The sequence below is a fragment of the Bos javanicus genome, chromosome 4 (assembly GCF_032452875.1).
Source record: "Bos javanicus breed banteng chromosome 4, ARS-OSU_banteng_1.0, whole genome shotgun sequence".
In the NCBI taxonomy this organism is placed as follows: domain Eukaryota; kingdom Metazoa; phylum Chordata; class Mammalia; order Artiodactyla; family Bovidae; genus Bos; species Bos javanicus.
Genome location: NC_083871.1, coordinates 100,236,957 through 100,309,045, shown reverse-complemented (window position 1 = coordinate 100,309,045; position 72,089 = coordinate 100,236,957).

Sequence of the window (72,089 nt, the reverse complement as noted above, 5' to 3'; positions counted from 1 at the left end):
GAGCCTTTTTTTTCTTTGCTTTGCTCAATGGCTTCAGTCGTGTCCACTTTTTGTGACCCTATAGACTGTAGCCCACCAGGTTTCTCTGTCCATGGAATTTTCTAAGCAAGAATACTGGAGTGGGTTGCCATGCCCTCCTCCAGGGGATCTTCCCTAGGATCGAAACCATGTCTCCTGCATTACAGGAGGATTCTTTACCCACTGAGCCACCTGTGAAACCCAAAAGAAGCTAGAGGGTGGGGAGCAGGGTGTAGAATAGCTTATCTATAGAGGAACAAGATACCCTGGAGAATACGCCAGTATTCCTGCCTGGAGAATCCTATGGACAGAGGAGCCTGGTGGGCTATACATTCCAGGGGGTCGCAAAAGAGTCGGACACGACTTAGCAACTAAAACAACAACATAGAGGAAAGAGATAAGTTTTAAGGGTTATCAAAGGGTTCCCGAGATATTTTTGCCAGTTCTCAGCAACTTTCTGACCCCAAATACTCAAAATACTTTGCACATTCCCAAAATAGAGTTTAGGAATGTGAAAAGGTGGGATAAAGCATGGATGTGGCTTTCCAGAAATGCATGAGTAAGCTGCAATGACTGAAGGAGAACACCCACTTCCTCTTCAATATCCATCTTATACCCCTGGTGTCCTCGGGAGTGGGCACTCCTGGGCCTCCTTCACAAGGAACCTGCTTTCACCTAGCGTAGATTATCACATCATCCTGTAACCCAGGAATGTTTGCATTTTAACCGAGGACTGAAGAACTTTCCAGATGCAACAGTTCATTCCTAAGGTAGCTGTAATATGGCAGGATGGCTTATTTTCAGTCACACAGGTTTCCAGAAGACTAAGAATTCTAGGCACTATGGCAGATGGGAACAAAGACAAACATTTTTATAAGGAAAAAAATCTCTCTTTATCATTGGCACCCCAGTAGCAGACATACACCCAGCACCCAGATCTTGGTTCCAAAATACAGTTCTCCAATGAAAGGAACCAGGGCTCCTTGAAGAAGTAGCTGATTCTAGGTCTGGGCAAGAACAACATGAGATGATCTTGGAGCATCTTGTGGTACCAGAAAGAAAGAATGTGCTCAGAAAGGATGAAAGAGCATAGAAACCACCATGAACGTGTTCCCAATGGCCAAGGCTAGAACATTCTGAACAATAAAATAATGATATTTAATTGTAATCCACAGACTAAAGTAAACATACATGAGTTTATCCTCAAATTTTAAAATAATTGAATAAGTAAATTGGCAATGAGGTATAGATCTTTCTTACAAAAAATTCCAATTAAGAAAAGTGGAAGGAAAGAAGGAAATATAAAACCACCATTTGTAATAATTATTGCAGGCAAAAAAATCACCACTGCATGCTTAAAATTAGTGGCAGAAACTTAAGGAAAAAAAATTGCATTTATTAATTTCAAAAGGAAACACAGTAACTTTAGAGTGGAAACATTCTTCAGACACACCTTAATCCAGTGATCGAGGAAAAAACACTACTAATAAAATGTATTACGATCATGTCACCCTGGCATCAAGTTAAGGACTCACCCCTCTGACCTCTTTTATAAACTTAGTTATCTCCTAAAGGCCTTGTCTCCAAACAGTTACAGTGAGTGTGGCTTCAACATGAATTTGAAGGGGAAACAATTCCCACCAAAGCATTTCCCAAAAACATATAGCAATCTATCCATGAAAAAGCATCCCAAGTTGTCTATGGGACAACTGACTAGTACTCTTCAAACACTTCAAGGTCAGGAAAGACAAAGAAAGACTGAAGACCTGCCACAGGTTGAAGGATTCGAGGCCCTTTCAGTGCAGCATGGCATCTGGGATTGAATCCTATAACAGAACAAAGACAATAATGGGGGAACAGGTTCAACCTGAATAAAGTTGATAGTTATGTTGTTTGTTTTGTAATTATGTAATTAATGTTCATGTCGTGCTTTTAATCATGGTCCTATGGCTGGATAAGAAAGTGTGTCTGAAATGTTTTGGGCTATCTTTGCAACTGTTCTCTAAGTCTAATATTATTTCAAAATAAAAATCTTCTCTGGGACTTTCCCAGGAATTCCATGGTTAAGACTCTGTGCTTCCAATGCATGGGGTGTGGGTTCAATCCCTGGTCAGGGAGCTAATATCTCCCCTGCAGTTTGGTGCAGCAAAAAAAAAAAAAAAAAAAAATTTAATCTTGAAAATTTTTCTTTTTCTCTAAATGTCCTTTATATCCCATTCTTTGCAAAAGGGGTGAGAATAGAGAACTAAATCATCGACCATGTTTTCTCTGGGGGTGGCAGAGGGGATCATGCTGCAGAAGGACTCCCTGCACAGTTCCTCCACCCCACAGGAAGAGAGGGAGCCAGGAGCTGGACAGTTTCAAAAACGGAAGACAGATTTTAAAAGCTAATTTCATGGAGACTGATGTGGAACACAGAATCTGCAATAAGGGAGATGAGCGTTGGCCTACTTCCAGGTGCCTGGCACAGAGACAGACCAGGCGCCTTCATTTGAAGACTGTCAGCTGTTTGTGTCCACAAAAGAGAGAGGACTCGGCTTCCACGTGAGCAGCCCAGGGCCGCCCTCCCCTCCAGCTAGTCAATTCTGTGGCTCCGAGGGCTTCGAGCCTGATTATTGTGGGGATTAGCACCTGACAGTCTGGGAGGCCTAGATAATTCTGCTTATTTAGGGCAATCCCCCATAAAGTGGAAGGCCAACACCCTCCCCCACCACCCAGCCATCTTCCAACTCTGTGGTTTTAAGTGTTTCTGTTGATGCCGTTGTTCATTTTACAAAAGCTCCCTTTCGAGTACCTCCCCTGATGAAGGCATAAATAAGTCCCGAAGACAGAAAATACCTCTTGAACAAGAACGAAGCACTAAGACATAGTAGGCTCTCAATACAAAATTTGCTGGATGGACTAGAGAGCCCTCAGTGGGCAACACCCAGAAAGATGATCTATTGAAACTGCGGTGTTTCTGGCCCTTAATCTCTGATGCACAGTTATGAGCCAGACTATAATGTAAATTGCGGAGCCGAGGAGTAGCTGCAAACATTTCTAAAGATGCAATCCTTAATGGAGTGACTCCTTTGTACAAGATGCACCATGAACTCTAGGTTCAAAGTAAAAACAGTAATAATAATAACAGCTTATATTGAATGTTTACTGGGTGCCATGTACATAAACCTCCCAAGAACCCTATGAAGCAAGAACTATTATAGCTCCTGGTTGGCAGATGGCTAGTAACTGGTACAGCCTAGAGGCAACCCAGGTACTTGGAATGGAGCCCATGCTTTCAATTCTTTTTTTTTTTTTTTTTAATTTTATTTTTAAACTTTACAAGTTGTATTAGTTTTGCCAAATATCAAAATGAATCCACCACAGGTATACATGTGTTCCCCATCCTGAACCCTCTTCCCTCCTCCCTCCCCATACCATCCGGCTGGGTCGTCCCAGTGCACTAGCCCCAAGCATCCAGTATCCCGCATCGAACCTGGACTGGCAACTTGTTTCATACATGATATTATACATGTTTCAATGCCATTCTCCCAAATCTTCCCACTCTCTCCCTCTGCAACAGAGTCCATAAGACTGTTCTATACATCAGTGTCTCTTTCGCTGTCTCATACACAGGGTTATTGTTAGCATCTTTCTAAATTCCATATATATGCGTTAGTATACTGTATTGGTGTTTTTCTTTCTGGCTTACTTCACTCTGTATAATAGGCTCCAGTTTCATCCACCTCATTAGAACTGATTCAAACGTATTCTTCTTAATGGCTGAGTAATACTCCATTGTGTATATGTACCACCGCTTTCTTATCCATTCATCTGCTGATGGGCATCTAGGTTGCTCCCATGTCCTGGCTATTATAAACAGTGCTGCGATGAACACTGGGGTACACGTGTCTCTTTCCCTTCTGGTTTCCTCAGTGTGTATGCCCAGCAGTGGGATTGCTGGATCATAAGGCAGTTCTATTTCCAGTTTTTTAAGGAATCTCCACACTGTTCTCCATTGTGGCTGTACTAGTTTGCATTCCCACCAACAGTGTAAGAGGGTTCCCTTTTCTCCACACCCTCTCCAGCATTTATTGCTTGTAGACTTTTGGATCGCAGCCATTCTGACTGGTGTGAAATGGTACCTCATAGTGGTTTTGATTTGCATTTCTCTGATAATGAGTGATGTTGAGCATCTTTTCATGTGTTTGTTAGCCATCTGTATGTCTTCTTTGGAGAAATGTCTATTTAGTTCTTTGGCCCATTTTTTGACGGGGTCATTTATTTTTCTGGAGTTGAGCTGTAGGAGTTGCTTGTATATTTTTGAGATTAGTTGTTTGTCAGTTGCTTCATTTGCTATTATTTTCTCCCATTCTGAAGGCTGCCTTTTCACCTTGCTACTAGTTTCCTTTGATGTGCAGAGCTTTTAAGTTTAATTAGGTCCCATTTGTTTATTTTTGCTTTTATTTCCAATATTCTGGGAGGTGGGTCATAGAGGATCCTGCTGTGATGTATGTCAGAGAGTGTTTTGCCTATGTTCTCCTCTAGGAGTTTTATAGTTTCTGGTCTTACGTTTAGATCTTTAATCCATTTTGAGTTTATTTTTGTGTATGGTGTTAGAAAATGTTCTAGTTTCATTCTTTTACAAGTGGTTGACCAGATTTCCCAGCACCACTTGTTAAAGGGATTGTCTTTAATCCATTGTATATTCTTGCCTCCTTTGTCAAAGATAAGGTGTCCATATGTGTGTGGATTTATCTCTGGGCTTTCTATTTTGTTCCATTGATCTATATTTCTGTCTTTGTGCCAGTACCGTACTGTCTTGATAACTGTGGCTTTGTAGTAGACCCTGAAGTCAGGTAGGTTGGTTCCTCCAGTTCCCTTCTTCTTTCTCAAGATAGCTTTGGCTATTGGAGGTTTTTTGTTTTTCCATACAAATTGTGAAATTATTTGTTCTAGCTCTGTGAAGAATACCGTTGGTAGCTTGATAGGGATTGCATTGAATCTATAAATTGCTTTGGGTAGTATACTCATTTTCACTATATTGATTCTTCCAATCCATGAACATGGTATATTTCTCCATCTATTAGTGTCCTCTTTGATTTCTTTCACCAGTGTTTTATAGTTTTCTATGTATAGGTCTTTAGTTTCTCTAGGTAGATATATTCCTAAATATTTTATTCTTTCCGTTGCAATGGTGAATGGAATTGTTTCCTTAATTTCTCTTTCTGTTTTCTCATTATTAGTGTATACGAATGCAAGGGATTTCTGTGTGTTGATTTTATATGCTGCAACTTTACTATAATCATTGATTAGTTCTAGTAATTTTCTGGTGGAATCTTTAGGGTTTTCTATGTAGAGGATCATGTCATCTGCAAATAGTGAGAGTTTTACTTCTTCTTTTCCAATTTGGATTCCTTTTATTTCTTTTTCTGCTCTGATTGCTGTGGCCAAAACTTCCAAAACTATGTTGAATAGTAATGGTGAAAGTGGGCACCCGTGTCTTGTTCCTGACTTTAGAGGGAATGCTTTCAATTTTTCACCATTGAGGATAATGTTTGCTGTGGGTTTGTCATATATAGCTTTTATTATGTTGAGGTATGTTCCTTCTATTCCTGCTTTCTGGAGAGTTTTTGTCATAAATGGATGTTGAATTTTGTCAAAGGCTTTCTCTGCATCTATTGAGATAATCATATGGTTTTTATTTTTCAATTTGTTAATGTGGTGTATTACATTGATTGATTTGTGGATATTGAAGAATCCTTGCATCCCTGGGATAAAGCCCACTTGGTCATGGTGTATGATCTTTTTAATGTGTTGTTGGATTCTAATTGCTAGAATTTTGTTAAGGATTTTTGCATCTATGTTCATCAGTGATATTGGCCTGTAGTTTTCTTTTTTTGTGGGATCTTTGTCAGGTTTTGGTATTAGGGTGATGGTGGCCTCATAGAATGAGTTTGGAAGTTTATCTTCCTCTGCAATTTTCTGGAAGAGTTTGAGTAGGATAGGTGTTAGCTCTTCTCTAAATTTTTGGTAGAATTCAGCTGTGAAGCTGTCTGGACCTGGGCTTTTGTTTGCTGGAAGATTTTTGATTACAGTTTCAATTTCCGTGCTGTGATGGGTCTGTTAAGATTTTCTATTTCTTCCTGGTCCAGTTTTGGAAAGTTGTACTTTTCTAAGAATTTGTCCATTTCATCAACGTTGTCCATTTTATTGGCATATAATTGCTGATAGTAGTCTCTTATGATCCTTTGTATTTCTGTTGTCTGTTGTGATCTCTCCATTTTCATTTCTAATTTTATTGATTTGATTTTTCTCCCTTTGTTTCTTGATGAGTCTGGCTAGTGGTTTGTCAATTTTATTTATCCTTTCAAAGAACCAGCTTTTGGCTTTGTTGATTTTTGCTATGGTCTCTTTTGTTTCTTTTGCATTAGTTTCTGCCCTAATTTTAAAGATTTCTTTCCTTCTACTAACCCTGGGGTTCTTCATTTCTTCCTTTTCTAGTTGCTTTAGGTGTAGAGTTAGGTTATTTATTTGACTTTTTTCTTGTTTCTTGAGGTATGCCTGTATTGCTATGAACTTTCCCCTTAGGACTGCTTTTACAGTGTCCCACAGGTTTTGGGTTGTTGTGTTTTCATTTTCATTCGTTTCTATGCAAATTTTGATTTCTTTTTTGATTTCTTCTGTGATTTGTTGGTTATTCAGCAGCGTGTTGTTCAGGCTCCATATGTTGGCATTTTTAATAGTTTTTCTCCTTTAATTGAGATCTAATCTTACTGCATTGTGGTCAGAAAAGATGCTTGGAATGATTTCTATTTTTTTGAATTTACCAAGGCTAGATTTATGGCCCAGGATGTGATCTATCCTGGAGGAGGTTCCATGTGCACCTGAGAAAAAGGTGAAATTCATTGTTTGGGGATGAAATGTCCTATAGATATCAATTAGGTCTAACTGGTCTACTGTATCATTTAACGTTTGTGTTTCCTTGTTAATTTTCTGTTTAGTTGATCTATCCATAGGTGTGAGTGGGGTATTAAAGTCTCCCACTATTATTGTGTTATTGTTAATTTCTCCTTTCATACTTGTTAGCATTTGTCTTACATACTGTGGTGCTCCTGTGTTGGGTGCATATATATTTATAATTGTTATATCTTCTTCTTGGATTGATCCTTTCATCATTATGTAGTGACCATCTTTGTCTCTTTTCACAGCCTTTGTTTTAAAGTCTACTTTATCTGATATAAGTATTGCTACTCCTGCTTTCTTTTGGTCCCTATTTGCATGGAAAATCTTTTTCCAGCCCTTCACTTTCAGTCTGTATGTGTCCCCTGTTTTGAGGTGGGTCTCTTGTAGACAACATATGTAGGGATCTTGTTTTTGTATCCATTTAGCCAGTCTTTGTCTTTTGGTTGGGGCATTCAACCCATTTACGTTTAAGGTAATTACTGATAAGTATGATCCCGTTGCCATTTACTTTATTGTTTTGGGTTCGAATTTATTTGTGTTTCCTGTCTAGAGAATATCCTTTAGTATTTGTTGGAGAGCTGGTTTGGTGGTGCAGAATTCTCTCAGCTTTTGCTTGTCTGAAGAGCTTTTCATTTCTCCTTCATACTTGAATGAGATCCTTGCTGGGTACAATAATCTGGGCTGTAGGTTATTTTCTTTCATCATTTTAAGTATGTCTTGCCATTCCCTCCTGGCTTGAAGAGTTTCTATTGAAAGATCAGCTGTTATCCTTATGGGAATTCCCTTGTGTGTTATTTGTTGTTTTTCCCTTGCTGCTTTTAATATTTGTTCTTTGTGTTTGATCTTTGTTAGTTTGATTAATGTGTGTCTTGGGGTGTTTCGCCTTAAATTTATCCTGTTTGGGACTCTCTGGGTTTCTTGGACTTGGGTGATTATTTCCTTCCCCTAAAATGGGGGGGAAGTTTTCAACTATTATCGCAAGTATTTTCTCATGGTCTTTCTTTTTGTCTTCTTCTTCTGGGACCCCTATGATTCGAATGTTGTAGCGTTTAATATTGTCCTGGAGGTCTCTGAGATTGTCCTCATTTCTTTTAATTCGTTTTTCTTTTATCCTCTCTGATTCATTTATTTCTGCCATTCTGTCTTCTAATTCACTAATCCTATCTTCTGCCTCTGTTATTCTACTATTTGTTGCCTCCAGAGTGTTTTTAATTTCATTTATTGCATTATTCATTATATATTGACTCTTTTTTATTTCTTCTAGGTCCTTGTTAAACCTTTCTTGCATCTTCTCAGTCCTTGTCTCCAGGTTATTTATCTGTGATTCCATTTTGATTTCAAGATTTTGGATCAATTTCACTATCATTATTTGGAATTCTTTATCAGGTAGATTCCCTATCTCTTCCTCTTTTGTTTGGTTTGGTGGGCATTTATCCTGTTCCTTTATCTGCTGGGTATTCCTCTGTCTCTTCATCTTGTTTAAATTGCTGATTTTGGGGGGTCCTTTCTGTATTCTGGCAGTTTGTGGAGTTCTCTTTATTGTGGCATTTCCTCGCTGTGTGTGGGTTTGTACAGGTGGCTTGTCAAGGTTTCCTGGTTAGGGAAGCTTGTGTTGGTGTTCTGGTGGGCGGAGCTGTATTTCTTCTCTCTGGAGTGCAGTGAAGTGTCCAGTAATGAGTTATGAGATGTCTATGGTTTTGGGGTGACTTTGGGCAGCCTGTATCTTGAAGCTCAGGGCTGTGTTCCTTTGTTGCTGGAGAATTTTCTTGGTATGTCTTGCCCTGGAACTTGTTGGCCCTTGTGTGGTGCTTGGTTTCAGTGTCAGTATGGAGGCGTTTGATGAGCTCCTGTCAATTAATGTTCCTTGGAGTCAGGAGTTCCCTGGAGTCAGGGTTTGGATTTAAGCCTTCTGCTTCCAGTTATTGGTCTTGTTTTTACAGTAGTTTCAAAACTTCTCCTTCTATACAGCACTATTGATAAAACATCTACGTTAAAGATGAAAAGTTTCTCTACCGTGAGGGTCACCCAGAGAGGTTCACAGTGTTACATGGAGAAGAGAAGAGGGAGGAGGGAGTTAGAGGTGACCCAAATGAGATGAGGTGGAATCAATAGTGGAGTGAGTGGACTAGCCAATAATCACTTCCTTATGTGCACTCCACAACTGGACCGCTCATAGATGTTCACAGAGTTATACAGAGAAGAGAAGACGGAGGAAGGAGATAGAGGTGGCCAGAAGGATAAAAGGGGAGAATGAAAAGGAGGGAGACATATCCAGCCAGTAATCAGTTCCCTAATTGTTTTCCACCGTCTGGAACACACAGACATTCACAGAGTTGGGTAGAGTAGAGAGGGGTTAGGGAGGAGACACAGGTGACCTGGTGGAGAAAAAGGAGAGTCCAAAGGGAGAGAGAGCAGTTAAACCAGTAATCTCATTCCCTAGTGAAAAATGGGTACTGAAGATTGGGTTCTTAAAGGTACAAAATTGGTAACAAATACATAAAAGCAAAAATTAAAAATCTAGAGTAGAGTTTGGAATTTTAAAAATATGATGTTAAAGAAAAGAAGAAGGAAAAGAAAGAGAGAAAAAACGAACAAACAAAACAAGGTCGCGAAAATTATAAAGAAAATATAGGTACAAACTTGATAACTAATACCAAAAAGCAAAAGTTAAAAATCTAGAGTAGAGTTTGGAATTTCAAAAATACAATGTTTAAAAAAAGAAGAAAAAGAAAGAGAGAAAACAAGCAAACAAACGAAAACAATGTCGCAAAAATTATAAAGAAAATACAGGTACAAAATTGATACCAAATACCAAAAAGCATAAATTAAAAATCTAGAGTAGAGTTAGGAATTTCAGATATACAATGTTATATAAAAGAAGAAGAGAAAGAAACAGGGAGAAAAAAAAAAAGTCACAGAAATTATTAAAAAACTATAGGTACAAAATTGATAACAAATACCAAAAAGCTAAAATTAAAAATCTAGAGTAGAGTTTGGAATTTCAAAAATACGATGTTAAAGAAAAGAAGAAAAAAAAAAATAACAAGGTCAAAAAATAATAAAAAATATATATGTGAAGTTTGCTGAAGAAAAAAAAATAGGATTTTTTTTTTTTGCAAAGTAATAGTTTATAAAAGTGAAAATTAAAGGAATAATAGAGGACTTAAAATTTTTTTAAAAATTAAAAAAAAAACAAAGAAAGAAAGAATGATCGTAAAAACAGTAAAAATATATCGAGGACTTTCTCTGGTTTTGTTGTGAGTATTGTGGGTTCAGCTCATTTTTGGCTAGATCCTTGGTCCGACTTTTATTTCTCAAGATCTATAGGCCCCTTCCTATGCAGTCGGTAGTAACCACAGGGTTTTAATTTATTGCCTGTAGCTTCCAAGGCGGTTCCCTCTGTTATAGCTTTTTCTGTTTGCTGGACTCTTCGGTGTCTGGTTTCCGCCCTGACACAAAGGGGACGGTAGAGGACACTTTTTTTTTTTTTTTTCTTTTTAGGCTCACTTGTTCAGTCGCGCTGTGGGGAGGGAGGGAGGGATGCTGCAAACAAGTAACACTGGCGTGTGCTCGCAGTGCCTCAGCCACACTGGGTCTGCCCCCACTCACGGGGCGTGTAGCCTCCCTGCCCACACTGCTCAGGCTCTAGGTTGTTCTGCCAGGAACAATCTGTGGCCAGCCCTGGGCTGCCTGCACCTCCCAGGTCCAAGCCGCTCAGGTTCAGGCACTTGGGTAGTCCTCAGAGGCGCAGACTCGGTTGGACCTGCGTTTTGTGCCCTTCCCAGGTCCAAGCAGCTCAGGTGATGAGGTGTTTAGCGAGTGCGATTACTGCGACTTATCGCCTCCCCACCACTTGGTTATCTAGGTGTACAACCGGCGCACCTTCTCAGGCAGATGTTGACCGTCCAGACCCCCAAGAAGTTTTAGTTAGCAAAGAAGCCCGCTTACAGTTTTATAGATAATGTCTCTCTGGGGCTGCGATTGCCCACTTCCGGCTCTGGCTGCATGTCACCGGAGGGGGAAGGTCTGCAGCCGGCTATCTCTGTTCAGTCCTTTGTTCTGTGCACAGGCCTGGCGGTGTCTTAGGTTAGGGCTGGCTTTTCGCATGATAGATATCCCACAGTCTGGTTTGCTAGCCCAGATTATTTCACTCAGATAGCACTCAGGGTATTCAGGCCAGGTCCTTACTCTAAGTGATGCAGCCCGCGCCGCGCCTCCCTGCCCAGCCCCCGCTTGCTAATGGCGTGTGCAGGCTTCTGTGCTGCTTCTCCGCTGGGGGAGTTACCTTGGGCTCGCAATCTGCGAGTTTTAATTGTTTATTTATTTTTTCTCCCTGTTATGTTGCCCTCTGTGCTTCCAAAGCTCGGCACAGATTCGGCAGCGAGAAAGTTTCCTGATGTTTGGAAACTTCTCTCTTTTTAAGACTCCCTTCCCGGGACAGAACTCCGTCCCTCCCTCTTTTGTCTCTTTTTTTTGTCTTTTATATTTTTTCCTACCTCCTTTTGAAGACTTAGGTTGCTTTTCTGGGTGCCTGATGTCCTCTGCCGGCATTCAGAAGTTGTTTTGTGGAATTTACTCGGCTTTTAAATGCTCTTTTGATGAATTTGTCGGGGAGAAAGTGTTCTCCCCGTCCTACTCCTCCGCCATCTTGGCTCCTCCGCCCATGCTTTCAATTCTTATGCTGCCATTTTTCACATTTCTCAGTTCTGGTCCAATTTGAATGAGGAACTCTGGGCAAGTATTTAAAATTCTGTGGGGCCCCAATGATCTGCTTATAAGAAAGTGGGTAATAATTCCATCTTGCCTACATCAAAGGATCTACTACACAAGACAGTATTTACAAAAGTTGACCATATAGTAGGTCACAAAGAAGTTCCCTAAAATTTCAGGGACTCTATAGAGCGACCATATCTTCAGCCATAAAACCATCATTTACAGTTTTGGCCATCTTTGGCAATTAAACCCAATTAAACCCAAAATCAGACCCCCAAAAGATAGTTGAAACTTATTTTAAACCTGTGTGTGTGTTAAGTTGCTTCAGTAGTGTACAACTTTTTGTGGCCCTATGGTCTGTAGCCCGCCAGGCTCGTTTGTCCATGCGATTTTCCAGGCAAGAATACTAGAATGGGTTGACATGCCTTCTTCCAGGGGAATCTTCCTGACCCAGGGATTGAACACATGTCTCTTATGTCTCCCGCACTGGCAAGTGGGTTCTTACCACTAACACCACCTGGGAAGCCCAATTTTAAATCTGCGTGCACTCATAAATAAGTCATGGGTTTAAAAAAGTTGTCTCATTAAAACAAGCTGATTATATATTTATCTACAAAATCTAATTCCTAAGCTGCAGTGGGGAAAAATTGAGAAGCAGCCTATTTTAGACTTCAGGACTCCCAAAAGATCTAGACATTACAGGAACCAGGAAGCTCTGAAATCGAGGATGGGGGAAGGTCTGAAAACATGAGGACTGACTGGAAATCGGCTTAGGAAGCACGTGGCCCTCAGGGTGCCTTCCACTCTGCACAGCCAGTGACCGTCTCTCCCATCTCCTGCCCAGACAACCCAGGGGAACAGCAACGTGCATTTTCTGGAGACAGTAAATTGCAGGTCTCTGGCCCAGGGAACACCAGGCATGGTTGACAGTTTTGATACTGAAATACAGTGCAGTGGCATTAGATTTTGACATTCAGTCAAGACTTACACTGAATACTGACACCCTCTCATCTCAGCCTCAGCTGCTTTCCCTCATTCTCGCCCAGAATGCCAGCAGCCAGGTTTGTAGGCTTTAGGCAAGACCTTGAAAGAGGCTTCACTGGGGAATCTCAATCTAAGGTTCTGAAATACAGGTTCCCCCAGGAATTGGCCTGGCCAGAACTCCTGACAGTCAATAAGCTCCAGTGAGCTCAGGGCTGCCAATCATCTTTTATTTTTCTCATGGTGGTAAATCACATTTTATATAAAATGTGCCATTGTAACCATTTGTGAGTTTACACTGCAGTGGCATTAAGTACATTTGCAGTGTTGTGCAATTACCTCCACTATCTATTTCCACAATTTTCATCACTCCAAACAGAAGTTCTGTGCTCATTAAGCAATAATTCCCACTCGTTCCTCCCCCTCAGCCCCTAGTAACCTCTACTCTACTTTCTGTCTTGATGAATTTGCCTATTCTCAAAATTTCATATAAGTGTAATCATACAATATTATATGTCCTTTTGTTTCTGGCTCATTTCCCTCGGTATGTTTTCAAGTTACATTCATGTTGTAGCATGTATCAGAATTTCATTCCTTTGATGGCTGAATAATGTTCCATTGCATGTACATACCCCACTTTGTAATTCCATTAATGTGTGAATGGACACTTAGGCTGTTTCCACTTTTTGGCTATTATGAATAGTAATACTACAATGAACACTGGCATACAAGCATCTGAGACCATCTTTTCAATTCTTTTGGGTATTCTAATCTTTTTTTGGGGGGGGGGGTGCTGCGTAGCATGTGGAATCTTAGCTCCCAAACCAGAGATTGAACCTGTGCCCCCTGCATTGGAAATACAGAGTCTTAACCATTGGACCACCAGAGAAGTCCCTCCAGTCAATTTTTAATGCCTCATGAGGTGACTACCAAGGATCACCAGACATTTGAGGGAAGAATTTACAATGAAAAACAAAACATAAACAGGAAAAAAAGAAACCTGGAGGAAACAAAGACTATCTAGAGAAAAGAAATCAAAGCAAAAACGTATGAATATCCTAAGATGAAAGGAAAATACTGCAACTATAAAATAAGAATCAGTTCAGTTCAGTCGCTCAGTCGTGTCTGAATCTTCACGACCCCATGAATCATAGCACGCCAGGCCTCCCTATCCATCACCATCTCCCGGAGTTCACTCAGACTCACGTCCATCGAGTCAGTGATGCCATCCAGCCATCTCATCCTCTGGCGTCCCCTTCTCCTCCTGCCCCCAATCCCTCCCAGCATCAGAGTCTTTTCCAATGAGTCAACTTTTTGCATGAGGTGGCCAAAGTACTGGAGTTTCAGCTTTAGCATCATTCCTTCCAAAGAAATCCCAGGGCTGATCTCCTTCAGAATGGACTGGTTGGATCTCCTTGCAGTCCAGGGGACTCTTAAGAGTCTTCTCCAACACCACAGTTCAAAAGCATCAATTCTTCGGTGCTCAGCCTTCTTCACAGTCCAACTCTCACATCCATACATGACCACTGGGAAAAACCATAGCCTTGACTAGACGGACCTTTGTTGGCAAAGGTATGTCTCTGCTTTTCAATATGCTATCTGGGTTGGTCATAACATTTCTTCCAAGGAGTAAGCATCTTTTAATTTCATGGCTGCAGTCACCATCTGAAGTGATTTTGGAGCCCCCCAAAAATAAAGTCTGACACTGTTTCCACTGTTTCCCCACCTATTTCCCATGAAGTGATGGGACCACAGCCTTATCTAATTAAATGAAACTAAGCCATGCCCTGTGGGGCCACACAAGATGGGTGGGCATGGTGGAGAGGTCTGACACAATGTGGTCCACTGGAGAAGGGAATGGCAAACCCCTTCAGTATTCTTGCCTTGAGAACCCCATGAACAGTATGAAAAGGCAAAATGATAGGATACTGAAAGAGCAACTCCCCAGGTCAGTAGGTGCCCAATGTGCTACTGGAGATCAGTGGAAAAATAACTCCAGAAAGAATGAAGGGATGGAGCCAAAGCAAAAACAATACCCAGTTGTGGATGTGACTGGTGATAGAAGCAAGGTCTGATGCTGTAAAGAGCAATATTGCATAGGAACCTGGAATTTCAGGTCCATGAATCAAGGCAAATTGGAAGTGGTCAAACAGGAGACGGCAAGAGTGAATATCAACATTCTAGGAATCAGCGAACTAAAATGGACTGGAATGGGTGAATTTAACTCAGATGACCATTGTATCTACTACTGCGGGCAGGAATCCCTTAGAAGACATGGAGTAGACATGATGGTCAACAAAAGAGTCCGAAATGCAGTACTTGGATGCAGTCTCAAAAACGACAGAATGATCTCTGTTCGTTTCCAAGGCAAACCATTCAGTATCACAGTAATCCATGTCTATGCCCCAACCAATAACGCTGAAGAAGCTGAAGCTGAATGGTTCTATGAAGACCTACAAGACCTTTTAGAACTAACACCCAAAAAAGATGTCCTTTTCATTATAGGGGACTGGAATAGTAGGAAGTCAAGAAACACCTGGAGTAACAGGCAAATTTGGCCTTGGAATACAGAATGATGCAGGGCAAAGACTAATAGAGTTTTGCCAAGAGAACACACTGGTCATAGCAAACACCCTCTTCCAACAACACAAGAGAAGACTCTACACAGGGACATTACCAGATGCTCAACACTGAAATCAGATTGATTATATTCTTTGCAGCCAAAGATGGAGAAGCTCCATACAGTCAACAAAAACAAGACCAGGAGCTGACTGTGGCTCAGATCATGAACTCCTTATTGCCCAATTCAGACTGTAAGTGAAGAAAGTTGGGAAAACCACTAGACCATTCAGGTATGACCTAAATCAAATCCCTTATGATTATACAGTGGAAGTGAGAAATAGATTTAAGGGCCTAGATCTGATAGATAGAGTGCCTAATGAACTATGGACTGAGGTTCATGACATTGTACAGGAGACAGGGATCAAGACCATCCCCATGGGAAAAAAATGCAAAAAAGCAAAATGGCTGTCTGGGGAGGCCTTACAAATAGCTGTGAAAAGAAGAGAAGCAAAAAGCAAAGGAGAAAAGGAAAGATATAAGCATCTGAATGCAGAGTTCCAAAGAATAGCAAGAAGAGATAAGAAAGCCTTCCTCAGTGATCAATGCAAAGAAATAGAGGAAAACAACAGAATGGGAAAGATTAGAGATCTCTTCAAGAAAATCAGAGATACCAAAGGAAAATTTCATGCAAAGATGGGCTCGATAAAGGACAGAAATGGTATGGACCTAACAGAAGCAGTAGATATTAAGAAGAGATCGCAAGAATACACAGTAGAACTGTACAAAAAAGATCTTCATGACCTAGATAATCACAATGGTGTGATCACTCACCTAGAGCCAGACATCCTGGAATATGAAGTCAAGTGGGCCTTAGAAGGCATCACTACAAACAAAGCTAGTGGAGGTGATGGAATTCCAGTTGAGCTATTTCAAATCCTGAAAGATGATGCTGTGAAAGTGCTGCACTCAATATGCCAGCAAATTTGGAAAACTCAGCAGTGGCCACAGGACTGTAAAAGGTCAGTTTTCATTCCAATCTCAAAGAAAGGCGATGCCAAAGAATGCTCAAACTACTGCACAATTGCACTCATCCATCTCACATACTAGTAAAGTAATGCTCAAAATTCTCCGAGCCAGGCTTCAGCAATACGTGAACCGTGAACTTCCTGATGTTCAAACTGGTTTTAGAAAAGGCAGAGGAACCAGAGATCAAATTGCCAACATCTGCTGGATCATGGAAAAAGCAAGAGAGTTCCAGAAAAACATCTATTTCTGCTTTATTGACTATGCCAAAGCCTTTGACTGTGTGGATCACAATAAACTGTGGAAAATTCTGAAAGAGATGGGAATACCAGACTACCTGCCTCTTGAGAAACCTGTATGCAGGTCAGGAAGCAACAGTTAGAACTGGACATGGAACAACAGATTGGTTCCAAATAGGAAAAGGAGCACGTCAAGGCTGTATATTGTCACCTTGCTTGTTTAACTTCTATGCAGAAAACATCATGAGAAACGCTGGGCTGGAAGAAGCACAAGCTGGAATCAAGATTGCTGGGAGAAATATCAGTAACCTCAGATATGCAGATGACACCACCCTTATGGCAGAAAGTGAAGAGGAACTAAAAAGCCTCTTGATGAAAATGAAAGTGGAGAGTGAAAAAGTTGGCTTAAAGCTCAAAATAAGAATAGTATGCTCTAAAAATGGAAATTTCAGAGAGAACAAAACAGTTCTTAGGAAATAGATGTATAAGAACAGAAATACAAGGCTCAGTCAGTAAACATGTTATAAGTTGGGGAATTCGCCCAGAAAATAGAAAGGCAAAGAGATGAAAACAGGGAGGAAAGAGAATAAAAATAGAAACTCTGAAAAGGAGAGGTAGAATCTGAGCATACAGAAGCTCTATAGTTGACAGAGGAAACAGAAAATAAAATAACAAAATATTAATAAAATAACATAAATAGTAATATTACAGAAAATAAATTACTATTATTATTATAATCAAGAATATTTCCCAGTACAACATTGTAAATCAACTATACATCAATAAAAACAGAAAAGAAAATTTCCCAGAATCTTTGCACATGGTTGGTAAGATTATAAACTGGTTCAGCAACCATGAAGCACCATATGGAAGTTCCTCAAAAAACTAAAAATAAAACTTTCATATGATCCAGCAATCCCACTTCTGGGTATATATTCAAAGGAAATGAAAACAGATTACCCAAGAGACACGTATGCACTCCTATGTTATTGCAGCATAATCCACAACAGCCAAGATATGGAAATAGCCTAAGTGCCCATCAGTGGATGAGCGGATAAAGATGACATGGTTTGTATACACAGATGTATAGATACACACACACGCACACACACATACACAATGGAATGTTATCCAACCATAAGAAAGAAGAAAATCCTGCCATTTGCAACACATATGGACCTAGAGGATATTATGTCATGTGAGGTAAATCAGAGAAAGACAACTACTCTATGATATTTTTAAGACGTGAAATCTAAAAAAATCTAAAATCATAAAAGCAGAAAGGAAAATAGTGGTTGCTGGGGGCTATGGGAAGGAGCAGGAAATGGGAGAGCTGCTCTTTAGGGTACATACTTGTAACTGGTATCTCTGGGATTTATTTATCCCAGAGATTTTACGCAAATGGTCCCCAACTTACGATGATTTGACTCACAATTTTCTGACTTAATGATGGTGCAAAAGCAACATGCATTCAGTAGAAACTGTACTTCAAATTTCAATTTTGATCTTTTTGCAAGTCAGTGATATTGTATGATGCTCTCTTGTGATGCTGGATCATGGCAGGGAGCCACACCTCCCAGGGAGCCATGTGAATGCAAAAGTAGACAACCAAGACACTTATAACCATTCTGTACCCAGACAACATTCCATTTTTCACTTTCAGACCAGTATTCAATCATTTACATGAGATTTTCAACACATTATTATAAAATAGCCTGTGTATTAGATGAGTTTGCCCAAATGTCAGCTCATGTAAGTGTTCTGAGCACATTTAAAGTAGGCTAGACTAAGCTATGCTGCTTAGTATGTAAGGAAGTAAGCATTAATTGCTCAGTTGTGTTGACTCTTTGCGACCCCATGGACAATAGCCACCAGGCTCCTCTGTCCATAGAATTCTCCAGGTAAGAATATTGGAGTGGGTTGTTATTCCCTTCTCCAGGGGATCTTCCTGACCCAGGGAATGAATCTGGATCTCCTGCATTGCAGGCAGATTCTTTACCATCTGTGCCACCAGGGAAGCCCATCTAATCCATTTAGAAGGTTAGATAAATTAAATTATTAATAATTTTTGACATGATATTTTCAATTTACTATGGGTTTATCAGAATATAACCTTATCATAAGTCTAGGAATATCTGTACACAATATAGTGATTAGAGACAACAAAACTATACTAAAATCATTACGCTTGCTAACAGACCAGATCTTAATTGTTCCCAACAGTAGAAAAAATGATAATTATGTGATGCAACAGTGGTGTTGGCTAACGTTACAGTGGCAATCACACTGCAATCTAAATGTATCAAATCAATATGTTTTACACCTTCAACTTACATAATGTTGTAGACTAAATACATCTCAATTTTTAAAAAGTAAAGAAAATACCCCAGTGCTAACACAGATGAGATGGGTTCATACCAAGGAACATCACCATGGAACTTCAGAGCACAGAAGACTAAGGGAAGATCCTACGATTTCCAGAGGCAAGACCAAAATCACACACATAGCATCTGGAGTCAAGGTGACTTCTGACTTCTCCCCAGCAACTCTGGAACCCAGTGGACAATGGAATAACCTCTTCAAAATAGTTACGGACAGTGATCTCTGACCTAAAAATCTTTTCTGTTATTAAAGGCACTTGTACTCCATACACCCAAGTGTGAGATTTCACTGTGGCAGTATTCCACCCCCTCCCACCAAATTCAGTCATTCACACACTACCTTCATGATTTTTGCCATAACCACAGTCTGTATACTTTTTTATTAATTTTCCTTAAATTAAGTCACTTTTTTTAACTTTTATTATTTGTGATAAGTAAAAGACAAATATGAAAATAATATCTGCCTGAAATGCAGGAGACCTGGGTTTGATCCCTGGGTCAGAAAGATCCCCTGGAGAAGGGAATGGCAACCCACTCCGGGAATCTTACCTGGAGAATTCATTCCATGGACAGAGGAGCCTGGCACAGGCTACAGTCAATGGGGCCGCAGAGAGTTGGACACAACTGAGCAACTAACACTTTCACTTTTATATAGACACAGGCCCCCTTGTCATTCCTGAGACTTGCTAGTGAGTGGGACACAGTCTCTGTGTCCTTTCAGTGCAGCATTTCTAAGAAAAAACTTTTAGAATGGTTGGGGGCTGGGGTGGAGGGTGGGAGGTGGTACACTGAGGGGATGTTGTATAACCTTGACTCATAGCGACAATTAATCCTTTCAAATCTCTTTCAATCTTCTGGATTACATCAAAAAAGTTATGGTGTGGGTCTTTAACACCTCTCTATCTTTGCTAATCTTCCTTTTTCACAAAGAGAAAGGCTCCAGGATCAGAACCTTGGGAGGCCAAAAGGAGCCATTCAGAACTTGAAATCATTGCTTTCATTTTTTTTAATGTATTTTATTTTCATATTTGCCTTTTGTGTGCTGTGCTTAGTCGCTCAGTCATGTTGGACTCTTTGTGACTGCATGGACTGCAGCCCACCAGGCCCCTCTGTTCATGGAACTCTGCAGGCAAGATGACTGGAGTGGGTTGTCATGCCCTTCTCCAGGGGATCTTCCCGACCCAGGGATCAAACACAGATCTCCTGTATTTCAGGCAGATTATTTTCCGTCTGAGCAACAAACAAAAGCACTAAAGGGCCCCACCAGGCTCAACAGCTAAAACCGGACAAGAACACTAAACCCTGTTTTGGTTTTTTAAAAAATCTGCTTGTTTCTGTTCTTCAAAGCTCTGAAACCAAAGGAGGCCCTCCTGCACAAGGGCAAGTTTCCTCTTGGGGACCAAAATAAGAGCTCACTGCAACTAACCCCCGCCCCCCCGCCCCCCCGCCCTGCATCTCCAAATTGACCAGTCATCTCAGTTTGCCACTTGAGAGTGGCTTCTGCAGGCCTCTCCCTGCAGGGCTGGGCCACATGTAAATGGTGGCCTCATGGGGCCTCTAGCAACACTTGTGGTTTCCCTCTGTTAACACAAGCACTGAGGCTGGTCTCCAGAGGCTTTAAGACTCACTAGTCCCTGACTGAGATGGGCGACTTCATAACTAATCCTGTTCAGAACACTCTCTGGCAAAGCTAAGCCATGTCTCAGACTGCCCTCCATGGCCCACTCCAGCCAGGAGACAGGTCTGAGCAAGGTCTGCTAGTCAAGAGACCAAGGACAGCTTCTAGGAGTTGTGGTTGTATTAAGTCCACAAGAAAATTTTAAAAAATTCGGTTCAGTTCAGTCCCTCAGTCATGTCAGATTCTTTGTGACCCCATGGACTGCAGCATGCCAGGCCTCCCTGTCCATCACCAACTCCCACAGTTTACTCAAACTCATGTTCACTGAGTCAGTGATGCCATCCAACCATCTCATCCTCTGTTATCCCCTTCTCCCACCTTCAATCTTTCCCAGCATCAGGGTCTTTTCAAATGAGTCAGTTGTTTGCATGAGGTGGCCAAAGTATTGTAGTTTCAGCTTCAACATCAGTCCTTCCAATGAATATTCGGACTGATTTCCTTTAGGATGGACTGGTTGGATCTCCTTGCAGTCCAAGGGACTCTCAAGAGTCTTCTCCAACACCACAGTTCAAAAGCATCAATTCTTCAGCGCTCTGCTTTCTTTATAGTCCAACTCTCACATCCATACAGGACTACTGGAAAAATCATAGCTTGGACTAGACAAACCTTTGTTGGCAAAGTAATGTCTATGATTTTTAATATCACTGTTCTGAACAGAATTAGTTATGAGGTCGCCCATGTCAGTCAGGGACTAGTGAGTCTTCAAGCCTCTGGAACTCTCTTGCTTTTTCAATAATCCAACGAGCGTTGGCAATTTGATCTCTGGTTCCTCTGCCTTTTCTAAAACCAGCTTGAACATCTGTAAGTTCACTGTTCACATACTGTTGAAGTCTGGCTTGGAGAATTTTGAGCATTACTTTACCAGCGTGTGAGATGAGTGAAATTTGAATGCAGTTTGAGCATTATTTGGCATTGTATTTCTTTGGGCAATTTTAAAAATTACTAATTTTAAAAATTACTCTTGGCCTAATAACAATTACTGCTCACCTAAAGCATATAACTTGGAGAGTCCAAAGGAATATGGCCCCTAAAGGCCTCTTTCATATGGATTGTTTTCTATAAATGTTGGTGAACCCTGGAGTTCACCTTTAGACAATCTCTCATCTTTTCCATTTATGCCCTGTCCCTTATCAGATCATCCAGTCTTATGGTTTAAATGGTTATAGAGCTTGTTCAAGGTCATATTACCTAGGAAATGGTCAAGCATTCAACAGGAGTCCATTTGTTGTCAAAGGCTGTGTTTTTAACCACTATTCCTGAAAGATGACTATTTTGGGGTCTCACATCAATTCAAAATAGTCACCCTCTTGGGCTGTCCTTGGCTATTCTGCTCTGATGGGCTCTTTTGTCCTTTCCAACCCAACAAACAGAAAATCCATTTGAGCTTCAGCTCCAGAGAGGCAGTCTCCCACTTTTTCCTACATGCCAGCCTCTGTACACTGGGCTCCTGGGCAGGCTTATGCAGCACTGAGGCTGCCAGTCCTTATCCACCAGCAGGGGAGGGCTAGCGAGCTCTGTTGAAAAGTGTAGAAGTGCCATCTTGTCCCCAGGGTGTGCAAGTGCTCAGGGCCGAAACAGGGCCCTGGTGGACACTGACCAAGGGCCAGGAATAGATAATTTTCACAGGGGCTTTTGGGGAGGAGGCTCCACACTTATTTTGAAACAACCTTTGGTAATATCTGTGGTTAAACCCAAGTATCATGGTGAAGGGTGCCAGTCACCCACAATATGTGTTACTTTTTAGAGCTGGTGAGATCTGTTGTTTGACACCTTCTGGTATTGAGAATGAGTCATGACTGAGGACAGGAAGCACTGCAGGAGCGCCAAGTGTGCATCTCCTCTCTGTTGACACTTACAACATCCAAGGACCCGGTGTTTAATGAGAGCCTACTATGTGACTGGAAAAGGTCAGTTTTCATTCCAATCCCAAAGAAAGGAAATGCCAAGAATGCTCAAACTACCACACAATTGCACTCATCTCACACGCTAGTAAAGTAATGCTCAAAATTCTCCAAGCCAGGCTTCAGCAATACATGAACCGTGAACTTCCAGATGCTCAAGCTGGTTTTAGAAAAGGCAGAGGAAGCAGAGACCAAATTGCCAACATCTGCTGGATTATCGAAAAAGCAAGAGAGTTCCAGAAAAACATCTATTTCTGCTTTATTGACTATGCCAAAGCCTTTGACTGTGTGGATCACAATAAACTGTGGAAAATTCTTCAAGAGATGGGAATACCAGGCCACCTGACCTGCCTCTTGAGAAATCTGTATGCAGGTCAGGAAGCAACAGTTAGAACTGGACATGGAACAACAGACTTGTTCCAAATAGGAAAAGGAGTACGTCAGGGCTGTATATTGTCACCCTGCTTATTTAACTTATATGCAGAGTACATCATGAGAAATGCTGGGCTGGAAGAAGCATAAGCTGGAATCAAGATTGCCGGGAGGAATCTCAATAACCTCAGATATGCAGATGACACCACCCTTATGGCAGAAAGTGAAGAACTAAAACCCTCTTGTTGAAAGTGACAGTGGAGAGTGAAAAAGTTGGCTTAAAACTCAACATTCAGAAAATGAAGATCATGGCATCTGGTCCCATCACTTCATGGGAAATAGGTGGGGAAACAGTGGAAACAGTGTCAGACTTTATTTTTGGGGGGCTCCAAAATCACTGCAGATGGTGACTGCAGCCATGAAATTAAAAGACACTTACTCCTTGGAAGGAAAGTTATGACCAACCTAGATAGCATATTGAAAAGCAGAGACATTACTTTGCCAACAAAGGTCCGTCTAGTCAAGGCTATGGTTTTTCCAGGAGTCATGTATGGATGTGAGAGTTGGACTGTGAAGAAAGCTGAGCACCGAAGAATTGATGTTTTTGAACTGTGGTGTTGGAGAAGACTCTTGAGAGTCCCTTGGACTGCAAGGAGATCCAACCAGTCCATTCTGAAGGAGATCAGCCCTGGGATGTCTTTGGAAGGAATGATGCTAAAGCTGAAGCTCCAGTACTTTGGCCACCTCATGCAAAGAGTTGACTCATTGGAAAAGACTCTGATGCTGAGTGGGATTGGGGGCAGAAGGAGAAGGGGAGACGACAGAGGATGAGATGGCTGAATGACATCACTGACTCGATGGACGTGAGTCTGAGTGAACTCCAGGAGTTGGTGATGCACAGGGAGGCCTGGCGTGCTGCGATTCATGGGGTCACAAAGAGTCGGACACAACTGAGCGACTGAGCTGACCTATATGACAGGCATTTTATCCACGCATTTCATCTCTACAGCCCTGTAGAGTAATGATGTAAGTAGTGATATCCTTGCTTTAAAAATGGTAAAGCTGAGACTCTGAGAGCTTGCAAGTGGTGAGGCCTAGCTTCAAATCGAGTCTGCCTATACCCTAAGCCCATGAACTTTGTCACACAAATGTGCCTAACGGGAAGACAAGCACCCTTTAACTAAGGAAACTTTCTATCTCAGGAAAATAACATGGTTCTAACCAGTTATGTCCGTAGTACTAGCCAAGTTACCAAAACAACAACAAAACAACTTCCTATCTGGATGGACTTTATTTATACTGGGGAGTGCTGAACTCGGAGCAGATGAATGGTCTGAGTTGTGGCATCTGGGAGGAGGGGGATGGGGGTGGAAGGATGGCTTACAGAGGTGGCACCCCCACTGTGGTGGGAAAAAAAAACAAAAAACCTTTACCACCCTAGAAAGCGGCTCCTAATATCTTTCCCTGCCTCCGAGAGGTATTCCTTTATGTTGTTTAAAAGGTTTATGACTGCAAGTGTCTCTGCAAATTTCTCATGTTAAACTTACCTGGGGGAGGGATTGACCAATCTGGGTTCCTCAAGGCTGTGATGCTGGGAAGACTTAAATCAGGTACAGGAATGGGGCATGCAGCTTGAGCAGTTCTAAAGCAATCATCAAAGTTGATCTTTCCCTAATTTATAAATTTGTCTGTTGATAGCTCTGCCATCAGTTCACTGAGTCACATCTGCACCTCAGCTTACACTACATATCAGGACCTCCATCTGTGCAATGGGGATAACGTAAGACTCTCCAGATGGAAGAATCCTCCAGCAGCAATCTGGTTTAGCCCCTGCTCCAGGGACTGCACAAATTCTCCCCACAAAGTGAAGGAGGAATTCCACTCTTTAAGGTATTTCTCAGCTCTCCTATAAGCACTTGCCAAGGTCTAACCATTCCACAGAGAAATTCTCCCTTATATCTGATTTCAAATTCTCCAGGGAAATTTCAGCTCATTTTTTTCTTCTCTATCAAGACAGAAAATCCTTCTCACAAGAGATTTAAGTATATTCAATACCATTACAAAATCAGGAAAGACAAGTTTGTAAAAGATTCAATCTTCCCAGCCCTCCTTCCTTGTCATTTTTCTGCATCCTCTTCCAATGTTTATCCACATGTATAAATATTTGAAATTATTATTTGCTAACACAGGCACCTGGTGGCTCAGACAGTAAAGAATCTGTCTGCAATGCAAGAGGTGCGGGTTTGATTCCTGGGTTTTGAAGATCCCCTGGAGAAGGAAATGGCAACCCACTCCAGTATTCTTGCCTGGAGAATTTCATGGCCAAAGGAGTCTGGCAGGCTACAGTCCACGGGGCAGCAAAGAATTGGACACAACTGAGCAACTAACACTTTCACTTTTCAACACAGGCACCACTTTGTAGATTCCCTGTCTCACTGAAATACTTTTTCATACACAAGCTTATTTTCATCTCTTTCAGGTAAATCCTCGGTAATGTACTGTCCTTCCTGCACAGTTTATTCCGAGTCCTCATCCATAGTCTGGAAAAGATATAAAGAGTTCTTTGTTTGAGGGGTGTGTGTCTCTCCAGTAAGTAGATGGGACTCATTGAGCCAGTTTATCTTATCTTGCCATATCTTCCTTGCACCCAAGAACATTCAAGTATAACATGGATGGTTGAGGTTACATCAAAGTTTTCTCATTTTCAGATTAGGGTTCCTGTCCCTTGCCTCCTAATCAACCTTGATATGGATACATAATTCATCTGCTTAGTTTTCAGGATACCTTGACCATGAACCCTAATGGTTGCTTCATGCTGTCCTGGGAAGAGAACAAAAAAACCACAGGGCTAAGCATGAAACCAGATGTCCTGCCCAGACACTCACATCAGTTTTTGGTATCTGCAAACTGAGCTCTATCTTGACATTACAGGTCTGCTAAGCTCTGGTTTGCTGGGGAGAGGGTTCTGTCTGACAGTGGGGTCCCCATTAGTTATCAGAGTATGAATGGACACTCTTTCTACTTCAAGTTCTTACAGTTAAACATCACACAGCCCATAGCCATTGAACAAGATTGTTCTCAGTATAACTCACTGGCTGCTGAATTGGAAAAAAGACCTCCATTATGCTTTCAGTTACAGTTAAATAAGAGGGAAATATGAGGCCCTCCCTGAGCATACCCTGGGAAATAATTTTTTTTTAACACAGACAGTAATATTTGAGCACCAGCCCTTAGAAATAGCAACAAGAAAAGAATGCATATCTATAGGAAAATAAGTGCCAATCCAGAATAAAAAGTTGATTTCGGTTATGAGCATAAGAGATGAGAAACACCAAAGATCATAATATTGAGCCCCACCTGACTCCCAGACTTTCTTCCACCTGACACTTGGGAAAAGAGTGAGTCTCTCAACTTGATACAGTTCTTATTGGCAATCCAATTTCTGAGTGTCACTGTGCACCCTTCTACAAGCATCAAGACACGATGACTTCTGGCAGGAGGCCCCAGGAGAGTTGTCAGACATCCTGATAAATAGGAACAAGCCCTATTTCACTGTTTGGCCACACATTTGATGTCAATCTTCCACAATTTTCTGATGTCCACACCGACTTTTCCCCATAGCCTGGCATAGAGCCAACACAATGAGTGCGCCTCTGCCCCTTCTGTCTAAGTCCTGCTCCTCTCAGAATAATGGACTGGGAGTCTTCTTCGCAATGGTGTGCAGCTCCTAATAGCTGACTATTAAATTTTCAAGAATTCTGCGAGCAGGCTGCTACCATCTTGGTAGCTGGAAATCAACCATGAGAAGGTGATTTACGCCCAGAAGCTGGCAGGTACGACAAATCAGTACCAGTTTTTAAACACTCACCCGCACATCACAGCTTATTACTGAATCCTTGGGATTTGACAGACATTCAGAAAGGGTTTGCGCTTGAGCTATTTCAAGTTTTAATTCTCTCCAGAAAAGACCAGCAAAGATAGAAACAGAGAGCCCTAAAATGTCCAGATTAGAAGGGATGCTAGAGGTCACCCAGTGAAAATACTGTGGCCAAGAGAGGTGACAGGAATGTCTTACTGCCCGTTCCAGACAAACAGGACGAGACCCAGACCTCCCATCTCCAGGTCACCGTTCTCTGCAACATTCCACACAGATTCCAAAAAGACAAGCAAAAGACAGTCATTGCTCCCCCAGCCCCTATACTGCTGAGGAGATAAGGTCCCTGTCTCTTCTACAAGTTGACCTAACACAAGTATCCTCCGGCCACCATGCTGGGGGCCTCGGAAGAATGCCAGAATTCCTGCCTGTGAGGGCCCTAAATCTCCACCACCCTGAGGACTTGGGGAGCTGGGTAGGCAATGAACTGTGACTCCCATTTTGTGGCTTGTGGAAGAGGAAGTACAGCAACTTTTCCAAGTCTATAAGAAAGCCAAGGCAAAATTGGAAACTTCTGACCTTCTGGATTTACTTAGCCTGGAAAATAATTGAAAGCAGCTCAAAGAATAACAGTGAAGTGTTAACGAGCTAATTAGCGCTTGTGCGTTGTTTGGTAATGGTTCATATGGGACCAAAGTACTTGCCTTTGGTACTTAGAAGTTTGTTCTCCACACTTAATTAAATAGGGTGCTAACTATTCAAAGGGAAAAGTTAGGTGTTAGATTATATGGGTGACTTCACAAAAAGATTACAGAATATTTTATAAGAAAAGTACATTTGAGTCACTCCAGTCTGAAATGGAATTGATACTCTAGTTCCTCCCCTTGAAGTAAATGTAACCACAGGTCCTAAGTTACTATAAACATACATCACCAGCCATAACGTGAAAGACATTTTCAATATATCCCCAGCACCTAGTAGGGTTTAATCCACCTCGTTGATGCTAACTGTGTGACTTGGATCTATTTCAGGGAAAGGAAAGCATAGTTGTTCTCTGAGGACTCTGACTGGATCACTGGTTCCATTAAGTTCAGCGTTCAGTGAGTGCCTCCTGTCTCCAAGAAACAGCCAGCTTCTCAAACTGTAAGGTACGTGTGAGTTCCCTGGGGATCTCCCTGCGAAAATGCAGATTCAGACAGGCTTCCAGGTGATCCTGATGCTACAGGTCCAAGGACCAAACTTCAAGTAGCAAAGAGCTGACAACAGAAATAAAATGATCAACGAAGTCTTTGCACCTTAGGATTATAGACAAGCACACTGAATTTTCAATACAATGTTGGTGCTGCAATAGACACACCAAATGCCCAGACACTGGGTCATCGAGAAGGGACACCTAACAGCTAGGGAGGGAGGGATTCCAAGGAAGACTCCTGGAGAGGAAAAGGGGGAACAAACCAGGGATGGCTTTGTATCTCTGGCTACAGTGTTTAGCATTTGTCTGATAAATAGCAAGGAGACCCTGAGGGTTATTGCACTGTGGAAGACATACGGCTTCAGCTGTGTTTAGAAAATCACTCTGGAGCTGCTGATGGAGGTTGCAGGAGAGATCCTTGATTTTTTCAAGTCCTATTGATTCTGCATCCAAATTATATTTCAATTCCATCCACTTCTTTTCATCACCTTTCCATTCCCTTAGGCCAGCCATCATTTCTTACCTGGAATAATGCAACCACTACTAACTACTTCTAATTATGTACCTATAACCTATTTCCAAGCAGCAACTAGAGTAATCTGCTTTGAAAGCAAATCAGATCAGGTTACTCTCCTGATGAAAATCCTCTAATGGCTCCCCCTAAGTCCCTAAACCCATTCCATGACCTATAAAGGCAATCCTTACAGGTCCTACCTATAGGACTACAATCCTACCTCATCCTAAACTGTTCTTGCCTTCACCTGACATCTTCCAGCCACACCAAACATGGACCTGCCTCAGAGCCCTTCTACTCTGCTCTCCCAGCCCAGAACCCTCATTCTTTAGATATTCCAGAGACAGGCTCTTTCTCATTATTTGGTTCTCTGCTCAGATGTTACCCACTCAGACAAGACTACTCTGAATACCCACATTTAATTCACCATCAGTTAGCTTATATTCTATTTTCTTGTCTTTGGAGCACTTACTATTTGAATTATTATATTTAATGTAGATTTATTTAATGTGGGTTTAATTATAGAGTAACGTGTATCATACTGACACACGCTCTATGCTGTTTACCAGTAACTGCCCAGCCACAATAGTGCATATGCCAGGTGTTCTATAAATACATGGATTTGTTGGAAGTAAGATGGGTGCCAAAGGGACCTATTAAAAAGCTTTTGGAATCATCCAGGCAAGAGTAAAGGAAGTCAAAAGTAAGGTATTGGTAATAGATATGAAGAGATAAAAAGCTGAAAAATATTTAGGAAGCAGGATGAATAGAACTTGCTGATTGAAGGGAGATGTAACATATGAATAAAGGAAAACAAAGATGACTTGATTTCTATCTTACGAATCTAGTGAGTGGCAGTGCCATTAAATGAGGTAGAGAATCCTGGAGCTAGAAAATGATGAGTTCAGTTATGATGAGTTTGAGGTTCTTCTGGAACATCTAGATAGAGATGAATATATGGGTCTGGAACTTCGGAGAGATGTCCATGCTGCAGATATAAATTGGGGATTTATCAGCATCCAGATAGTGGTTAGACTGCTCAGAGAGAATATATATATAAGAAGAAGATGAATGCACAACAGATAAAATCTTAGATTACACCAACAGTTAGATGGTGGTGAAGAAAGTGGAGCCCACAAAGGAATAGTCAAATAGAGATGATGAGAACCAGGACATTTTTCTTTGAGAACATAAAAGTTTCCAGGAAGCAGTAGTGATTGATTAACAGTGTTAGATTTAGCAGAGAGGTCAAGGAAGATGATGAATGGAAAGTACCCACTGGATTTGTCAATTAGGTACTCAAAGGCTCCTAACATTCAATAGAATGTGTGGGTAGAAGTCAAATTGCAGTGTAATGAAGATCGAATTGGAGAGGAGATCATTAAAGAAATAAGTCTTTCAAGAAGTTTGAAAGAGACCAGAAGGAGAAAGAACAGCAGCTAAAGAGGTCACAGGAAAGTTTTGCTTGAGCATGTTTTTAATGATGGGAAAGACTTGAACACATTATGTTTATGTGCTATGGGTAAAAATTCAGAAAAGACAGGAAGCTTGAATATAGGAGAAGTGAGCTAAGTGATGGAGCAAGAGCCTAGAGAAGGAAGGGGAGGGTTAGAGGGGAGGATCTAGGACACAGGTGGGAGCATTGACCTCTGATAGAAAGAGGAACATTTTGTTCTCTGACTGAAGAGAGGTGAAAAGGTGGAGAGGACTCAAGAAAGGAAAGGGGGAGCCAGATAAGTAAATGAGATTAAGAAAATATCATGGCCTCAACTTTTACAGTAAAATAGGAAATAGACATTAGATGGTTTAACACAAGCAGCACCATAAGAAAGTAGAAGCCTAGAAGTCATGCCTCGGCAACCTGTGCGTAATTTACTGGAGCCAGAGAGACCTAGGAGGAGGTCATTTTAAACCAGCATAAACAGCAGCAAATTAAACCAAGAAGACTGACAATGCTGTGCGGGTGGCAGAGCGCAGCTCCACAACACACCATCCCATCGGGGCATACACTCCCTGATATCACGGAGACCTGAAATTTATATAAGACACAAAATGAGTGTTGTTTTTATGTCCTGTGTTGTCACTCTTAAGTGAAGGAAGACCTTACTTATTCAAATATCTTGGAGTGAGAATATGTGTAGAAAACACTGAACACATCAAACCTGAGACTACTAACCTTAGAAAGTTCTGCTTACAAAGTTGGCCTCTGGGAACTAGACACTCAAATGGTTCCCTAAATGATAAGGCTGGTTTATAGTGCCTGGACTATTTGTGCAAACAATGTGGTTTATGCTGAACACCTGCTTTCCTTCTGGGAGCCTGGAAGTTTCTTAAATTGAAGCATTGCTTGTTAACAGTGTTGGGTTAGCCTGGAATTATGTATGTGCTATGCAGTCCGTGCCTATGTGCCCAGCACCAGAGAAAAACCTTGGGCATTGAGTCTCTGGTGGAATTCCCTAGGAATTCCCTAGGATCACACATATGTTGCTGCATTTCACTGATGGGGGAAGAATGAGCATTTTGTGACCCTTCCTGTACGGGGATTCCTGTAGATGGATTCCTCTAGACTCTTCATCTTTTCCCCTTATGATTAGGTGTGTGCCCTTATTATATCACTGTAATAAATCTTAGCAATGAGTACATTCATATGCCAAGTCTCATGAGAGCTTCTAACATATACGTGAACATGGGAGACTTGGGGACCCCTGCCACATGGTCTATGCTATGCTATGCTAAGTCATCTCAGTCATGTCCAACTCTCTGCGACCCCATAGACGGCAGCCCACCAGGCTCCCCGTCCCTGGGATTCTCCAGGCAAGAACACTGGAGTGGGTTGCCATTTCCTCATCCAATGCATGAAAGTGAAAAGTGAAAGTGAAGTCGCTCAATCATGTCCGACTCTTAGCGACCCCATGGACTGCAGCCTACCAGGCTCCTCCATCCATGGGATTTTCCAGGCAAGAGTACTAGAGTGGGGTGCCATTGCCTTCTCCGAGGCTGCTCCTATTTTGGTGTTACCTCACATTTACTCTACTACCAAATGCAACCCAGTGGCAATCCATCCCATTCCACTGAAAAAGCACATTTCTAACAAACCACACACATGAGTTGTGGGAGTCAGGTCAGTCCCAGCAGGGTTTTCCAACCATCTGCACCATGTACATTCATATATGATTCAAAATGTATTTCAAGAAGTTTCTTCAGAAAACCAGATGGCCCTTACTGAATATCAGTTCCATTACCTAAAAGCTAGAGTGTAACTTCCATGATGGGTTCAAACCCTAGAGCAGGAGTCAGCAAGCTCATAGACCAAATTCAACCCAATGCTGGTTCTTATAAATAAAGTTTTATTGGAACACAGGGGTTTGTTTTCATAGTGTCAATGGCTGCTTTGGCATTACAGCTACAGGGCAAAGTACTTTCAAAAGAGATTCAATTGCCCAGAAAGTGTAACTTCTTTACTACCAAATTGTTTACAAAAAATCCTTGCGGACTCCTGCCTTAGATGAATAAAGTTCTGCAGGATAAGACACAGAAGAGAATGGAAGTTAGGGGAAATTTCCCATTTATGTGTTTGCCTCAGCCTGGATTGTGAGCCTTATTTCTAAATTTTCTGGATTATATGTCTCACAGAATATAACCTTAAACAAAAGAGGAAGTCACAAAACATTGGGAGAAGCTTTTTGCTTTGCCTGAGAAAGAAGTCTTGGTCAAACAGTAGAAACAGCCATATTCAGGTGTATTCATTCAGTAAATGTCAACAGAGCAGCAACAGCATATGAGGCTCTGAGCTGAGACTCTGTCAAGGCGGAGATAAACCAGACCCAATCCCTGTCCTACAGGGGCTCCCTGTGCAGGTTGTGAACTCTTCAAGGGCAGCACCCATGCCTATTCACCTTGTATCTCTGATGCAGAATTCTCAGCGCACCCACGCTGAGTAGGTCCATAGTAGCTGGGTGCTGCTCCACTGATGGAATGGGGAGACAAAGGCAGCAGGGGCTCCAGTGTCTGGTCTTGACTTAGGTCCAAAGAGTTATTCAAAACTCACGTGTGCACCAAACAGTATCTGTAGATGGAATACGATATCTTATACACTGTTTGTAAACAATGTAACTGACAAGGGCCTAATTTCCAAAATACACAAACAGCTCATGCAACACGACGACAACAAAAACAAAGAACCCAACCGATAAACGGGCAGAAGACCTAAACAGACGTTTCTTCAAAAAAGAATAGATGAAGAGATGCTCAGTATCACTCATTATTAGAGAAATGCAAATCAAAACTATAAGGCACCACCCCATGCCAGTCAGAATGGCCATCATTAAAAAGTGTACAAATAACAAACGCTGGAGAGGGTGTGGAGAAAAGGGAACCCTCCTATACTGTTGGTGGGAATGAAAGTTGGTGCAGCCATGTGGAAAAAATATGTGGAAAAAAGTTTTCCTCAGAAAACTAAAAATAGAATTACCACATGATCCAGTAATACCACTCCTGGGCTATTACCCAGACGAAACTATAATTCAGAAAGTCACACGCACCCCATGTGCACAGCAGCAATATTCACAATAGACAAGACATGCAAATAACTGAAATGTCTGTTTACAGAAGAATGAGGAAAGAATGTCCACTGACTTCTTAGATACACCCATCGTTTAAAAATGGACATTTAATTTCCAAGTACATGGGATTTTGTTTAAAGTATCTTTAATATTTATTTGTCATTTGATCCTAATTTCTCATTTAAATGCTTTCTTCTCTGTGATCACGCTCTGTCTTTTCAGTCTAACTTCATCAAGGTGTTCAGTGGCTAAGTCAAAGATCTCTCTTGGTAAACGTCACGTCGCACTTGAAAACACGTGGGTTACTTTCAAATATTTTTTGATATTTGAAAATGATAGTGAAGAAGAGAACAGGCTCTGTATGATTTCAACACCTTCAAATCATGGAATTTTTGTACTTTGCTATATGTCCCTAGATATGTTAAAGGGTCTCCTAGTTTAGTCTATAGGAACTTAATAGAACTTGTATCCTACTGCTGTGTGAAAATTCTATAAATCTTAATTATGTTGAATTGGTTCATAGTGTTTTTCAGGTCTACTATATCCTTCTACTTCTCTGTGTATTCATTCTATTAATTTTTGAGAATCGGATACCGAAACTCCAACTAAAAATCTTTATCTACTAAAAAATAATTATAATATAGTGGAACTATATGTAACCTTGTTCTGTATTTTCCAAGTCTCTTATAATTATGTTATCATACTTTCATAATTTAAAAAAGTGAAAATTAAAATAAAAAAAGAATGTCCAATGTCAGATGAATGGATAAAGAATATGCAGGATATACAATGGAATCCTACTCAGCCATAAAGAGGAATGAAATACTGTCATTTGCAGCAAGATGGATGGACCTAGAGATTATCATACTAAGTGAAGTACGTTAGAAAGAGAAAAATAAATGCCATATGGTATCACTTATATGTGAATCTAAAAGAAGACACAAATGAACCTATCTATGAGACAGAAACAGACACAGGGAACAGACTGGTGGTTGCCAAAGGGAAGGGGGTTGCCAAGGTCCTACTACATAGCACAGAGAACTGTATTCAATATGCTGTGATAAACAATAATGGAAAAATAAAAAAAATATATATATGTATAACTGAACATCACTTTACTATGTAGCAGTAATTAAAACAACAATGATAAATCAACAATTAAAACAATTATAAATCAACCATAGTTCAATTAAAAAACAAAGCTATTATGGACATTTGTGTACAAGTCTGTGGGTGGACATATGCTTTCATCACACTTGAATAAATATCTAGGAGTAAAAAGAACTATTGCTATTGCTAAGTCACTTCAGTCGTGTCTGACTCTGTGCGACCCCATAGACGGCAGCCCACCCGGCCCTGGGATTCTCCAGGCAAGAACACTGGAGTGGGTTGCCATTTCCTTCTCCAATGCATGAAAGCGAAATGTGAAAGTGAAGTTGCTCAGTCATGTCCGACTTAGCGACCTCATGGACTGCAGCCTACCAGGCTGCTCCATCCATGGGATCTTCCAGGCAAGAGTACTGGAGTGGGGTGCCATTGCCTTCTCCCAAAAAGAACTATATGGCTATGTATTTTGGTAGATGTGTTTAACTTTTTAAGAAACTGCTAAACTGTTTTCCAAACTGGCTATACTATTTTCCATTGCCTCCAGCAATGTATGAGTTTTAACTGTTCCATATCTCACCAACATCAGGCATATTCAGCCTTTTTAATTTTAACCATGCTAGAGGGTATATAAGGGAATCTCCTTGTGATTTGAATTTGCATTCCCATAGTAACTAAATATGTTGTCTTTTCTTGTGCTTGTTTGCATCCATACATCTTCTTTCATGAAGAGTCTACTTAAACTTTTTGTCTATTTTAAAATTGGGTCACTTGCCTCTTCATTATTGATTTGTAAAATATATATACTCTTCATATAAGTTTTGCAAATACCTCCCTATATATGATGAGCCTTTTTATTTTCACAAAGGTCTTTTGAAAAATAAACATATCATGGGCTTCCCTGGTGGCTCAGATGATAGAGAATCTGTCTGCAATGCAGGAGACCCAGGTTCGATCCTTGGGTTGGGAAGATCCTCTGGAGAAGGGAATTCAAGAATCCAGAATTCTTGCCTGAAGAATTCCATGGACAGACAGTCCATGGGATCGCAAAGAGTCAGACACTACTGAGCAACTAACACTTTGACTTTTCACTTAAATATGTCCAATTCATTGATTTCTTTACATGTGTCCTATTAAGAAATCTTTGCCAAACTCAAAGTTACTAAGATTTTCACATATGTTTTCTTCTGGAAATGTTATCATTTCATTTCTTATATTAGGGTTTATGATGACTGTCAAGTTACTTTTTACAGGCTGTGTCAGGTAGGGGTTAAGGTGCTTTTTGATTGTTTGGTTTGGTTTTCTGCATATGGGTATCCAATTTTTCTACACTATTTGTTGGAAAGATTACTCTTTCCCAATTGAATTGTCTTGGCACCTTTGCTGAAAGTCAATTGACCATATGGTATTGACATATGTGTGGGTCTATTTCTGTATTCTTGATTCTGTTGCATTGGTCTGCTTGTCTATTTTATGCCAATTCCATACAGTATTACTATACTTGAAAGTCTGAAATCAGGTAAGTCCTCCAGCTTTGTTCTTCTTTATGAAAGTTGTTTTGACTACTCTATATTCTTTGACTTTCCTTATGATTGTTAGAATTGCCTTGTCACTTTCTACCCAAAAAAAAAAGCCTGCTGGGATTTTAATTAGGTTTGCTTTGGATTTCTAAATCAATTTTGGGAGAGTCAACATCTTAACTATATTGGTCCTTCTAATTCATAAACATGACATCTCTCTTATATGACATCTCTGTTTTAATTAGAGTTTTCAGTGTATAGGCCTTTCACATCTTCTGTCAAATTTGCTCTTAAATATTTTATACTTTTGATGCTATTACTAATGACATTAAAAATTTTTTCAATATCCAACCGCTGGTATATAGAAATACTATTACCCTTTTTATCAGTCTTCTGACCTGCAAATACAAGATATTAGTTCTAGTAGCTTTTTTTTTTTTTTTTAGATTCTTGGGTTTTCCTACATAAAAGATCACATTTCCTGGGAGTAAATACTATTTTACTTCTTTATCCAATCAGTCTGCCTTTTATTTCTTTTACTTTCCTTACGGCACCAACTAGGACCTCTGCTGCTGCTGCTGCTAAGTTGCTTCAGTCGTGTCCGACTCTGTGCGACCCCATAGACGGCAGCCCACCAGGCTTCCCTGTCCCTGGGATTCTCCAGGCAAGAACACTGGAGTGGGTTGCCATTTCCTTCTCCAATGCATGAAAGTGAAAAGTGAAAGTGAAGTCGCTCAGTTGTGTCCGGCTCTAGCGACCCAATGGACTGCAGCCTACCAGGCCTCCATCCATGGGATCTTCCAGGCAAGAGTACTGGAGTGGGGTGCCATTGCCTTCTCCAACTAGGACCTCTAGTAGGTTATTAAACAGAAATGGTGAGAGCAGACAGACATCAGCCTGGTTCCTTATCTTAAGGAGAAAGCATTTGGTCTTTTATCAATTAAGTATAGGCTTTTTAGTAGAGGAATATACAGGTTTTTATTAGGTAGTAGAAGTTCCTTTCTATTCCTGGCTTGCTAAGAGCTTTCATTATGAGGAATATTGATTTCATGCATCTGTTGCTTTACCCTTATGTATTCTCAATTTCCATTAGTAAATCACCATAAAAATTTATTAGGAAGAATTTCTGCTACTTGCAAAATATATTTAATTTTCAGTATTGTTGGTACTATTTATAGGATTGGGGATAGCAGAAATGTCAAGTGGGAATTTTAACTGTAATGACATCCATATGTTTGATTTTATGTGATTTTACGTGACGTATTGTCTGGTTTATTTGAGTCATAAGCACTTCATGCGTGCATGCTCAGTCACTAAGTCATGTCCTATTCTTTGCGAATCCATGGACTGTAGCCTGCCAGGTTCTTCTGTCCATGGGATTTCCCAGACAAGAATACTGGAGTGGATTGCCATTTCCTTCTCCAGGGGATCTTCCTGACCCAGGGATTGAACCCAGGTCTCCTGCATTGGCAGGCAGATTCTTTACCACTGAGCCATCAGGAAAGTCCCATGAGCACTTTAGAAAGCTTAATTCTGGTAAATAATGTATAAATTTCAATTTCAAGTCTTGAAAGAAATCTCTAACAAGAAAGAAGTAGGAAAAGAACACAATTGTTTATATGGAGCTTGAAATATTGCCCATAAAACAACACTGACTTCTAAGTTTCTGGACTGTGAGAGTCCCAAGTGCATATCAAGTACTGTTTTCTCTCATTTCTTGCTAGTTTATAGAAAATTTAATTCTCAAAGCTCTACTATACCTACAGACTCACCTGAGTAAGACTGACTCAGGTTTGCATAAGATCCAAAGAACCTTGAATACCTTATATAAACCTTTCAGATTAGGTTTCTTTGGAAGAGAGAGCTTGTCTGGGGTCAAAAGTAAAAATAACTTAACCCTCAAAAAATTTAAATTTATTCCATCACTTAAACAGCACTTCTAGATTTGGCAAGATGCCTCCTTATCTTGCTAGAGACTAAGTCCACAGAGATGAAATAAAAATGATTCATACTCATAAAATTTGGGAGTCTACAGAGTTGCCACCACAACAAATAAATGAAATGTCCATTTCCCACAGCTGGGTTGTTCTGTGAATGTGGTGAATAAATAATCCTTGCCCCCGGCAGTCACTTCTTTTCCCTCTTCTAGTTAAGACCAGCCCTGTTCAAGGCTCAGCCTTGCACTTGCCTAGAGTAAATGATGTAAATCCCTGGGAATCTTCCCTACTCCAAAAATGTACACCACCCACAGGCTTATCTCCGGGATTGCACTCATGGAGAGCTTTTGACAGTTTGGGCTGGAAAAGCCAGGAAGGAGAATGGATCCAGCTTACTGTGGGCTGGAACCTCCTTGAAAGCTCCTCCTTCTCGCAGTCCCTTGCACCTCTGGGCTCTCTGATTCAAAGAACAACCATCTTCTCACTGGGGAAAAAAAATCTTCCTATACATTTCACCCAAGGGTCCTAGCCCTGCCTCTTGGCAATATGTTATTGAACTAGTCTATCTTTCACAGGAGCAGGCAGCAGTTCTCAGGCCTTGTCGAATCTCTTTTTACTCTTCATTGATCCAAATGTATCCCATTATGTCTAGTGTTTCTTACAGCAAGGAATCTAAGACCATATGTAACAACTCTAAGGGAAGTCTGATCCCAAAGGAGTCAGACTGGGATTTACACCTCTTCCAATTTTACACTGTGTTCCTATTAATGCAGCCTTCTTAAAGCAATCACATCATACTAATTCTTTTTACGATTAGTACGGAATAGCCCAGTGAAATGTATCATTCCATTAAGAAGCGGGTCTTTAAAAATGCAAATGCCTCTGGAAGAGCTTACAAATAACACCATAGAAAGAAACCTAGTTGCGAATTGATTTCTCAGATCTACCTCCTCTGTGGCAAGTAGAACAATTGGGTACCGAGAGAGACAGAGAAGTTACTCAGTTTGAGGGAAGAAGAGGTAAATTTTGTGAGAAGCGAGGAAACCAGGCCTATTGGGGTACCACGGAGTACAGCACAAGGGGGAGGGGGGAAGGTCACAAACAGAGGAGAGGGGATCATGTCAAGGACCAAGTCCATCTTTTCTGGGTTTAGACTTGCCAGAACAGCAAGCCATGCACCACCACCCCCACCCCCAACCTCCCAGTTAATTCTGTAAGAGCAGAAACTCACTTGCTCAGTCAGCCTGCTCACATGGAGAAGGGTTGTTCCCATTGTTCAGCAATTTCAAGTTTCACACCCTCTCCTGACAGGTTCTGACCCAATCCCCTTTTCCCTTTGAGCCTTTTTTAACTTATTTCTTCCTTTCTCCTAATTAATATTGTCATAAATAACTGCATGGCTCCTTAGCCACGGAATTAATGAAGGGAGGATGGGGACAAACCAGACAAACCACCCATACAAGCTGAATAACAGCTGTCAGGTGGCAGCCAGGGTGTTATGCAAACAGAGGGCATCACTGCAGTCAAGCTGCTGGGTTCACATGCATGCACCGACACCCGGAAAGATGAGGTAAGGGCAACGGGATGACTGTGCTGAGGTCTGGAGTGTAGCCACTGAAGGACCAGGGGAGGAGAGGAAGAAAAGTATTAATAACATACCTTGAGCATCCCAGGCACAAGCTGGGTGCTTGACATACATTTAACACTCACACTAATCTTGCAAAGTGTGTAGTATAAGGCCCATGTTACAAGTGAACTCACAGAGGTTAAGCTCACAGACCTTGTCCAAGGCTACACAGCTAATGGATGGACAAATAAGACTTGAGCAACGTCAAAAGACCATCACATTTCCACCTTCTTACACAGCCCCCTGGGACTCAAAAGACTCGCATCTGAAGCCACTAGTTCCATTTGATTCTTGGTTGTCCAACTCTAAAGCCACATGCTAGAAATCACAGACACGACTATGTAGTCCAATAGTGCTGAGAAAGAAAGAAGGTAACGTGAAGACAAAGCTCCAGTTCTGCTTTAAGCCTGAAAGGCAGAATCACAAATGACTGCAGGGCCTCAAGTAACAGTCTGCACCGACAAGCTAAGCACCACCAGTGGGTGAGCAGAGGGAGGGGACCAACAGTTACATGTCGTGTCCAGGCTCATGTGCCCTACATGGGCCACATCAGTAACATCATCTCACGCTTCAAAGGCAGTGATGTTAACTAAACACACGTACACACAGACATCACATCCACAAACAGTACTTCACTATCACTTTGTTTTTCAACTTGCATCTCATTTCAGTACATAAAGATGCCACATTGCCACTTCTGCTTGGGAGGGTGGAGCTTGGAGTTGGTGGTGATGTGGGAAGAGACACACAAAGAGCTGGAGTGAGCTGTGGTTGGAGAGACGCCTTGACGAACAGACTGGTAGGTGAAGAAAGGGGAAGGAATGGCTGAGAGCCATCCCCCTGGATGATCTGGAAGGTCCATAATGAACCTTGACTGTTCAGTCGCTATGAAGGCGTAACTAGTTGATTCCAAGCACTTGTGCCCATAAGAGAAAAAAAGAGCAATGTAGTCAGGCCACTGACCCTTGCTAATTTCTAGGGCAAAATGAAATGGCACATCTGTTTCCTTGTGATTCTTTCTTACTAGAACACATGAAGGATCTTTTTTAAAAACTAGTATACATATATATTTTAAAATATTCATTTATTTGGCTGAGTCAGGTCTTAGCTGTGTCACATGGGATCTTTGGTTGTGGTGCACAGATCTTAGTTGGAATCCCAGTTGCTCCATGGCATGAGGGATTTTAGTTCCCTGACCAGGGATCGAACTCACATCCCCTGCATTGGAAGGTGGATTCTTAACCACTGGGCCACTACGGAAGTCCCCACAAGAAGGATCTTAAACAGTATGTCCATACTCTGAGCTCGCCTCACAGTAGATAAAATATATGAAACAAACAAAAAAACCTGCAAGTCATAGTTGGACTCAAAAATAAGCATCTCCGTGGAGCAGTTCAGGCAAAACGATCAGGACTAAAGAAAGGATACAGGCTACTGAGCCACAAAGCAGGCAGGGGCAGTAAATGGTTTGGTCACTCTGAAGGAAGGTGTGTCAGCTTGTCTAGGCTCCATAACAAAGTATCAGAGACTGGGCAGCTTGAACAACAGAAGGCCACATTGTTCTAGAGGCTGGAAGTACCACATCAAAATCCAATAGGGGTCCAGTTGCTGCTGAGAATTCTCTTCCTGCCTTGAATTCAGCCACCTTCTCACGTGTCCTCACAGGGCCCCCTCCTCTGTGCAAGCAGAGAGAGGAAAAGAGACGGGAGAGAGTTCCCTGGCGTTTCCTCTTATAAGGGCTCCACCTCTAGGACCTCACTTAACCTGCTACTTGGAGGGCACATCTCCAAGAAAGCCACACTGGGGGCTACACTTCAACATAGGACTTTGGCGAGGGGCACAAACGTTCAGGCCATAGCAGAAGGGGCTGGCCTCACATTCACTGTTGGAACCAGGACTGGGGAAGGGACCTGGGGACGGAAGAGATGAGGGTTTACTGCCTGTGAAAAGCAGCCGAGAAACAATGTCATCGACCTGCTGCCTGAGACAAAGCCAGAACCTCATGACTGGGAATTAAGCTGTTTCATCTGTATCATCTCCAACATTTCTATGGAGCAGGAACCCCAAAATACCATCATAAGACTTGATTCTGGATAGGAACCTGATAGATCAGATGGAAGCATCAGCAATAATCATAAAACTAGATGAGAAGGCAGCACGAAAATAAACAAACATGAATCTTCCTTGAAAATGACCCTACAGATACCTTTAGTGAATATTGGTATTTGTTACCACCACTGCGGCTTTCAACTTCTGGAGGTGGCTGATACAGCTTATTACTTCTTAGGCTTCTTTTTAAAACGGGCGTTTCAGTGCTAGAAACTCTCCTTAAAGCAAGGCTTTAGCTGCATCCACAAGTTTTGATCTGTCATACTTTCATTAAGACCCAGTTCAAAGTGTTTTTAAATTTTTACTCTGATTTTTTTGTATGCATGAATTATTCGGGAGAGTGTTCCTGATTTCCAAATATAAAGGATTTTAAGTCCTTTTTTGCTATTGTTTTTGTAGTTGATTTTTAGCTTAATTACATTGGTCAGGAAAGCATGCTGTATGTAATCTCAAGACTCCTATATGTTCTGAGACTTCTTTCAAGGCCCAAAATATAGTTTTTAAAAAATTACAGCTCTTATGTTTTAAAACTTAAAATGTACTCTTAAACCATGCATAGATTACACATAGAATTATCAATGAAACAGTAAAATATTTTGACCTGAACTGCAATGAAAATCATTCATATTAAAAGCTCTGGGTACAGTTTAGGTTGTCCTTAGAGGGCAATTTAGAGCTTTAAATAAATTAATTAGTCAAAATTTAAAATTAACAAGATTTAAAAGTTAAAAAAAATAATAAAAAATTTAAGAAAATAAAAATTAAAAATTGAAAATAAAAACGCTTAAAGTCATAAAGTCCATTTAGTCAGGAATTGCACAATGATTCCATTATCACATCTGTCATTCAATACTGACTGTAGGTTCTAGCTAATGCAAGAAGGCATCCTTAAAAGATATTCTTGAAAGAAACAAAAAGAATAAGAACTGGAAAGGAAGAAAAAAACTGTCTATGTTTACAGATGTTAAGATTGTTAAGAAAATAAAATAGAATCTATGTATGCTGCTAAGTCGCTTCAGTCATGTCCGACTCTGTACGACCCCATAGATTGTAGCCCACCAGGCTCCACTGTCCCTGGGATTCTCCAGGCAAGAATGCTGGAGTGGGTTGCCATTTCCTTTTCCAATGCATGAAAGTGAAACGTGAAAGTGAAGTTGCTCAGTCGTGTCCGACTCTTAGTGACCCCATGGACTGCAGCTTACCAGGCTGCAGCTTACCATGGATTCTCCAGGCAAGAACACTGGAGTGGGTTGCCATATACTCAATGAAATTTAGTGAGAAAATTCAATTTAATATTGGACACAAGATCAATGGCTTTCCGATAGATACACCAGTAACAAATTAGAAAATATTCATCCGAAATACGATTTCATGCAAGCAGTCATAAAAATGGTAAGATCCTTAGAGGGAAGACATATAACAAAATATATATGAAATGCTCTAGGAAAAAAATCATGATGTATAGTCGGCAAACAAAATCCCTAATTACAGAGATATATTAACCATGCCTATTAATGGACTCAGTATCTTAAAGGTGTCAGTTCTATGCAACACAGTTCAATCAAAGTCAAATAGGCTTTTTCACAGAATTAGAGAAGTTCTTTCTAAAATTCACAAGAAAATACAATGGGCCAGTATAGTTAGGATTGATTTGAAAAAAACAGTAGGAAAGATTTACTCTATCAGATATCAGACTTATAAAATTATAGTAATTAAAACAGTGAGATATGAGCTAGACCAACAGAACAAGTAGAAGTACAGACACAGACCTGACACGTGATAGGCCTGGCTCTTCCGATCCACGGGGATAAAATGGACTAACCAGTAGGAGTTGGGACAACTAGTCGTCTAAAGTCACTTTTGTGACTATTCACAAAAGTCAACTTCAGATGGATTTAAAGACCTACCTGTGAAAAACAAACCATTAAAACTTTCAGAAGAAAATATAACATCATGGCTTGAGGACTTGGAGGGAAACAAGACAAAACAAATCATGAAGAAAAACATTCACAGATTTTACATTAGAATGCAATGAACTTGTTCAAATAAAAACAAAATACAGTGAAAAGATAGACTATACCTTGGAAAAACATCTGCAATATGAGTAACAAGTATACACAATATACAAAGAGTTTCTAAGCATCAATAAGTAATAGAAAACAGACTTTTAGAACTTGGAATAAGCTAAAACAACAGAATAATCTATAGTAGTTAAAATGAATCCATTAGAGCTCCATCTGTCAACATAGATAAATTTCAAAAGCAATGTTGGATGAACAAAGCAAATTGCCATGTGATACTCACAGCATATAATTTATATAAAGTTTTTAAATAGGTAAAATAACAGCATATATTATTTATGGTTATACACCTATAATTATGGTTTAGAAACAAGCATTAGATGTATAAATACCAGTGAAGATAGTGGCTACCACTGATGAGAGAGAAGGGTTAGGAAGGGTTATCTACACGGACTATTTCTTATGTTTTCCGTATTTTATTTCTTAAAGATAATTTCCTATTTATCTAAAATTACATATATATTCTATTTATATGTACATAAAGAGAAGGCAATGGCAACCCACTCCAGTACTCTTGCCTGGAAAATCCCATGGACAGAGGAGCCTGGTAGGCTGCAGTCCATGGGGTCGCTAAGAGTCGGACACGACTGAGCGACTTCACTTTCACTTTTCACTTTCATGCATTGGAGAAGAAAATGGCAACCCACTCCAGGGTTCTTGCCTGGAAAATCCCAGGGACGGGGGAGCCTGGTGGGCTGCCGTCTATGGGGTCACACAGAGTCGGACACGACTGAAGTGACTTAGCATAGCATAGCACAAACAGATATTGGAAAGGAAGTTGACCCAAATTGATAGTGGATTTGGGGTGAGTTTTGAATCTCCTTTATAGCTGCTTGTTCTCCTTGAAATTTCTTCAGGAGTAAAATTGTACACAAAGTATGAATCATATTGTCATCTTTTGAGTAATCTCTCAAAAGCTTATCAATACATGGGAAGACTTGTGGTACCTACTCTGCTTGCTCAAATTCTATTATTGGTAATGTAAACTGGTGCAACTTTTCTGGAGAGCAATCTAGTAATATGTATAATATTTGAAAATGTAAAAACCCTTTGACCTATTCATTTCATTTCTGGAATTTGTCATAAGGAAATAAATAATGAAATAAGTACAAACAGATGCATATACAATAATGTTTGTTGCAGGATATCTATAAAAGCCAAAATAGTAACTTTTAGTCCCTAGATAATAAATTCAGAATTGACAGCTGAAAACTTTCAATTTAGTTCTACAAGTTGTGGTACATCTATATAGGGAACACCATGCTGCCATTACACATGAATCTTTGACTTGACATTTATTGACTTGGGAAAATGCCTATAACATGTTAGTAAGTGCAAAATGTTACAGAGCAGCCAATATGATGTTGTATTTATTAAATTTCTTCAGGTTGTAAGCAAGAGGAGCTGATTCTAGCAGCATAAGCTGAGAGACAGAAAAAGGAAGGGAAGGGGAAATGATGGGAGGAGCGGTGATGAGGGCGAAGGGAATTTACTGGAAATATGCTGGGCTATTTCATGGATGAAGAAAGAATAAGACAAGTGAAAACAAAGAAAGGTCAGAAACCCACATAGTTTTGGAGACCTAAGCAGAAAAAAAATTCCAAATTTTTAAAGTTGGTCTAGATTGGCTGAGATGAGATGCCTGTATCAAAACCAATCAGCTTTGGTTCATCAAATAACATAAACATATTATTTTATGTTTATATGAGACTCACTCAACACTGATTATTGGGATGTTCCCAGCATAAGAAAAATTATCATACACATATGCAAGCATGTACCCAAGTGGTGTCTATTACCAGTATGATTCCATTTTTATAATATGTGTGGGTATGGTATGTGTATGTCTCTTGGCAACAGAATAAGAAATGATATTTGTTTTCTTTATACCTCTCTTTGTCTTTTTTTTTTTTTTCAAGAACATGGGTTATTTTTTACAATATAAAAAAAGCAATTATCCTTTGAGTGGAAAAACTGTTACTTCAGAATTTGCTAACCTATTTTATGAGGCCTTGGACAGACATGACAGCCAGAGGGTGCAAAGCTTTCATCAAATACTCTTAAGAAAGGAAAGGAACCACCAGTTTCTTTCCTATGCTTGCCTTTCTGCTGTCTGCCCACCTCGGCTTCCCTGTCACTCACCCAAATACAAGTCCTTAATACAAAACAAAGAGGAGGCGATTGTCTTGTAGGGTATAAGGTAAAAGTAAGGACAATAGACTCAAACCATCCAAATAGAAGGAAACAGTTCTCAACTGTCAGTTCTGAAACCATCATCTGGCAATTTGATTCTTTTCAAAATCTGGAGCCTTTGAGTCTATGTCTTTCCCTGCTACTGATTCACAGAATATAGTTTTTAGCTGCTGTTTTCTCTCCCTTTCCTTTATACACACATTGCAGGAGGAAAAAATCCAGATATTCTTTTAAAATCTTTTAAGCACCTCTTGTGTACCCTGGTCCCATCACTTCATGGGAAATAGATAGGGAAACAGTGGAAACAGTGTCAGACTTTATTTTGGGGGCTCCAAAATCACTACAGATGGTGATTGCAGCCATGAAATTAAAAGACGCTTACTCCTTGGAAGGAAAGTTATGACCAACCCAGATAGCATATTGAAAAGCAGAGACATTACTTTGCCAACAAAGGTCCATCTGGTCAAGGCTATGGTTTTTCCAGTGGTCATGTATGGATGTGAGAGTTGGACTGTGAAGGAAGCTGAGTGCCAAAGAATTGATGCTTTTGAACTGTGGTGTTGGAGAAGACTCTTGAGAGTCCCTTGGACTGCAAGGAGATCCAACCAGTCCATCCTAAAGGAGATCAGCCCTGGGATTTCTTTGGAAGGAATGATGCTAAAGCTGAAACTGCAATACTTTGGCCACCTCATGCGAAGAGTTAACTCATTGGAAAAGACCCTGATGCTGGGAGGGATTTGGGGTAGGAGGAGAAGGGGATGACAGAGGATGAGATGGCTGGATGGCATCACCAACTCGATGGACATGAGTTTGAGTGAATTCCGGCAGTTGGTGATGGACAGGGAGGCCTGGTGTGCTGTGATTCATGTGGTCGCAAAGAGTCGGACATGACTGAGTGACTGAACTGAACTGAACTGTGTACCCTGCTCTGCCTGTTCTGGAAATATTCACATACATCCCACGAATGAATATTCATTTGACAAACATTGACCATCAACTCTGTTAAGACAGACCAGCTCAGACTTTGGCATCAAAATGTCCTGGGCTTGAATTCTGGTTTTGCTTTTACTACTGGTATGTCTGCAAGAAATCACGTGACTGCTAAAAGCTTTTGTTTTGCAATCTATCAAAAGGTTATTGAGTGGAGCAACTGAGAAGGCAGATGGGTAGAACAGCCTTAAACTCATACACACACAAATTGTTATTCACAATTTGTTATTGTTATTCTACCTTACCCTCCAGATCATTAGCAAATTAAGGGAAGGAATTACAGCTTCTTCATCTTTGTATCCTCAAGCCTAGCCCAGGGCATGGAGATGATGATGGGAATACGGGGAGGAGTATAGAAATAAGAACCACCATTTGTTGAGCTGCAGCAGCCACTATTCAAAACATATACTCTCATCACATCTTTTTACTTGTCTACATTCCCAACTGTACCCTAGCCATGTTTAAATAATTCTCTATCTTTTGTGTCTAGAAGGATGCTAGGTACATAGTAAGAGGTCCATCATTATTTGTAGTTAATACATGCAGTCGGCCAGGCACGAAAGTGAAAGTGTTAGTCCCTGAGTCACGTCCAACTCTTTGTGATCCCCATGGACTTTAGCCCACCAGGCTCCTCTGTCCTTGGAATTCTCCAGGCAAGAATACTGGAGTTGGTAGCCAATTTCCTTCCACAGGGGATCTTCCTGACCCAGGGACTGAACCTGGGTCTCCTGCACTGCAGCAAATTCTTTACAGTCTAAGCCACCAGGAAACCCTACATACACTCTTATATTTAATCAGCATCCCCTACTCTTGTATCAAAGGTACTGTTCTTAACGAGACAAAAGGTGGTAAGAAGTTGGATGTTGATGCTGAACCATTGGAGAAACTGAGGCACAAAGCTATTGATTGGCTCATATTTGGCCACCCTCAAATCAATGAGACAATGTCATTCAGTGTACTCATATCCATTCCCTATCCAGTTTAACTACTGTACAATTATGCTTATTTCACACGCTAGCAAGGTAATGCTCAAAATCCTTCCCTGATAGCTCAGTTGGTAAAGAATCTGCCTGCAATACAAGCGATCTTCCTGGGTTGGGAAGATCCACTAGAGAAGGGATAGGCAAACCACTCCAGTATTCTTGGGCTTCCCTCGTGGCTCAGCTGGTAAAGAATCTGCCTGCAATGCCGGAGACATGCATTCAATCCCTGGGTTGGGAAGATCCCCTGGAGAAGGGAATGGCTACCCACTCTAGTATTCTGGCCTGGAGAATTCCATGGACTATATAGTCCATGGGGTTGCAAAGAGTCGGACACGACTGAGTGATTTTTACTTTCAGGCTTCAACAGTACATGAACCAAGAACTTCCAGTTGTACAAGATGGGCTTCGAAAAAGCAGAGGAACCAGAGACCAAATTGCTAACATTCATTGGATCATAGAGAAAGCAATGAAATTCCAGAAAAACATCTACTTCTGCTTCACTGACTATGCTAAAGCTTTTGACTGTGTGGATCACAATAAACTGTGGAAAATTCTTAAAGAGATGGGAATACCAGACCACCTCATCTTCTTCCTAAGAAACCTGTATGCAGGTCAAGAAGCAATAGTTTAGAACCAGACATGAAACAACAGACTGTTTCAAAATTGGGAAAGGAGTATGTCAAGGCTGTATGTTGTCACCCTGCTTATTTAACTTGTATGCACAGCACATCATGTGAAATGCCAAGCTAGATTAATCACAAGCTGGAATCAAGATTGCTAGGAGAAATATCAGTAACTTCACATATGTAGATTGCATTATTCTAATGGCAAAAAGCTAAGAGAAACTAAAGAGCCTCATGATGAAAATGAAAGAGAAGAGTGAAAAAGCAGGCTTAGAGCTCAACATTCAAAAAACTAAGATTACGGCATCCAATCCCATCACTTCCTGGCCAATAGACGGGGAAAAAAAAAAAAAAAAATGGAAACAGTGACAGACTCCAGGAGATCATGAAGGACAGGGAAGGCTGGCGTGTGGCAGTCCATAGGGGTTGTGAAGAGGCAGACACAGCTTAGCACCTGAACAACCCCCACCATCCAGTTTTCAACCAAGTGAGAGACACAGAGAAAGCCACTGGGTGGGAGATGAGGAGTAAGCAAGCCCGGGCATGAGCACAGGACAAAGGAGACCGTCCACCAGCCTTCATGAAGCACACTGAGGGGATAAGGGACCTCTCAAAATGGGATGGAAACTGCTACCTGGAAACCCCACATTTACTCTAATAAGTCAAACAGCCAAAGAGTGAGTTGCGCTGTTGGGAAGAACTCCCAAGAAGCAAATGGTGAGCACCTGTCTGGAGCTTCCTAAAGCGCCATCTGTTCCCAGGGGACTCAGGGATCATGGGCATCAGTGAGCACGTCCACGTTCCTCTCGGGAATGATGAAAAGAGCCATTTTTTTTCTCAGATAAACTTTTCTTTCTGTAATTCCAGAATGTGCTTGGGCCATCCAATGGTGTTGTGCCAGAACACAGGTCATGTTTTATTCTGGGGAGAGGCTGCTCTTTTTACCAATAATGGAAGCAAAACAAAACAACTGGAGGAATCTAGAAAAAATGATACAAATGAACTTATTTATAAAACAGACTCAGAGACTTAGAAAACAAATATATGGTTACCAGGGGAGGAAGGGCTGGTGGCGGGGGGAGGGATAGATTGGGAGTTTGGGACTGACATGTAAGCACCGCTATATTTAATAGATAACCAACCACATCCTACTATACAGCACAGGGAAGTGCTCAACACTCTGTAATAACCTAACTGGGCAAAGAATTTGAAAAAGAATAGATACAGATATAACTGAATGTTGAACTGAATCACTTTGCTGTGTACCTGAAACTAACACAACATTGGAAATTATTGGTAATTAACTATACTTCTATATAAAACAGAAACTTTTTAACAAAAAAATAAATAAAAAGATTGGAGAAAGTGATCAAAACATTGTCGGTATATTTAATGAAAGAGAAACTCACTTGAAAAGATAAGAAAACCACGGGGACCATGTAGAATTAAGTGCCGCTAATGAAATTTAGGATCAGGAGTGCCAGCGGGCACAATTCCTGCTCAGAACAATTAGGATCCCATCTAGTGGAATGATATCTCTTTGTCACAGACCACACCCCAACGCTGGCCAACCTTCACAGATCTATGCCAGTGTTGCAAGGTAACAGCTGGGTCTAGGTTACCTGGTCTCACAGCCAGAAAAACAACCCAAAGCACCATCTTCCCAAATAAGGGCAAAACAATAAATGACAGGCCGGCCAAGGGTCCTTCCACAGTTCTGGAAAAGAGCTCTGTGGCTCCATTCAGTGCCGTGGATGAATAACTGGGAATTAGGATTGCGTTTCTAAGGCCAGGACTAGACTGAAACAAGTCCTGAAAAATTCTGTACTTCAGATAAATAAAATTCTAATGCAATATTTTTTTTAAAAATGAAATTCATGCAAAATCTACTGTAGGAATAATTTAGTGGTTCATGAAAAAATTAAACATAGAATTACTATATCATTTAGTAATTCCACTTCTGGGTATATATACAAAAGGAATTAAAACAGAGACTTGAATACTCATATCCCCATATTCCTCACAGCACTGTTCACAATAGCTGAGGTAGAAACAACCCAAATGGATGAATGAATAATAAAAATGTGGTATATACACAAAATGGAATATTATTAAGCCTTTAAAATGAAGGGAATTCTGGGACTTCCCTGGTGGTCCAATGATTAAAAATCCGCCTGCCAATGCAGGGGACAATGGGTTTGATCTCTGGTCCAGGAAGATACCACATGCCACAGGGCTACTAAGCCCATGCAGCACAAATACTGAGCCCATGTGCCTAGAGCCTGTGCTATCACAGTTCAAAGCCCAACAGTGCACCTAGAGAGTAGCCCCCGCCAGCCACAACTAGAGAAAACCTATGCACACCAGTGAAGACACAGTGCAGCCAAACATAAATTAATTTTAAAAATGTTTCTAAGGAAGGAAACTCTGACACAGAGTACACAGAAGAACTATACAAAAAAGATCTTCCTGACCCAGATAATCACGATGGTGTGATCATCAATCTAGAGCCAGACTTCTTGGAATGCAAAGTCAAGTGGGCCTTAGAAGGCATCACTACAAACAAAGCTAGTGGAGGTGATGGAATTCTGGTTGAGCTATTTCAAATCCTAAAAGATGATGCTGTGAAGGTGCTTCACTCAATATGCCAGCAAATTTGGAAAACTCAGCAGTGGCCACAGGACTGGAAAAGGTCAGTTTTCATTCCAATCCCAAAGAAAGGCAATGTCAAAGAATGCTCAAACTACCACACAATTGCGCTCATCTCAAATGCTAGTAAAGTAATGCTCAAAATTCTCCAAGCCAGGTTTCAACAGTACGTGAACCATGAACTTCCAGATGTTCAAGCTGGATTTAGAAAAGCCAGAGGAACCAGAGATCAAATTGCCAACATCCATTGGATCATTGAAAAAGCAAGAGAGTTCCAGAAAAACATCTATTTCTGCTTTACTGACTATGCAGATCACAATAAACTGTGGAAAAGTCTTCAAGAGATGGGAATATCAGACCACCTTACCTGCCTCTTGAGAAATCTGTATGCAGGTCAGGAAGCAACAGTTAGAACTGGACATGGAAAAACAGACTGGTTCCAAATCAGGAAAGGAGTACATCAAAGCTGAATATTGTCATCCTGCTTATTTAATTTATATGCAGAGTACATCATGAGAAACGCTGGGCTGGAGGAAGCACAAGCTGGAATCAAGATTGCCCGGAGAAATATCAATAACCTCAGATATGCAGATGACACCACCCTTATGGCAGAAAGCGAAGAACTAAGAGCCTCTTGATGAAAGTGAAAAAGGAGAATGAAAAAGTTGGCTTAAAACTCAACATTCAGAAAACTAAGATCATGGCATCTGGTCTCATCACTTCATGGGAAATAGATGGGGAAACAGTGTCAGACTATTTTTCTGGGCTCCAAAATCACTGCAGATGGTGACTGCAGCCATGAAATTAAAAGGCGCTTACTCCTTGGAAGGAAAGTTATGACCAACCTAGACAGCATATTAAAAAGCAGAGACATTACTTTTCCAAAAAAGGTCCATCTAGTCAAAGCTATGGTTTTTCCAGGGGTCATGTATGGATGTGAGAGTTGGACTATAAAGAAAGCTGAATGCCAAAGAATTGATGCTTTTGAACTGTGATGTTGGAGAAGACTCTTGAGAGTCCCTTGGACTGCAAGGAGATCCAACCAGTCCATCCTAAAGGAGACGGACCAGTCCTGGGTGTTCATTGGAAGGACTGATGCTAAAACTGAAACTCCAATACTTTGGCCACCTCATGCGAAGAGTTGACTCATTGGAAAAGACCCTGATGCTGGGAGGGATTGGGGGCAGGAGGAGAAGGGGACAAAAAAGGATGAGATGGTTGGATGGTATCACTGACTCAGTGGACATGGGTTTGAGTGAACTCCAGGAGTTGGTGATGGACAGGGAGGCCTGGCGTGCTGCAGTCCATGGGGTTGCAAAGTGTCAGACACAACTGAGCGACTGAACTGAACTGAATTCTGACACTTGCTACAACATGGATGAACCTTGAGAACATTATGCTAAATAAAATAAGCTAGTCATAAAAGACATATACTGTGGGATTCCACTGAAGGAGTCCAGGAGCAGTCTAGTGCTAGAGACAGAAAGCAGAACAGTGGTTGCAAGGGGAGGAGGATGGGGAATTAGTGTTTATGATACAGAATTTCAGTTTGGGAAAATGAAGAATGTTCTAGAGATCACAGTGGTTGCATTCACAGTGAATGCACTCAATACCACTGAACTGTACACATGAAAATGGTTTAAATGGTACATTTTGTGTTATATATGCTTCATCAAAACAAAACAAAAAAAAAATACATGGACAAAATGGCAAAATTTCAAAGATAGGACCAATATTATTGATTTGTCCTTCTTCCTAAGACTCCAACATGCTCCATACAGCACTGTTACTGTCCAGCCTTTCTTTAAAATTTTGGTATTTTGTTCACCACAGATTGTATCTGCATTAATTTTGATTTTTGTAAATCAAAATATTACCTTGAAATATTGTTCATCTTGAGTTCTGAGACTCAGGGCTCCTTAAATTTTGGGACCGGGGGAAGTGCCTCAGTGTCTTCTCTTGCCTGTCCCTGGTCCCCTCTGTCTTTCTACTGCTCCCCTTTGGGAGTCCAAACTCCTCCAGTCTCTCCTTTGCTGCGTCTGGACAGACAGACGAGACCCCGAAGCTGGTGCCTCTCAGTCATCAGTCTTGCTTCCGTCTGTGAACCTTCCTGACTTGCCCTGGGCCCATCACTACTGTATCTTGGGCTTGTTTCACATGCCAGTTCCCTCTCACCCACCCCGGCATCACCTGGAATCTTCCAGCCTGTGACCCCGTGTTACCTTCAGCAAAGGGCCCTGCAGGGTTCCTGTGCCAGCTGTTTTTTTCCTCTTCTAGAGGAATTGATTCTTTGTGATCCTCTGAGCTGTAACCTCATCAGGCTGAAATAACTTGACACTCCCATTTGTCTGACACAGAAGTCATTTGTCTCCCAAACCTCAGGGTCAGGGTGGTTGTGAATTCCTCCCCCTGGCCTCCTCTTGGAGGGTTGTGACCACTTCATCAAATGCTCTTGCCTTGCCTCTGAGAGGTTCCACGACCAGCAGGGAAGGAGAGATATCCCGGGTAGAGAGTGAGTGAGAAAGCTATAGGCCAGGTGGGGCTGGAAATCAATCCAGGACTGTTCTTGCTGAGAGCTCCTTGCCACCTTCAGGGGATCCAGACTCACCCAATCTGGCTCAAAAGGCAAGACAGAGTTCTGCAGCGGTCTGCTAACCCAGAGGGGGCAGGACTGGCCAGCAAGGATCCTGGCTCTTGGGTAATTGGCTTCATCGTTGCAGCACATGCCATTGTCATCAGGTATGACCACACTACGGCAACGCTGTCCACAGAGCAGCAAGTGAGGTGTAAGGAAAACTGGGGCCAAGTCCAACCCTGCCCCTCAGTAGCCCTTTGGGCCTCAGTGGCTTGACTCCTTGATGGGGATAATCATAGCTATTTCAGGGGGCAGGTCAGCCAATAAAATGAGTTCATCATCATGAAAATGGAATTCTCCAGGCAAGAGTACTAGAGTGGGTTACCATTCCCTTCTCCAGGGGATCTTCCTGACCCATGGATTGAACCTGGGTCTCCTGAGTTGCAGGCAGATTCTTTACTGTCCAAGCCACCATGGAAGCCCCAAAAGTGTGTTCTGTTAGTCATTCAGTTGTGTCTGACTCTTTGTGACCCCATGGACTGTAGCCCACCAGGCTCCTCTGCCCATGGGATTCTCCAGGCAAGAATATTGGAGTCAGTAGCCAATTCCCTTCTCCAGGGGATCTTCCTGACCCAAGGATCGAACCTAGGTCTCTGGCATTGCAGGTGGATTCTTAATTGTCTGAGCAACCAGGGAACTAAACAGACCTTTCTCGGCAAAGTAATGTCTCTTCTTTTTAATACTCTGTCTAGGTTTGTCATAGCTTTTTACATCAAGGAGTAAGTGTCTTTTAACTTCATGGCTGCAGTCACCATCTGCAGTGATTTTGGAGCCCAAGAAAACAGACCCTCTATAGGCTGAGTGATGGGGCAGGGGAAGCATGGTGACCCAGAACAGCATGGAGGGGGGGTGGTGCTGTCCCAAGATGGACAAGAGAGTACTCAACAGAAAAAGGATTGCACCAACATCTCTTCCAGACTCACCCTTGAGCATACAGAAGAGGACAAGGGGATCCCAGGCCATCCTGCTTAAAGAGGAGGCACAGTACATAGTGGTCCCATGAAGCAAAAGATGAGCACATTCCAGGGGACACATGAGAGCATATAAACATGCAGAGCATGTGGCCAAGAGTCATGGACATCTGATTTTCCTTGTTTGGCTACCCAGCAGCCAATCCCTGCCCTCTGTCGATAGCACATTCCCCTTGTGCTTTCCAGTAAAGAGCAGAGCTTTCTTCTCACCACAGATCCTGAAAAAAAGCCAAATAACTTTTTCCCCCAGGCTCCCTTGCAACTCAGTAAAGGCAAGGGGCCTAGACTCCCACATGCTCTGAGTCATGCCTAAGTACCACATAACAAAAAGAGTTTCCAGGGGCAAAGACATCCAGTGCCCTGGGCCAGCAGCAGAGCTGGTCCAAGCAGAGATGCCCAGTGTTCAGTGATGGCAAAAAGCAGTTGCAGGGGCTTCACCAGCCTGTAGTTTGGAATGTGACTGGGGTTGAGGTCCTAGCTAAAACCTAGTCTCTTGTTCAAGCCTGCTTTTCAAACTTGGTTCTGAAGGGTCTTAATCTGTATAGTAAGTCTCTCTAGGCTTCACATTGGAGAAGGCAATGGCACCCCACTCCAGTACTCTTGCCTGGAAAATCCCATGGACAGAGGAGCCCAGTAGGCTGCAGTCCATGGGGTCGCTAAGAGTTGGACACGGCTGAGCGACTTCACTTTCACTTTTCACTTTCATGTGTTGGAGAAGGAAATGGCAACCCACTCCAGTGTTCTTGCCTGGAGAATCCCAGGGACAGGGGAGCCTGGTGGGCCACCGTCTATGGGGTCGTACAGAGTTGGACATGACTGAAGCGACTTAGCAGCAGCAGCAGCAGCTAACCTTCACATAAACAGAAGTAGTAGCTCTTGATTGCCTTGATGAATTCTGGGTGACATACCAAGTAAAACGCATATCACAAGCTCCTCTTCCCCAACCCCAGATACATGCCCAGGGGCAGCCCTGACACCTACCATTCACTCCAGCCCTTGAATTGCCAGCCCACTTCTCGGAGGCCCTGAAGCATTGACTTGGGGTATTAATGCAAGGAACATGTGCTTCTGCTCAAGTCACATGGGGCGAGATGAAAATCTCCCTCAGGTGGGGAACAAAATGACAACAGTTCACGTCGAAAGTTTAAAGATGTTGCATATTTTGGATCTTCTGTTTCCACGGGCTTTCTCTTAATAAAAGAATTCTTCTGCACAGTGACTTTGGCCAGAATCTGGATTAACAGGGAGAACTTTTAAAAGTTAGAATGTATTCCTGGCACACGCCACCTTAGAGTGAATAAATGAGGACTTGGCTTGCTAATTCAGAAGGGTTGCCAACCCCTGAGTTAGGAAAATGCCAGAAACTTCTGGCCGTTGAACAGAAAGAAGGTTCAGCAGAAAGGGCCTGGCTCCAAGCCAACCTGCTCCCCAGCACCCGGCCTATTTCCCCATCTTAGTCAACACAGAGGTCCAGGTGAAGGCACTCTTCAGCCTCAGGTTTACTCCTTGGTAAAGGAACCAAACAGCATCTTATCCCCACTGCATGGAAAGGGGACTAATGAAAATGGCAGGATTTCTTTTGAGATAACCGCATAAACTTAAGGTATTGTCACAGAATTCTGAAGCTGGAGATGGTGGTGTGTAGGTAAATACTTAAAAAACTGCTCTCCAAAAAAAAGTGACTCTAAGTGTATAATCTTATACACACATAAGGCTATTGTAAATTTTACTGATATACATCATGTATGTTTATAATACACGATTTACAGATAGTGATGAAATACACAACTGTCTTTACTACAGACCCTATACAGTTGATTTTTCCTCCCAGGACGCTCTTGAATCTGTAGTCAAACCACAGTTGCATTTGAGCCATGACCTGACAAATGGAGTTGCATTTCAGTCTGCTCCTTCCCCCAGTACATGTATTGTCATTACATATAACATCCACTGATAAATTCACTCTTGTACAAACTGTGTTCTTTGGGCTAAATCCTCTTCACCTTCACCTCTAGTCATTTCAGACTTTAAAGTTTAATCTGCATTATTAATATTTTCTCCTTGACTTTCTTAAATCTAGACAAGCAACAAAACAATAAATCATGCACTGATTCATAGCACTCGCCAGTTTCCTTGGCGTACATATTCCTGATGTGGACAATTTCAAGCTACCAACATGACACCACCAGCCGCCAACTAGAGGAGAAACACAGTGAGCTATTACATAGTATTTCCACTGTGGCGAGATAATGAAATAAAATTCGTATTTGATAGCAAGACAAGAAAAAGTGAAACATAAAAGTTTTCTTTGCCTGTTTGGGCCTCCTCCTTCCTCTTTACTATCTGCATTAACCAGACCTCCCTAGGAGACAACATTGTTTCTTAATCTCATAAGCCTCACAACTCCTCAGCAGATAACCTTCCTTTTAAATCTTGTGAAGAGTCATGATGACCCATGACTCACTACGTGCTTTGTCTCAGAAATCTGGACTGTGCAAACTGTCAATAATCAGTCATTTAATATACCTAGGGCACTCTGTCTCAAAAAGTTATAGAACTGTGCTTTAGCCTTTTAGCAAGTGAAACTATTCTGAGTTTTCTGAGAGGCTGTTCCCAGGTTATAATCCTGTTTGGCTTGAACAAAATTTTCCATTTCTTTCTTAGATAAATCAACTATTGATTAATTTTTTGTCAACAGATACAATCACCTTAAAAAACTCAAAAGCACAAATAAAATGTGTGTAATAATTAGGCAGTCATGTGTTTTGAGTATCACCTTTGTTTTTAATACACTTACTTATACACTTACGTAATTTTTAATAATGGCTATATTTAACAAGCAGCCCACAAAATTCCTAAAAACTTAACAGCTAGCCCTCAAATTCTGATATGATCTGATCCCCCTGCCTCTCTCTCACACACACACTACTGATGGGAGAAGATCTGAGAGGGTTACCTCTAGTTCTCCACATATATATAGAATATGTGGAGATGAGAGGTGGGGATGGTATACGTTGGGATCAGGAAATCCAACTGTCCCACAAGCATGCCCCACGCACCCACATATAGTTCTGGATGTTAAAAAACAAGCCTGAACCCTGGTATGACTGCCTTGGCAGGAAGCTCTGTGGCTCCTCACTGCCTTTGTGGATCTGACCTATTTTCAGAGCAAAAAAAAAAAAAAAGCTGATTTACTCTCCAGTTGCCAACTCTGGCTACCAGTTGCACAGACCTCGCTCTACCCCTTCAGACACACCCCTAGGCTTTAACAGCATTTCCCAAAACTCTGCAGGTCTGGAAAGAATGACACAGCTGGAGATCATTTTGAAGACAATTAAAGCTAATGAGCTGACTCAGCAAAAGAGGCAGGAAATGGCTCTGGCGAGAGGATAGCTTTGCCTGGTAGCCGGAAAGAGACCAGTAAGGAAGTAAAATGGAGAAGATCTGACTTACGAGCAAAAATTAATATTTGCTTAACCAAGCCTTGACCATAGCTGAATTGCAGGAGGCCCTTGTGGCACTTTTCTGTACTGATGCTGTCGTTCAGTTGCTCAGTCGTGTCTGACTCTTTTCAACCCCATGGACTGCAGCATGCCAGGCTTCCCTGTCCTTCACCATCTCCCAGAGCTTGCTCAAACGCATGTCCATTGACTCATGTACTGATGGGAGCAGTGTAAATTGGTTCAGCCTTGGCTTCCCTGATGGCTCAGTGGGTAAAGAATCTGCCTATAATGCAGGAGACACAGAAGATGCAAGTTTGATCCCTGGATCAGGAAGATCCCCTGGAGAAGTAAATGGCTACCTACTCCAGTATTCTTGCCTGGAGAATTCTGTGAGGGGAGGAGCATGGAGGACCACAGTCCATGGGGTCACAAAGAGTCAGACGTGACTGAGCAACCAACACTTCATTGTTTTAAATGCACATTCCCTTTGACCCAGACATTTGAGGATATTCATTGCAGCATTATTTGTATTAATAATGGCACTTAATTAGAAGCAAACTGAAAGCCTATTAATAGGTGGCTTGATACATTTATAAAAGACAATAAATCCAGATGAAGGAATACTATACAACCCCTAAAAGAGTGTGGCAGCTGTTACCTATTGAAGAACAATCTCAAATCTGTTAAGTAAGAAAAGCAAGGTAAAGAACACAATATGCTACCATTTGGATGTTTCACATGATACATTTATGCCCTTAAATGTGCATAAAATACCTTTGAAAGTATACACAAAGAAACTGGCCACAACTGCCTCTGAAAAGAAAACTGACAGAGGTCAAGAGTGGGAAAGACTAACTTAGCAACATACCCCTTTAAAATGTTTTAATTTTCCATTACAGACTCTCTCTTTTTTATGGAGGAGGAGGAAAGAATGACTTTACTACTTTCCCAGGCAAAGGCAGAACACAGTCGGCTAGCACCTCGAGAACTGTGCCCCATCCCTGATGATCAAGGGGAGGTCAGACTCTCATTTTTTAATAAAAAAAATTAAGTATGTGGCTATTTTTTAAATGGTAACAAAAATTACACCTCCATGATTATTAACCACAGCCCTGAGCCTGCTCAAGCATTTCTCTAGTTAAATTTTAAAGGTGTTCCTCCACTCTGGTTTGCCTGGAACTGTCCAGCTTTTAGCACTGAAAGTCCCAAGTCCTGGGAAACCCTTCAGTTTGGGCAAACTGGGAGGGCTGGACAGGCTCTTCCCTTCTCCAGACTGACTGGTGCTCTCAGGCCAGCCCACCACACATTCATCCACAGGCTCCTTTCTGTCTCCCAAACGCAGCCAGAAGACAGAGAGTAGGATGCTCCAGCGGTGGGCTAAGCAGGTCAGCCTCCTGGGCACTGAGCTGGGGGAAAGGATGGGGAGGGGTCCTGGCGGGGCCCAGCCTCTTACAGAGGCCTCACTCCATGGCCTGGGAACAAGGGGCAGGGATTGTGATGGCAGGCTCTAGCCTCATCTCTGCCCTGAGTGACCTTCAGTCAGTCCTCTTACTTTCCTTGGCCTCAGTTATCTCATTTGTAAATGAAACGGAGAAGCAGGTGCCCATCACAGGCCCAAGGGCACATCTCCTCCTCTCTCAGACCCTTGAACACAGGGCCACTGCCCATCAAGCAGCAAGGCGAGGGCTCCCATGCACGCTTGGCGCTCTCCAAGGGAACAACCAGAAACCTCTTGGCTCTAGTTCAGAGACATTTCACAGGTAAAGAACCAGAAGTTTCTACCCAGAAAGCTCCTACTGAGGACCCAATTGAAAGCTTCCTTCTCTTAAAGCAGCATTTCTCAACATAGGGAATGAGTTCAAAATGTCAATCCAGGGCCCCACAACAGAGATTCTGATTCAGTAAGTCTTGTAGGAATTCAAGGTAAGTCCCCTGTCCACTTCACCCACCCCCATCACCAGCACCACACTTTGAAACCCACTGTTTTAAAGAACAAAGCCGCATCAGACTGTAAGCGTTTTAAAGTTCATTACCTCTTCAGTGAAAACAAGCTATTACTCGCTAACAGTTATCTTTTAAAAACAACAAGAGTTTGGAGGTATGCACTGCAGTCTGGAACGGCGCACGAAATAGTAAGATTGCGTTTCAAAACATGACCCAACGTCAGCCTCATCAGCCAGGTGTTAGACTCAATCACAAGCCTCAAAACACACAATCAAGTATCAGTAAGCAGGTGTTTGAAGGGAAGATTGAGATAAACAGTTGCTTTTGTGGTTATTTAAGAGGTTTTGAAATATTAAAATGGAGTACCTCACGCTCAAGCTGGCAAACTTGAGGGGCTTCGCGGCTGAATATATCCAGGCAGTAATTAGCACCGGAGAGTTTAACAGGATTGCAATCAAAAAGCTTTGATCCTTATTGAGGAAATCTGTGTCCTTTCCTTTATTTCCACTATCTTTAAAGAGTTGCCCTTATGAGTGGCAATGCTTTGAAGAATCCCTAGAACACACTTCACTGTGTTCAGTTTGAAGATTCTGATTTCTTTAGAGAAAATCACACGCTGATGATGTGCCTACACTCAGTGCAATAGTGCCAGGGACCCACCCCACCTGTCTCCCCAGGGTGACAAGTCTGGAATAGGGAGTTCCAAAGAAAAAGCAAAGTTCCACTTTAAATATTAATTTTTGGTTTCATACCCTTTTCAAATGGCTTCTTGGTGGCCCAATTGCCCCATGAAAATACCTGAAAGGTCTGGGGACAATTTAGAGTGGATACTCTCAGGGATCCCCTGGTGGCTCAGATTGTAAAGAAACCGCCTGCAATGCAGGACACCTGGGTTCAATCCCTGGGTTGGGAAGATCCCCTGGTCAAGGGAATAAAGGGAAAGGCTACCCACTCCAGTATTCTGGCCTGGAGAATTCCCATGGACTTTGTAGTCCATGGGGTCACAAAGAGTTGGACACGACTGAGCAACTTTCACTCTCAGTAGAAGCCTCCCCTTTGAAGACCTATTATTAATAAGACTAGCCCATCACTTAGACTTAATAGCACTTGCCCTTGTGACTTATTTTAGGATATATTGCCAAAGGGTCCCTACTTAAATTTTTAGCTTGTTAATCTCTATTAATTCCCCTTAATTGTAAGTAGCCATTTAGTTTTGAGAAAATACTCTATGCTTCACTTTCTATTTCTCTTCTCCTCTTCCCCTGGCCTTGGATTACCACCAAAACATTAGTTTCAGTTCTTATAATTGTACCTCCTACAGTTAAAGGTGCTGTTAGAGCATTTGGTCATATGTGATACCAACTTAATAATAAAACCCCAAGCACCTTCACCATCCAACAGAGATAAAGGTGTTTGAGACATGAAAAAGTTTCACTGCCAATCATGGATATCAACATACTCCTCTGAAACAAAATCAAGAGAGTCTACCAAGTTTGAACAAATCAACTGTACTGAGGCTCAAAAAGCCTGAAGGGCTTCATCCATTCCCCACTGTAGTCAGTAATTATGGACCACACCATGACTGCTCTTTCATACCACCTTCCTCTTTTGAGCTAGAGGATTCCAGGGGCGTGCTGGTTAGTGAATAGTTCGCGCTTTTGTGACTCAGGACATTCAAACCTAAACTCTGAGTCTATTTGCAAAGATAAAAGTTCCTCTCTAACCAGGGAGGCTTGCTATCTTTGGGCTTTTCTGGTCTTCCTTCATCATGTAATACTCTACTTCCTTTGGTATTTGTACTCTCTAATCTGTCCTCTTTTGTAGGAAAGCCACAGAGACAGCCCAGCCAGGAAGCATTAACCTCGACTTCTTGTGTGTGTGTGTGTGTGTGTGTGTGTTAGTCACTCAGTCATGTCCAACTCTTTGCCACCCTATGGACTGTAGCCTTCCAGGCTCCTCTGTCTGTGGGATTCTCCAGGCAAGAATACTGGAGTAGGTTGCCATTTCCTCCTCCATGACTTCTCCTTACACAGGAGGAATTCAGCAGCCCTTTCAGCAGCCCAGGCTGTAGTAGGGGGTTTCACAACTTCACGTTGGACTGGAAATTCCTGAGGAATTCCATCATACAATTTATTCAGACTGATTCAGTCATTTTTTCCCCTTCATTATGCTTCTGGCTCAGATCATGAACTTCTTATGGCCAAATTCAGACTTAAATTGAAGAAAGTAGGGAAAACCACTAGACCATTCAGGTATGACCTAAATCAAATCCCTTACGATTATACAGTGGAAGTGACAAATAGATTCAAGGGATTAGATCTGATAGACAGGGTGCCTAATGAACTATGGACGGAGGTTTGTGACATTGTACAGGAGACAGGGATCAAGACCATCCCCAAGAAAAAGAAATGCAAAAAAGCAAACTGGCTGTCTGGGGAGGCCTTACAAATAGCTGTGAAAAGAAGAGAAGTGAAAAGGAGAAAAGGAGAGATATACCAATTTGAATACAGAGTCCCAAAGAATAGCAAGGATCTTTGCAGCAATCAATGCAAAGAAAGAGAGAAAAACAATAGAGTGGGAAAGACTAGAGATCTCTTTGAGAAAATTAGAGATACCAAGGGAACATTCATGCAAAGATGGGCTCAGTAAAGGGCAGAAATGGTATGGACCTAACAGAAGCAGAGGATATTAAGAAGAGGTGGCAAGAAAACACAGAACTATACAAAAAAGATCTTCATGACCCAGATAATCATGATGGTGTGATCACTCACCTAGAGCCAGATCCTGGAATGTGAAGTCAAGTGGGCCTTAGAAAGCATCACTATGAACAAAGCTAGTGGAGGTGATGGAATTCCAGTTGAGCTATTCCAAATCCTAAAAGATGATGCTGTAAAAGTGCTACACTCAATGCCAGCTAATTTGGAAAACTCAGCAGTGGCCACAGGACTGGAAAAGGTCAGTTTTCATTCCAATCCCAAAGAAAGGCAATGCCAAAGAATGCTCAAACTACTGCACAATTGCACTCATCTCATGAGCTAGTAATGTAATGCTCAAAACTCTGAAAGCTAGGTTTTAGCAATACATGAACCATGAACTTCCAGATGTTCAAGCTGGATTTAGAAAAGGCAGAGCAACCAGAGATCAAATTGCCAACATCCGCTGGATCATCAAAAAAGCAAGAAAGTTCCAGAAAAACATCTATGTCTGCTTTATTGACTATGCCAAAGCCTTTGACTGTGTGGATCACAATAAACTGTGGAAAATTCTGAAAGAGATTGGAATACCAGGCCACCTGACCTGCCTCTTGAGAAACCTGTATGCAGGTCAGGAAGCAACAGTTAGAACTGGACATAGAACAACAGACTGGTTCCAAATTGGGAAAGGAGTCCGTCAAGGCTGTATATTGTCACCCTGCTTATTTAACTTCTATGCAGAGTACATCATGAGAAACACTGGGCTGGAGGAAGCACAAGCTGGAATCAAGATTGCTGGGAGAAATATCAATAATCTCAGATATGCAGATGACACCACCCTTATGGCAGAAAGTGAAGAACTAAAAAGCCTCTTGATGAAAGTGAAAGAGGAGAGTGAAAAAGGTGGCTTAAAGCTCAACATTCAGAAAACGAAGATCATGGCATCTGGTCCCATCACTTCATGGGAAATAGATGGGGAAATGGTGGAAACAGTGTCAGACTTTCTTTTTTGGGCTCCAAAATCACTGCAGATGGTGACTGCAGCCATAAATTAAAAGACACTTACCCTTAGAAGAAAAGTTATGACCAACCTAGATGGCATATTAAAAGGTAGGGACATTACTTTGCTAACAAAGGTCCATCTAGTCAAGGCTATGGTTTTCCCAGTGGTTATGTATGGATGTGAGAGTTGGACTGTGAAGAAAGCTGAGCGCTGAAGAACTGATGCTTTTGAACTGTGGTGTTGGAGAAGACTCTTGAGAGTCCCTTGGACTGCAAAGAGATCCAAGTAGTCCATCCTAAAGGAAATTGGTCCTGAATATTCATTGGAAGGACTGATGTTGAAGCTGAAACTGCAATACTTTGGCCAACTGATGAGAAGAACTGACTCATTTGAAAAGACCCTGATGCTGGGAAAGATTAAAGGTGGGAGGCGAAGGGGACGACAGAAAATGAGATGGTTAGATGGCATCAGCAACTCAATGGACATGAGTCTGAGTAAACTCTGGGAGTTGGTGATGGACAGGGAGACCTGGCGTGCTGCAGTCCATAGGGTCGCAAAGAGTCAGACATGACTGAGCGAATGAACTGAACTGATGCTTCTATAAATCTCTGCTCTCCTGCTTCATGGAGAAAATAGAAGTCATCACACGGAGGTTCTATTAACTCTTTGCCTGCCTCCATTAATCTAAGAATGCCTTCTTCCTTCCCTTACAAGGGAAAAAGACCCTCTTCCCCCTAGACCAATTTCCCACCAAAGTTTTGGACCCCAATTCCATTGGCCCCTCTTTTGCATCTTCAGCTTCTCTGTCTGTATTAGCTGTGGCTCATCATTATTTGTACATAACAAAATGTTACGTTAGAAGGTGGGACTGTGGGACTTCCCTGGCGGTCCGGGGGTTGAGACTTGGTGCTTCCAGTGCAGGGGGCGAAAGTTCAATCCCTGGTCAGGGAATGGAGATCCCACATAGGACACAGCCAAAAAAAAAAAAAAAACAATACAAAACTAATTAATTAAAAAAAAGAAGTTGGGACTGTGAATTACCAAAATATAACCAAATCTACATTCCAAAGGATGTGCTAGGATGTATACAAAATCTCAAAGTAGAATAACCAAGAACCAGTATTATGACTTTTAAATCCCCTCATTCAGCAGACAAATGAAGAGTCAATGGAATGGGGTTTCGAGTGGAGTCTTAAGTACAGCATTAGAATGCTGTGGGTCTCAGACCCCAAGGATGTAGAGGATCTCTGCCTTCTCCTCAAGCCTAGTGAGTATGCTTGAAGGGAACAGCATGGGAAGATGAATGCATGTTCTCTGCACTTGGACACTGGGAAGACTGGGACCTACTCATGCCTGAGAAGGTCAGGGAAGGAGGGTAGAAGACTGGGTCTGGGAAGTAACTCACTCCTGGAGACCAAACTAAGATTTCTGCTCAGAAGAGGCTCCCCAAAAAGAAGACCCCAGAAGTAAGAGACTCTGAGCAGTACTGGAAGGTGGAGGTGGGTTTGGGAGATGGAACAAGGCCAGCTGAAGACGTACAAGGGGAAGGCCTCACCAGGAGAGAAGCACTGGGTGTGCTGGGGAGAGAAGCACAGTTGGCAAGCAGGGAATGAAGGGAAAGTGCGGATGTGGCGGGGAGAGGGGAAGAGGAGGGTTATGCCTGCCCCCACCATCAAAGCAAGGGGCCAGCTTGCTGTGAGGGCAGCGGGGAGAAGACTGAACAACAAAGCAGCTTCAGAGTGTTGACTTGTATCTTGGAGCAGACATTCTAAATGAATTGAGACTGAGACTGTGACCTACCATGATTCAGAATTTTAAGTAAGAGAAACTAAAGAAATGACCAGTCCCTGCAGCAGATTTAAAGGAACAATGAAAAACAAGAATAAGTCTGCTTTTAAGAAAACCTGCCATGAGCACTGATATCCCATGGACAGATAGACATGCTTAGGCAAGCGGCAGAAATCTCCCCTTGACTCTTCGATTTCCAGCTTCTCTCTTGTATCTTCAGCTTCTCCCTCTTGACTTTATCTTCTTTCCCTCACTTGAGATTATTAAAGATTACTTCACACTCCCTGCCTCTATTCCATCTTCTCCCACAGCCATCTAGCTTCTGTCCAGTCATTACTGACCAGAAGCATCTCTGGACAAGGTCACCATTGACATAGTTTTTCTTCCTTTTTTCTCAAAATAATTTCATATTTATAAAGCAAATATGCTCATTTGGACTGTAAAGAAGGCTGAGTGCCAAAGAATTGACGCTTTCAAACTGTGATGCTGGAGAAAATTCCTGAGAGTCCCTTAGACAGCTAGGAGATCAAACCAGTCAATCCTAAAGGAAATCAATCCTGAATATTCATGAGAAGAACTGATGCTAAAGCTTCAATACTTTTTGACTACCTGATGAGAACTGACTCATTGGAAAAGACCCTGATGCTGGGAAAGACTGAAGTCAGAAGAAGAGGATGGCAGAGCATGAGATGGTTCAGTTCAGTTCAGTCACTCAGTCGTGTTCAACTCTTTGTGACTCCATGAATCACAGCACACCAGGCCTCCCTGTCCATCACCAACTCCCAGAGTTTGCTCAGACTCACGTCCATTGAGTCAGTGACGCCATCCAGCCATCTCATCCTCTGTCATCCCCTTCTCCTCCTGCCTCCAATCCTTCCCAGCATCAGAGTCTTTTCCAATGAGTCAACTCTTCGCATGAGGTGGCCAAAGTACTGGAGTTTCAGCTTTAGCATCATTCCTTCCAAAGAAATCCCAGGGCTGATCTCCTTCAGAATGGACTGGTTGGATCTCCTTGCAGTCCAAGGGACTCTCAAGAGTCTTCTCCAATAGATAGCATCATTAACTCTATGGATATGAATTTGAGCAAACTCCAGAAGATTGTGAAGGTCAAGGAAGCCTGGCATGCTGCAGTCCATGGGGTTGCAAAGAGTCCGACACAACTTACTGACTGAATAGCAACAACAATGCTCATTACAGAACAATTAGAAACTTCAAGCAACTAAAATGAACATTAAAAAATAAAATCCATAAACCCAGCCACACCAAGCCAACCGCTGTCAGTAGATTGACAAAAATCCTAGATTACCTTCTGTGCATATGTTCATGTATAGATGCAGAGCTATATACAGATAATATACACACATAAATATGAGTTAAAGTTTTTCATTATTACAAAAAGCTAATTTAAATAACCTTGAATTCATATTATATTTATACTACTTAATATGTGTGTATATGTACAAATTATATATGAATTTTCACAAGTACTTTGGAGGTTTAAGTAGAATGTTTACCAAAAACATCAAACAAATAAGAACAAGATAACAGGAGTTGGCAATAGCTACAGGTATATTCCTTGGGATAAGGAATATATACAGGTATATTCCTTACTCGGAACTGCCTTCTCTCACACAGCGAACTTGTAAAACATCATCGTCCACAGTCCCTGCTTTGTTTCCTTTGCTCCATCTTTCTGCTGTTTTATCTTTGCATATCTTACATACATTAAAACTAGTTTATGCATCCTGCTGCTTCTACATTATCCAGAGATTTATAAAAGTGTTGGCTTCTGTTATTGAAGAAGGGACTCTGTGACAACTTGACACATCTATTTACATGTCAGAAAACAGTGGGAGCCAAAGGATGTGATATTTGCTTAACAGTTTATCAAACAGTAAGACGTTATTTCATTTATTTTCTAATTACATATATTGTGATGTTAAGATAGGAAAGGACGACGCTGGAAGTCCTAGGCAGATGATTTTGACGTAAGGAACATATTTTGCACTCATAACTATGTTAAATCCATCTTTGCCAATATGTCAATATACCAACCATATGTAGACATATGCCACTACATTAAAAATAAACACACAATAGAGAAAAGTAAAAAAAAATGGAAGCTAAATATTCGACTCCCTGGAAAAGACAACACTGAATAAATCTGTGTAAGCCTTTCAGAACTTTTCCTAATCATTTATAACCATATCTACCAATGCGTTTTATTTACTTATTTTCATAAGATGAGACCATGCCAATTAAACTGCTCTGGAACTTGCTTTTATCACATAATAATATCACGAACAGTTTTCCAAATCAGGACCTACAGCTTGACTCATTTAAACAGATGAATATCGCTTTATCACTTATGAAGGCCCATAATTTGTTGGATCATCTCCTTGTTAAGAAACATTTGAGGTATTTCAAAGTTTTTATTATCACCAGTGAGGTCTACACATCTTATATCTATATCCTTTAATAGTTGTCCAATTCATGTAGGCTAAAGAGCCAAAAGTAGATTTGCTTGGTCAAAAAATATGCACATTTACATTTTGATGGTACCAGATTACACTCTAAAAAGACTGTACTGGGCACTCTCATTCACCCTCTCCCAAAATGGATGTCAATCTTTCAATTTTTTTTTTATTTTATTTTTAACTTTATAATATTGTATTGGTTTTGCCATATATCAACATGAGTCTGCCACAGGTATACACGTGTTCCCCATCCTGAACCCTCCTCCCTCCTCCCTCCCCGTACCCTCCCTCTGGGTCGTCCCAGTGCACCAGCCCCAAGCATCCAGTATCGTGCATCGAACCTGGACTGGCAACTCATTTCATATATGATATTATACATGTTTCAATGCCATTCTCCCAAATCATCCCACCCTCTCCCTCTCCCACAGAGTCCAAAAGACTGTTCTATACATCAGTGTCTCTTTTGCTATCTCGTATACAGGGTTATTGTTAGCATCGTTCTAAATTCCATATATATGCATTAGTATGCTGTATTGGTGTTTTTCTTTCTGGCTTACTTCACTCTGGATAATAGGCTCCAGTTTCATCCACCTCATTAGAACTGATTCAAATGTATTCTTTTTAATAGCTGAGTAATACTCCATTGTATATATGTACCACAGCTTTCTTCTCCATTCATCTGCTGATGGACATCTAGGTTGCTTCCATGTCCTGGCTATTATAAACAGTGCTGCGATGAACATTGGGTTTTTGCCAACCTGATACATTAAAAAATGAACTTGTTTCAATTAGCATTTTGTTCATAGGGAGACTGAATTCCTCACAGGCTGATTGGCCATTTCATTTATTGTTCTAGGAATTGCCTACCTATCTTTGTCCATTTTTTTGTTGGGCTATCTGTCTTTTCTATAACATCAGTTTATAAAACTTCTTTAGCTAATAGAGATACTAACTCTGTCATGCAGATTGCAAATAATTTTTCCTAGATTTTCTTTTTTCTTTACTTTGTCTATGGATTTCCCCCAAGAGTTTTAACTTTTTATATAGTCAAATATATCCATCTTTTCCTCATGATTTCTTATTTTAATATTATAATATGCAAGGTTTCACCACTGTATGGTTATAAAAATATCCACCCTTATTTTCTTCTATTATTTTTATAATTTTACTTCTACACTTAAACTGTGACTTCATGCAGTACATATTTTGGTATAAAAAGTGAAATAAGGACTTGCCTGATGGTCCAGTGGTTAAGACTCCACATTTCCACTGCAGGGGGCATGGGTTCGATAACTGGTCATAGAAGTTCTGCATGCAGGTCACTGCAGTGCTGCCAAAAAAAAAGTGAAATAAGAATCCAATACTGTCATACTCTACATACTATTTTACAATAATTTCTTTCACTTACTGCAGTGTGACCATATTTTCACATGAGTAGAAATATTCTCTGTTATATTGGTTGCATAATTTATTTAATTAATCTTCTATAACTGGACAATTAGGTTGTTTGCAACTATTTCAAACAGCTGTTTGATAAACACCGTGGTTTTTCCTGTGGTCATGTATGGATGTGAGAGTTGGACTGTGAAGAAGGCTGAGCGCCCAAGAATTGATGCTTTTGAACTGTGGTGTTGGAGAAGACTCTTGAGAGTCCCTTGGACTGCAAGGAGATCCAACCAGTCCATTCTGAAGGAGATCAGCCCTGGGATTTCTTTGGAAGGAATGATGCTAAAGCTGAAACTCCAGTACTTTGGCCACCTCATGAGAAGAGTTGACTCATTGGAAAAGACTCTGATGCTGGGAGGGATTGGGGGCAAGAGGAGAAGCGGACGACAGAGGATGAGATGGCTGGATGGCATCACTGACTCGATGGATGTGAGTCTCAGGGAACTCCGGGAGCTGGTAGACGGACAGGGAGGCCTGGTGTGCTGCGATTCATGGGGTCGCAAAGAGTCGGACACGACTGAGTGACTGATCTGATCTGATGAGCAATAAACCCTCATTACCTTGCCAATCTCCTCAGCACACACTTCAGACTATTTGTATCCTCTCTATTATAAACCTTGCCCTGTCTTCTCATCACATCTCATTCCCATCCTACTGTCCAATTCAAAACCTTAGAAGTAATATTTGATTCCTCACTTTCCCTCAACCTTCAATCCTAATCCATCAGAAAAATTCCATCAGCTCTAGCTAGTCATCCACTTATATTCCTTTCTCCTCACCTAGATGGCACAGCCTCTCTGTTTCCACTCTTGCCCACTGCAATCCTGTCTCTACAGCAGCCAGACTATCATTTCAAAATATAAATCAGATCAGATCACTTCACTGCTGACAACCCTCTAATGGTTTCCCATTGTACTTTCAGAAGTAAAATAAACATCCCTTACCTAACCCCTCTTCCAAGGCCTCTATGACTTGGTCCTATCCACATCTCTAACTCAAGACCCCTGTTTCCCAGATGTTGAACTCTTTTCTACTCTCCTCAAATGAACCAAATTTGTTCCTAATTTAAGGCAGGATTTCTCATCCTTAGCACTAATGACATTTCAGTTCAGTTCAGTCACTCAGTCGTGTCCAACTCTTTAAGTCAGTCAGTTCAGTCGCTAAGTCTTGTCCAATTCTTTGCAACCCGATGAACTGCAGCACGCCAGGCCTCCCTGTCCATCACCAACTCCCAGAGCCCACCCAAACTCATATCCATCGAGTCGGTGATGCCATCCAGCCATCTCATCCTCTGTCGTACCCTTCTCCTCCTGCCCTCAATCTTTCCCAGCATCAGGGTCTCTTCAAATGAGTCAGCTCTTCGCATCAGGTAGCCAAAGTATTGGAGTTTCAGCTTCAACATCAGTCCTTCCAATGAACACTCAGGACTGATCTCCTTTAGGATGGACTGGTTGGATCTCCTTTCAGTCCAAGGGACTCTCAAGAGTCTTCTCCAACACCACAGTTCAAAAGCATCAATTCTTCAGCACTCTGCTTTCTTCACAGTCCAACTCTCACATCCAAACATGACCACTGGAAAAACCATAGCCTTGACTAGACGGACCTTTGTTGACAAAGTAAGATTTCTGCTTTTTAATATGCTGTCTAGGTTGGTCATAACTTTCCTTCCAAGGAATGTCTTTTAAGTTCATGGCTGCAATCACCATCTGCTGTGATTTTGGAGCTCTAAAAAATAAAGTCAGCCATTGTTTCCACTGTTTCCCCATCTATTTGCCCTGAAGTGATGGGACTGGATGCCATGCTGGATAGTTCTCTGTTGTGGGGCCTGTCCTGTGCATTGTAGGATGTCTACCAGCATCCCTGACCTCTACCCCCTGGATGTCAGTAACACTCCTTCCCCTTCCAGTGGTGTTTGTCTCCAGACATAGCAAATGCCCTCTAGGGAGAAAATTAACCCAGCTTGAGAACCACTGATTTAGAGTCTTTGCACAAGCTACTCCCTCTACCTGGAATGTTCTGCCTCTTGGATCTTAATGCAAACGTTTCTTAATCAGGACTTGGGTCAAATGTTACCTCCTCAAACAGGCCTTCCCTGTCCACCCAGTCTAAATAAGCACCCTGCCCATCACCAAATGCCACATCACCCTGCTTTGCTTTTTTTTTTTTAATTGAAGTATAAATTTCCCTTCATGAATCACAGCCTTCTCATGATGAAGGGGCTTGTATAACTCAGTGAAGCTACAAGCCATGCCATGCAGGGCCACCCAAGATGGATGGGTCATAGTGGAGAGTTCTGACAAACGTGGTCCATGAGAGGAGGGAATGGCAAACCACACCAGTATTGTTGCGAGAACCCCATGAACAGTATGAAAAGGCAAAAAGATATGACACCAGAAGATGACACCCCCAGGTTGGTAGGTGTCCAATATGCTAGTGGGGAAGAGTGGAGGAAAATTACTAATAGCTCCAGAAAGAATGAACTGGCTGGCCAAAGCAGAAATGACATTCATTTGTGGATGTGAATGGTGGTGAAAGTAAAGTCTGATGCTGTAAAAAATAATACTGCATAGGAACCTGCAATGTTAGGTCCATGAATCAAGGTAAAGTAGACTGTTGAAGCTGAAATTCCAATATTTTGGCCACCTGATGTGAAGAGCTGACTCATTTGAAAAGACCCTGAAGTTGGGAAAGATTGAAGGCAGGAGGGGAAGCAGATGACAGAGGATGAGATGTTTAGATGGCACCACTGACTCAATGGACATGAGTTTGGGTAAACTGTGGGAGTTGGTGATGAATAGGGAGGCCTGGCATGCTGCAGTTCATGGGGTCACAAAGAGTTGGACACGACTGAGCAACTGAACTGATTGACTGAGAAATAGTCAAGCAGGAGATGCCAAGTGTGGACATCGACATTTTAG